At 41.2% G+C, this 53537-nt stretch overlaps 1 protein-coding gene across 2 annotated transcripts; it reads left to right on the top strand.

The window, feature by feature from the left end:
• Positions 1 to 796: 796 nt before the first annotated feature.
• Positions 797 to 50751, top strand: LOC133445904 (ATP-binding cassette sub-family C member 4-like). Of its 2 annotated transcripts, XM_061723430.1 has the most exons (32): positions 797 to 867; positions 956 to 1069; positions 1450 to 1560; positions 5353 to 5473; positions 5580 to 5804; positions 5914 to 6003; positions 8128 to 8291; positions 8398 to 8523; positions 8684 to 8933; positions 9930 to 10037; positions 10424 to 10513; positions 10766 to 10957; positions 11098 to 11192; positions 11274 to 11360; positions 11469 to 11565; positions 15083 to 15289; positions 15481 to 15612; positions 15782 to 15819; positions 16114 to 16208; positions 16630 to 16776; positions 25768 to 25847; positions 32409 to 32559; positions 33936 to 34055; positions 34456 to 34566; positions 34680 to 34780; positions 38254 to 38445; positions 41124 to 41279; positions 44569 to 44658; positions 45118 to 45290; positions 46964 to 47069; positions 48288 to 48422; positions 49840 to 50751. In XM_061723430.1, exons 2-32 carry the CDS (start codon positions 996 to 998, stop codon positions 49915 to 49917), a joined length of 3942 nt encoding a protein of 1313 aa, XP_061579414.1. In that variant the 5' UTR covers positions 797 to 867; positions 956 to 995; the 3' UTR covers positions 49918 to 50751. The 2 variants fall into 2 exon arrangements, with proteins under 2 accessions (XP_061579414.1, XP_061579415.1); XM_061723431.1 differs by lacking the exons at positions 797 to 867; positions 956 to 1069; positions 1450 to 1560 and having other exon boundaries at positions 5409 to 5473; positions 5639 to 5804.
• The last annotated feature ends 2786 nt before the right edge of the window (positions 50752 to 53537 follow it).

Raw genomic sequence — 53537 nt, 5'->3', positions numbered from 1 at the left:
AAGTGTTGTTTTTTTTACATGTACAAAAATAAAATAAATCAAATCGAATCATATCAAATAAAAATGTTTATAATTATGTAATATATGTTATATATTTATTATGTATGTAGCATATATATTTTTATAGGGATATTTATGTAGTTTATATAGTGTATATTTATATAGATTTATATAATATTTGTATTTTCTATATATTGATATAATATTTATGTAATATTTATATTTTCTATATACTTATATGGATAATTATGTAGTAAAAGGCAAGTGTATACTTCTTCCTACTCCTTTTTCGAACCTACTGTATGTGCATATGAAGATGTTACTGTTTATTTTTATTTTTTATATACATGTTCGAAATAAATTCATTCATTCATTCATTCATTCATTTTCATTAATTAATTCATTTTCATTAATTAATTAATTAATTCATTCATTCATTCAACTGAAATATTGCAAGCATTTTATTGTTTTAATATTGCTGATTATGGCTTACAGTTTAAGATTAAGATTCCCAGAATATTCAAATTTTTTTAGATAGGATATTTGAGTTTTCTTAAACTGTAAACCATGATCAGCAATATTAAAATAATAAAAGGCTTGCAATATTTCAGTTGATTTGTAATGAATCCAGAATGTATGACATTTTAGTTTTTGTAATTGCATTACAGAAAATCACAATATTCGAATTTTCTGAGACAGTCCTGTATATATGTATTACATTATATTAGCTGTGTAAAGCAAGTTTGGATAGTGATTGACACACGCATCAGCCAATCGGTGCGTGGTGGGCGGGGCCAGGCTGCACAGGCACAACAAGCCGGCTGCTGTCAGCCTCCTGCGGGCGGTAATCCGGTACCGAGCATAGAGGTAATATTAACACACAGTAGACTTTACACCAGCTGTTCTCCAAGTGTTTCCACTTCTGATCGATATCCCTCTGCCACTCAACCTGCAGAGAAAATCCTGCAGGTCTCGTTTCACTGTCCAGGGGGGTCATGGAACCTCTGCAGAAGGAGGCGAAGGATAATCCGTCGGCTTCAGCTAATCTGCTCTCCAAGATTTTCTTCTGGTAAGAAAAACGGCCTCAGACTGACATTGCCTGAATGGGGAGCTCTCTAGTGTGACCGTTTTGTGGCAACTCCAGACAGCCTTTCCTCTGGATGTGGTAGATAGCAGGTGTGAGCATCTCCACTGTCACATGAGGGCTCTCTCACTTCTCTCTGCATTCAATCTATAAAAAGGTCAAAGTGGGGTGACATGAAGGTAATGCCTATGTTTAGTGATACATCTTGATTGATTGATTGATATCTTTATTTCGAACACAAGCACAAAATGTTAAAAAATACAATCAAACATTTTGGGGAATTAAAGTGTATTTATGTGGTAGAAGTAAATACAATTGATGCAGAAGTGTAGGTAATTAATTCCATACTATTATTTCTTTTTTAGCTGGCTGAACCCCTTGTTCAGATTGGGGTACAAGAAGAAACTAGAAGAAGATGACATGTTCAAGGTCCTGCCAGGAGATGCATCAGATAGACTCGGAGAGGAATTACAGATGTAAGACACTGTGTTGGTGACTTTTGTCTAGAATAATCATGTTTTTCTTTCACCCACAGAGTAGATTTCTCTTTATTTATCTATTGAAGGTATCTTTACAGTTCCCCCAAAAGTTAGTGAATTCAAAGTATTATATTCAATTCAATTCAATTTTATTTATATAGTGTCTATTACAACAGAAGTTGTCTCTAGGCGCTTTCCAGAGACCCAGAACATGACCCCTGAGCAACTATTACATAAACAATGGCAGGTAAAAACTCCCCTAGTGGGAGAAAAACATTAAGCCAAACAGTGGCAAGGAAAAACAAATCTAAATCTAATCTAATCTGGATTTCAGTGAAGCTTATTAGAAGTAGCAGAAGAGCAGATATACATATAAAACAAATGAGCAGGGTGAAGCAGAGGTCAGGTCTTCTTAGGTGCAGAGTCATGACAATATATCCACCATCACTGTGCCAGCTGGACCAGTTGGACTATCCACTGCCCCGTCTGGAACGGTACCACATGCATGAGCACGTAATCAGTGCAGCTTTTTTGCACGTGCTTACGAGGCTCTTAACATCTTGGCTGGCTCATTTCTCTGCTGCCCAGCGGCCGAGGCACAAACCTCAGTGATTGGACAGTCTCAACACACTTTAGATATTTGAAAAACAACAACAATAAACAAAGTTAAAACTTTCCAACGCTCCAAATGACACTTGTTACTGTTAATTGGAGGTGCAGACTGACAACAGGTGTCATAAAGGCAGTTCTGGGCCTCCACGTGTTTTTTAGTCTTTGTCAGTTTGGGGTCTCGTGTGTCGTAGCCGGACAGAAACAAATGTCCCTGCCGTTTCCCGGAACCGTTTCCCGGGACCGTTTCATGGAACAGTGTGTCCCCCGTGAGGGAGTTGATGTCAGCGGCAGCATAATGCTTGGAGGTGAGCCCACCTATATATAGACCGCACTTCTCAAATTCTCAAGTGAGGGCAGGCATCACCCTCTGACTCTTTAGCTATCCACTTGTTGGGAGGCTTTGACTTCAGACATGGGCTTAGAGGCAAGTTAGTTTTATTAAAACCCTCAAAAAGGAGAAATACAATTATGTTCCTGGTAAAGTGTTTTTTCTTGGTTGATTACTTGATATACTCTGTTAACAGCATCACGGCTTCACTTCCGTTGTTCTGCAAAGCCTGGTGTGGCATCACTTTTGGCGTCTGGCGCTGCAGCGGAAGAATTGCCACGAAAACCTTTAACACAATAAAACAGTGTATCCCTATATATATATATATATATATATATATATATATATAAAAAACACTCACGCTTTGAGTGTGTGTTAGAGTCCAGCTGGAAATTGTCACGTCTTGGGGTAAGGTGTGGACCCAAACGCAGGAGAGCAGGAGTTGGCAAAAAATAGGACTGATTTCACAAAAAAACAAACTAAAAGCGCTGCAGAGCAGGATCAAAACAAACTAAACGGGGATTAAAAACTTGAGGAGGAAGAATGTGGCAGGAAACATGAGGAACAAAACAGTACGGTTCAACAGGGAACAAGGGTATGACAAGACCAGATATACACAGGGGATAACGAGACACAACGAGACACAGGTGCAGACAATCAGGGCAGATGGGACACAGGTGGGGCAGAACAGAAACTGAAAGCTGGGGGGAATGTCAAACCCTGACAGAAATTTTATTTAAATAGCATTAAACTCTGCACTGGGTGATAAAATGAGGAAAAAATTTAAATAGAAATATTAGAAAAAAGCATTAAACTCTGATAAACAGTCTGCAAACAGGGTGAAGATGAGAAACTTAGACTTAGACAGACTTTATTTGTCATTTTGGATTTGCATCAGAAATTAAATTTCAAAGCAATAAAAATATAGCACAGCAGTGAATATGGCATATTCACAGTTTAGATAAATAAGATGAAGAAATAATATATGAACATAGTGTAGATACAAAAATGGGATGTGATAGCATATAGTCCGTATGTAATGTATGTTTCACAGCGGTATGGCAGATAGATCCTGAGTAAGTGAGGTAGTTGGTTAGAGAGTGTTCAGTAGTTATGTCATGTGGGAAGAAGAAACAGTGATTTATATAACAGAAAAACCTCCAAATCCAAACATACTAATGAATAAACAATGGATTACCTCCAGAAGTTCACACTGTGTACTTCACAGTCTCCTAATCTGTAAGAATGGCCGTAGCAGCCGGAGGAACACAGAGGCTTGAGGCTGGGATCAGGTAAAACCATGTGTTTATCCACCATAAACCATTGACACAATATTCCACACCAACATTATTCATGAGGTCCTCACCCCTCACCACTCCCCCTCCTGCTGTCAACTACATCTTTTATGCACTTTCCTCCCAATTAGCTTCCAGCCATACCATTAACAAGAGACACAGAAATTTAAACTATTCATACACACATTAATCAACAATTCTTATATGAATTAATTCCTCTTAAAATCATTTTGCACACTCGACATAAATTATTAAAAAGTACATTTCATAGTTGCTAAACTCTCCCCCTATTCAATTACCACATGGTATGCCCCGGAACCTTTAAATTGAGTTTATAAACTCCAGGGACTCCTTTAACTTAAACTCCATGAAGCCATACAACCCAATCAATGACACAAATGAGCAACTGTAACTTCACTTCTTAAAATAGTCATGTACCATGTATGCTTCTCCTACAGGATGCAGCCTCAGTACCTGATGGGCAAACTCTGCAATACATGTCAATAATAAAATATACAAATTCCTCTGTGCTTGTGCAATTATGTCCCACACCACATGATTCCCCCCTTAGAAACAGCACACACTTTATATGTATGTAATAAAGCCATCCATGACACAATCTACACATGAGAACATGAAAATATTTAAAGATATGTCGCTTGACCTCAAGAGATGACTCAGCATCTTTTAGACCTTGAATATTTTTGTGGGAAAGAAAAAGTTATGAAATAGAAATACTCAAAGCTGGCTGAAATATTTATGCACCTAAGTGCTCCTTATTAAATATTGAGCCTTTACAGCTCCCAAACCATTGCTGCTGCTGGCCTCTTTTTTTTCTTTCTTCTTGGTTTCTTTGGCATAAACGACAGATTTAAAAGGCAATATTACAATGAAAGGGCTCCTCTTTAACTCAAACCATCTGTCACTTGCTTAGCTATTCAGTATAACAGATTTTAACCGGTTGTCCACCGTGGACAAGCGTGGACAGTCCACGCCACTGCATGCTCTGACATATATTAGATAATTTGATTGAAATTCTTTATTCAGTCACTTCACTCAACAAACATTGAACACAAACATTATCAAAAAATAGTGACTGAAAAGGCACAGGCAGAAGCATAGTGCTTATATTAATGCCTGTCCTACATACAAACAAACAAACGATAGCAAAACTAATCCAGAAAAAGCAGAAAAAGGAGGACCAATAAGGTTTACATACAGTATATAATAGTAAAGACTTTTTTTTTATATATATATATCCTTCATACATATCCTTTTATATTCTATATATATATTCTATATACACATAAAAATATACAAAATATATATATAAAATATATATATATATATATATATATATATATATATATATATATATATATATATATATATATATATATATATATATATATATACATACATACATACCGGTACATATATACACATATACACATATACATACATATACATACAATATAATAATATAATGTACGAATAACCCCGGTTGCCATAGATGTGGCGGCTTTTCTTTTTACGTCTTTATGCTTTTATAAGGTACTGGGATCAAGAAGTTCAACAAGCAGCAAAAGACCTGCGGCCGCCGAGTCTCACCAAAGCTCTCGTTCAGTGCTACTGGAAGTCCTACTCCCTCATTGGACTGTACATCTTTATAGAGGTACACAGAAGCCACACAGTGACGCCACACATCTACTGTTTAAGACTGAAGTTTTGATTTAATGCTGCACATCTGCATATCAGCTTTACATTCTCCTTTTGGTTAGGAAGTTGTCAAAGTCATTCAGCCAGTGTTTCTCGGGAAACTGATTGAGTTCTTTGAAAGTTATGACCCCACTCAAGAAGCTGGGGTCCACGAGGCTTACGGCTGCGCCGCAGGCATCTCCCTGTCCGCCGTCGGCTTGGCTTCCCTTCATCATCTGTACTTTTATAACGTGCAGCGAGCGGGCATGAAGATCCGTGTAGCCATGTGCCACATGATCTACCGGAAGGTCAGTCGCCGTGCGTGTTAACGTTGTGAGCAACAAGCTATCGTCTGTGTTGAACAAACTCGCTGGGTTCTTTCAAGCTGACATGATTTGATGTCTTTGTTCTGCAAAGGCGATTTGTCTCAACAGCTCAGCTCTGGCCAAAACAACCACAGGGCAGATTGTGAACCTTTTATCCAACGATGTCAACAAGTTTGATGAGGTGACTCTACCTTCCTGTTTACACCCAGTTCCTACTTTAAATCCCGTTTTTTTAAGAAAGTTTACATCCCGATGCCTCATGGGGACTGTTTAACTTTCCTGTGGTTTGTACTTCTGTAGAGATGGGATGTGAAATGACTTTTTGTCATCAATTTAAGTAGGAATTTGAAAAAAAAGAGACTCCTTGAAGCAGAGTTGCTGCATAAAATTGCATTTTTTGTCAGTGTAACGAGTAAAATCCCCCTTAGAACATGTTTTAAATGCAACTCCTGTTAGAAAAAAGTGGGGACACTGTAAAATGTTGATTATAAAGTTGTATATATACATATTGAAAGTGACAACTTTTACTATTTCATGAAAAATTTGAGCTCATTTTGAGTTTGATGGCAGCGGCACATTCAATTCAATTTTCAATTCAATTTTAGTTATGTAGTGTCTATTACAACCCAAGTTGTCTGTAGTCGCTTTCCAAAGACCCAGAACATGACCCCAGAGCAATTATTACATAAACATAAAAAATGGCAGGTAAAAATTCCCCTAGTGGAAGAAAAACCTTAAGACAAACAGCGACAAGGCTAAAAATGTTTAGCGGTAAGTGAAACATCTTTAAGAACAACATGGAATCCAGTTGCTTTGTTTCAAGCGTTTGACAGTCACACACCACGATAAAAGTCCTGTTTTCATAGTAGAAGTGTCTGGATGATAATGATAGCTTGAATCCTGTTTCAGATGAAAATTGGACAGGATTCCTCTCCCAAAACTCCTGCAGCCCATCTCATTCGCCCAGTTACAACTTTTTCAAGAAATGCTGCAGCCATCAAATTCAAACCTTTAATGCCACAAAGGAACATTTGCAGCTCAAAGGGCCCCCCTGTAGGCCTGGAGGTTAAGCTGTTTCCACAATTCTGTCCACAATTTGCTCTTGTACACATCGTGTTTGGCTACTCTTTAATTTTTATCTCCGATCATTACTTTTGGGAGTCTCTTAGTACCATGATGTCATTTGAAAACAGTTCCCAGCTGTAGCAAAATATGCTTCCTAAAAGTAATCTGATATTCTTTCTAATTAAAGGGGACCTATTATGAAAAACAGGTTTTCTCTTGCTTTAACATATATAAAGTGGTCTCCCCTCAGCCTGCCAACTCAGAGAGAGGAAAGCAACCAAATTCTGCAGTGTCTGTACAGCCGCCCGGATGAGCCGTCCAGTGTGATGTGGCTTCTACGAGCCGTTCAGATTCTGCGGCCGTCGTTACGTAACGACAGTGCGATTTACATAGGTTGGCCTCCGATGCGTGAAACCACGTCCACAACTAACTCCGCCGGCCGGAGCTTCTGCCATTTTTTCGTAGCGGTGTATCGCGTCATTCAGGCAGCCAATCAGCACAGAGCCTCATTATCATAGCCCCGCCCACTCAGAATCCCACATAGATAATGAGGTTAGAGAATGGGAAGATAAAGACATGGCTCAGAGGCTGAATTTCTAATTTATTTAGCAAAAACAATCAAAAGCTTGTTTTTAAGACATTCAAGGCCTGTTCAAAATAGGTATTAGATGCCATAATTGTCATGGTTCGGTTTAGTTAGGACCCAAGTGCAGGAGAGCAGGAGCTGCAACAAAAAAGGATTTATTCCACAAAAGCCAAACTAAAATGCTGCAGAGCAGGATCAAAAAACACAACGTAACAGGGATCAAAAACTTGGAGCACATGGAGGGAAGAAACAGTACGGACTGACCGGGGACAAAGGAATGACAAGACAAGATATACTGAGGGGATAACGAGACATGACGAGACACAGGTGCAGACACAATCAGGGCAGATGGGACACAGGCGGGGCAAGACAGAAACTGAAGGCTGGGGGGAATGTCAACCTTGACAATAATAGGTCCCCTTTAAGTTTAAACAAATTTTTACAACATGAAATAATTCCTTTGTGTTCAGCTTAAACATTTGATTCTTTTTATATTCTATTGTGAATAAAATATGACTTTTTGAAATGTGCAAAGCATTGCATTGTTATGTTTTGTTTAATGTACATTTAACACGGTGTCCTAAGTATTGAATGCATGACTCATATGCTGATTAAAAAAGTATCATATAGATCTGAACCAAAATATCTTTTTAGGTAACGTTATACTTGCACTTTTTGTGGATTGGCCCTCTTCAAGCAGTCTGCGTGACATTTTTGTTGCTGCATGTGATCGGCCCGTCGTGCCTGGTGGGGATGGCCATCATTTTCCTTCTGATGCCGATTCAGAGCTCGTTTGGACGATTGTTCTCAAGTCTCAGGTCTTATACTGTTATACGCTTATATTTACTGGGAGATTATTATTATTCATTTTTAAATCTTGTGTTGCAGTTGATCCATGACAGTAATGTCTGTTTCTTGTTCTAGAGCTGAAACAGCAGCGTTAACTGATGAACGCATTCGCACAATGAATGAAGTCATTTCTGGGATCCGGGTTATAAAGATGTACGGCTGGGAGAAGCCCTTTGGTGCCCTGGTGGACGAGGTCAGAAGGTACAGTTGATGGTTTTTCACGATAAACTCAGGAGAATGATTGCAACTAGAGTTTTCAAATGTAAATATTTGAGAAATGAGGAAAACATAGGAAAACCTGACCGATTATAAAGTAAGACACTTCATAAATGTTTTAAACGGCATGTTTTATGTTGCACAGAATGGAAATCTCCAAGATCATGAAAAGCTCGTACCTGCGCGGCCTGAACATGGCCTCGTTTTTCATGGCCAGCAAGATCATCATCTTCTTCACCGTCTGCGTTTACGTGCTGACGGGAAACAAGTTGTCTGCGAGCAAAGTGTTCATGGCGGTTTCTCTCTACGGGGCAGTCAGACTCTCCATCACCCTCTTCTTTCCCTTCGCCATAGAGCACGTCTCCGAGTCTCTCATCAGCATCCAAAGGATTAAAGTAAATGCATCATGGACAGATACTCTAGTCATGTTAAAAATACAAATACTTCCCTTAAAAAAGGTTTGCCTTTTTAGCATTTTTAAAGTAAGTTGTACCTAAATATATGAAACATTGAATGTGGGGTTTCACATTAGATGCTAATCATTAAATCCCTCTTAGGAAATTTGGAGCTGTTATTATCTAAAACTCTAAAAATCAAGACTGTAGCCTTTTTCTTTGAGGTATTATTCAATCAAATTTCAATGTATTCATCAAATTCAACTAAAGTGATCCAAGAAAACTTTTCTAAGAAACCCAAACAGCATAACACACATTTAAACTGCATACAATATCATTACATCTAAAAAGAGATAACATTAACTTGTCCTGGATTCCCGTTGCTCTGCAAGATGCATATAAGAGCAAAACTGAGAGAAATACAGGCAGCAACCAGATGTTTTGACACCATGTGCTGAGGACTGATGAAGATCTTTTTAGAAGAAGGACATTACCTGCGCTTTGAAGCACATTCATGGAGTTGCTGCGCTGGCCTAGAGGCTGCACAGTTTCCTGTTATTGACTGCGCTTCTCAACAGGGTAATAATTGTATTAAAAAGCTACCAAGGAATGGCTTAAAGAGAAGTACTGAAGGTTAGTGACTTTACTGAGCGAAAGAAAATATTTAAATTCAGTTTAAATGCTCTGGAGGGTTAGAAAATAAAACCAAAACTGAAATATGTTTCAACTAAAGGACAGGAAGTTATTTCTGCTAGAAAGTTTCCCCCTCAAGCCTGGTGGGTGCCCTCACTTTTTCTTTAGAATAATATTACATCAAATAGTAATGTTGTTCAGAAAATGGCACAGTTTCAAAGAGGAACAAATATTTCTTTGGTCATATGTGCTCAAAAGTTCACTGGAAAAAAAATGTTGCTTGACTAAATACGTCCAGACAACATTTGTTGACGTGTTGACGATATAAAAACCGTAACTTTAAATGTGCTCTTTCTGGCTAAGAAATTTCTCCTGCTGGATGAAGTGACTCCTCAGCATCTGGGACTTCCTGTTGCAGAGAAAAAGGACTGCATGGTGAAAGTCCAGGATGTAATATGCTACTGGGATAAGGTGAGAAGTGTTCTTTCATCTCACAGTAAAAACCTGCGTCATGTTATAAACAGACTGGTGGATGTAGTGAGCTGCAGTAAATGCAACGCTGCATGTGTTGCTGCATGCTTCCTGCAGGATTCCAGGGGCCTCATGTTCGAAACGTGGGTCGCACAAAAAACGTGTGTACCCCACTTTCTACGCTCACGGTCGGATGTTCAAAAATTGATTTGAACGTAGAAAGTTGCGGTCTTTCACGCACACATCATGTCTGGCGTACGCACAGTTTTGAACATCTGAATTTTTTTTTTTGCTTATGCAAAAATTCCACGTATGGATTCACGTTGAAATCCACGCACGTTTCGAGCATGAGGCCCCTGGTGATTGCATTTCATTTTTCATTGCAGATGGTTGATGCTCCAACTTTACACAACGTGAGTTTCACAGTGAAACCTGAGCAGCTCCTGGCTGTTATTGGACCTGTTGGAGCTGGAAAGGTCAGGTCTGTTCGTTATTCTCAGATTTAATCATGCACTAATACAATTTTGAACTTTAACACAAATTAATTAGCTTGATGTAATTATATACAGATGATTCTTAATTCAAACCAGAAAATGGCACAAATTATAGTCATTTACCCGATACTATGATCCTATGTAATTGATTCTGGGCTACATTTGAGTTTTTTTCTGTTGTTAGTTCTCTTAGCTTATGAAAAGTATTTTAATCTTAATTTTGTTATGCGTCAGTCCTCGCTGCTGAGTGCCATACTGGGAGAGCTGAGCCTGGAAAGCGGTGTGGTGAAGGTCAAAGGGGAGCTGACGTACACGTCTCAGCAACCGTGGATTTTACCTGGTACAATTCGGAGCAACATCCTTTTCGGCAAAGAGCTCAACCCCAAGAAGTACGAGAGAGTTCTGAGAGCCTGCGCTCTCAAGAGAGTGAGGACCTTTTTTTTTTTTTTTTTTAACCATGTTTATTATTAATCTGCACCATTTCACCTGCTCTGGCTCATGGTGAGTCCAGGTTTGAATCTAAGTATCCTGTCAAGGCAAGTTATGTTGATTTGGACTGTGTGCAGGACTTGGACCTGTTGCCTGGTGGCGACTTGGCGCCGGTCGGGGACAGAGGCGCCAACCTCAGCGGAGGACAGAAAGCGAGGGTCAGCTTGGCGAGGTGTGCTGAATCCCACTATTCCTGCAGTGCACTTTTTCGGTGCCAGTGACAGAGATCGTCTCCACATGTGTGTGTTTTTAGAGCAGTGTATCAGGATGCAGACATCTACTTGCTGGACGACCCCCTCAGCGCCGTGGATGCTGAAGTGGGCCAGCATCTCTTTGAAGAGTACGTCCTCATATCAGCATTTCAGCGCTGATGCTGAATACGTGAAATCATTTCACCGTGTGGTCTGTGCAGAGCACTTTACCTCTAGATGAATGTTTTCTCCACCAGGTGCATTTGTGGACTTTTGAAGAAGAAGCCTCGTATTCTGGTCACTCATCAACTACAGTATCTGAAGGCTGCAGATCAAATTGTCATCTTAAAGGAGGTTTGTTCTTTTTTTCTTTGTTTCTTTTTTGTCTATAAATTGTAGAAACAAAAGTTTGACGGTTTAAAAATGTGAATTTTCAGAGAGGAAAATAAGAATAATAATTTTAATGTTGTGACGCTCAATGTAGTGAAGTGAAACATGACTACTGTATTTTCTGGACTATAAGCCGCTACTTTTTTCCTAGGTTTTGAACCATGCGGCTTATACAAAGGTGCGGCTATTCTGTGGATTTTTCTTCCACCGTTCGGGGGAGTGCCAGCCGGAATTAGAATAAAAACTAAGACAAAATAAATGCAAAGAAGAATACGCCACTTCTTTAGCAGATAGAAGTAGAAGCAGATTTCAAACAGATAAATAGATAAATAAATACTGGTTATTTTCTCTTGGTTCTGTCCCGTTTTAATCAGCAAAGTTGCTGCCGTGTTAAAAGACACTGTTAGGAAAGGATCTATTTAGGTACAAACATGTACATCATTTACAGTTCAAAATGGTTCTGTACATGTAGTAAATATCTAATCTAACAACATAAATATATGCAGCTTGCATATCTTTTTTTTTTTTAAATAGAGCGGATGCGGCTTATATACAGGTGCGGCTTGTATATCTTTTTTTTATTGTTTTTTTAAAAATAGAGCGGATGCGGCTTATATACAGGTGCGGCTTATAGTCCAGAAAATACGGTAATTGGTGTTTAACTAATGAACACAGCTGTGGTGTTTTGTTTGTTTTTTTTTGCCATATTTACCAGCTCTTGCATTGGTATACAGTATGTATATATATATATATATATATATATATATATATATATATATATATATATATATATATATATATATATTAGGGCTGCACGATTCTGGACAAAATGAAGAATCACGATTTTTTTGCTTAGAATTGAGATCACGATTCTCTCACGATTTTTTTCCAATATAAAATTTATTGCACTTATTACTTTAACTTTGCAACAGCTGAACAAAAATATAATAACAATAAACATCTCTTGTCTTCTTTACACAAACCTTTGAATAATTTAAACAATAATAACAATTTTGAACAATATTTGTTCCTCCCTGAGTTGAACACCCTTTCAGAAAGGGGACTTGTAACAGATCCTGTAGTTCTGAGGCAACAAATTATTCCTCTGGCTGCTTTATTCTGTAACAGCTGACATTGAACATAAAAACAATAAACATCTCTCTTGTCTTTAAATAATTTTAACAATTTTAACAATATTTATGTGCAATATGTGTCAGGTGATGAGAAAGGTAGATGTTTCTCCAAATGTAATCCACAATCATTAACAAAATATAACAAACATGACAACATGATAGTTGACCATGACAGGACTACAACAACCTAGAACATAGGCCTAGTCCTTTTTTTATGCAGCCATCTTTAAAAAAAAAATAAATAAAAATTCTCATGACCACAAAGTCCATAATGTACGTAGGTTGTAAAAAATTTTAATTAGTCATGTCAGTTAGCAAATTTCATAACTTCAATCAATCTTTCAAATGAGAAAAGCACAACTGACCTCTGAATTTAGGTACTTTTAAAACCCTTTTTCCAGAAAAGTTGAAACTTTGTGTAACTGTCAATAAAAGCAGAATATGACAGTTTGTAAATCCTATATACGTATATTTCAAGTGTCATGTTGCAAGACTATTTACACACACAACCTGGGATTATCGTGACAGATCAAATCAATAAAGGAACAATGGATGTTGCATATTTGGGACGGCACTTTCAGAATAAACACTGGAATTTACGTTCATGATAGGAGTCAGTTAACAAAAGAGCATATGTAGACTAAAGACCAAAACTCAAGAAAACAGGTGAACACAGCAAGATTTAGATGTGGATTTAGAATTAAACATTTAGGAAGTCGTCAGAAAAGCAGGGACAGGGTTAAACTTTCTCTGAACTTTGTCATCGCTGCTTTTATATTGGAAAGCACTTTTTTGAACCTAAACAAGGTTAAAAATGGGCTACATGTGTAAGTACAGACCATTTACTTTACCAAGTTGTGAGCCTTGCAGCCCAGCAGATACAGTTTTCAACCCCCCTCCTCCTCTCACATATTATCATATAAGAGAGGAGGAAAAACTCCACCTGAGGTTTTCAGTGGGTGACAGGAAGTTTATCCCTCAGACCTTTTAATGATGAAGTGCTGCTGTTGTAATCAGTACTCGAGTTGTAAAAAAAATCAGGGGGGATGGTGGATTTTATCATATGGGGACAGATAATTTGTGCTGATTACAAATAATATAATATATTACAAATAATAGCAGTGACCAAAACACCTGCAGAAATACTGCAGGAATGACATAGCAGCAGTTAAATGCAGCCTTCTGTAAGCTTTAAATATCAACTGGGCTTACATCAAATACATCAAAACACAACAATAAAAAACAGTTTTCTGAACTTAACAATATGACTCTGTCCTTCACAGGATAAGTAAAATGGATCACTGCAAAAACTCAAAATCTTAACAAGAATATTTGTCTCATTTCTAGTTAAAATGTCTCATTTTAGTAAAAAAATCTCATTACACTTAAAACAAGACTCATCACTGGAAAAACAACAATTTTCGCCTGTTTCAAGTAGATTTTCACTTAAAATAAGTAGAAAAATCTGCCAGTGGAACAAGACATCTTTTTGCTTGTAATGAGAAGATAAATCTTGTCCCACTGGCAGATTTTTCTACTTATTTCAAGTGGAAATTTACTTGAAACAGGTGAAATTGTCAAATAAATTATTTTTATGGTTTTATTTTTCTGGTGATGACTCTAAATGTTAAAATAGCAGTAAAACCACATTCATTGATGAAATGACATAAGGGATGGAAAGGGGGGATGGCAGTTTTACAGGGGGGATGATTTTGACTGTTTTTATTTCAGGGGGGGATGCCATCCCCCCTCATCCCCCCTCAACTCGAGTACTGGTTGTAATACATGTTGAACATCTGTCATTACAACATTATTAGATGCAATGCCTTCTTTGAAATAAAATGCACGTGTTGCCCTTTAAACTTGTGGAAGTTAGCCATGTCACGTGGTCTTAGGTATTATCGCAGATGATGGCCTTTGAATTGTGCACTTATATGAAGCTAGATGGTATTCCCCTCCTGTTTCACCTTGAGGAAGCTTTGTCCAGGATTTTCATAAAGATTTGAAAATCTTGATTCAGCAATCGCCAGTACCATTCTTCAATTTAATCTCATCTATCTTAAAAAAGCTTCAGTCCATGAAAAGAGTTTGGTTATTTTCTTTAAGCAGCTGTGGTTGCAAGAATCAGTCGATTAGACGGCATGTTTGTGGAGCTAATTAAGCCAAAGGTTTTACTTTCTACGATGGTGCAAAGACCAGAACATTGTATAACTGTTTGTGAGTTTGGCTGCATGGATGGAAGTTGATTTCTTTAAATATTCAGCACCTACACATGCAGGAACTTCTTGAAGTGTTTTTTTATTGTTCTTGTTTCTTTTGTTTAACTTCTTTTTTATTGTCTTTGTCAGGGTCATATGGTGGCACGAGGTAAATATAACGAGTTGCAAAAATCAGGACTAGACTTCACCACGCTGCTTAAGGAGGACGATGAGAATGAGCGGCAGGAAAAGACCTCCACTGGCACCGCACCCAACACACTCTCTGACAACTCCTCCATGTCCTCGCTGACCTCCTCTCAGTATTCTCTGATTGAGGGAAAGGAGTCTCTGGCGGTGGTGGGTATATTTAAATGTAATATGAAAATATATTCAAACTTGACAAAAAATAGAGATAAAAAGAAAACCAGAGCGTGCTGTTCCTTCTTTTGGCCACTAGAGAGCAGTAGATAATCGCGTTTTCCTGTTTTCAGTACGTCCTGCTCCAAAGTGGCGCTGAATGACTTGCACTGACAGATTTCTACATTTAGGGAGTGCAACCAACAAGGGAGGAGAAACGTTTTGAAGGAAATGTCGGCCTGCGTCTGTATATGAAATATTTACAGGCAGGCGCTAACCTCCTGGTCCTCTTGGTCCTTGCTTTTCTAAATATCATAGCACATGTGAGTTCATTTGGTGCTTTTTTTTGTCTACAAAAACTGGATAAATCCAACACATAAGTTATAATAGGTGGATTTTGTATGTTATTGAATTATCTAATAATTAATTGTAAAATTTGTGGAGTTTTTTTTATGTTGAACTTGAAATTGACATTTTTTGTCACATGTTTAGGTCACATTTGTTCTGCAGGATTGGTGGCTTGCACGCTGGTGAGATTTATTTTAATTTATTTTTGCCTAAATGCTTGTTAAATAAATGAATAAATAAATGTGAATGATAGGTGTCGTAATCTAAATGGATATATAATCTGGCATTGAAAATGGATGATGATTTGTTAGACGATGAAATGATCTGCCACCTATCGAGAGAGACCTAGTGCTCGAGAACGTAGGGGGATTTGTATCGTGTGTGCATGTTTGCAGCTTTCTTATGTTTTGTTTTTATTTGTCCTTGTGGCTTTTTTCTTTCTTTTTTCCTTTTTGTCTTTTGTGGCTGACTCTCAGGGCCTCTGAACAGAAGCACATCAGTGTGACAGAGCACCTCAATGGCAGCTTTCCTCAGCAGCTGGACCTTGACCTGTACCTAGGTGTTTACGCAGGTGAAGCTCACTGTGCACATATTACTTTGTGTGTGTGTGTACCGTTGAAGCTGTGAATACGGAAAGCCATTCAATGAACAGATCCAGAGTTCTTTGGCTGCAGCCCAAAGCCTTCAAGGCCCAACGTACGCGTACATGGGCCTCAGCTGTACGGCGAGATAGCGGCGCCTTTCTTGCTCTGTGCTGTTGGATTGCTCTGATTGTCTACTCGTGACTCCCAGCCTCTTCACTCTTTCAGGCTTTGCATTCACAGTGATAAAACAGCATTCACGGGAAAAAAAAACCCCAAAACAAATACTCGAACTGTAAAAGAAAAAAAAGAATATAATTGCATGCTGCTTAATAAAAGCATAGCTGATTTTGGAACAGGCATGTGGGAAGAGTTGCTGCATTCTGATGTATTTCTTTCTGTTTTTGCCAGGTTTGACAGCAACCTCAGTTGTGTTTGGCTTTGTTCGCACTTTGGTCTTCTTTAATGTCCTAGTGAGTTCGGCCCAAACCCTCCACGCCAGCATGTTTAATGCCATTCTCCGGACCCCAGTGCGCTTTTTCGATATCAACCCAATTGGTAAGTGGCTTGCATGTATTTTAAATCAAAATAGCACAGACCGTCTTCACAGGAAGGTCAGTGTGCTCCATTATGATTGTGAGGTGTTAAAACCATTATGCTTTTGTGGCGTTAACATCAGGATGGACCTGCTGGAAGGGACGTGTTTCGTTGTCCTGCATCGCCACTAGAGAGCAGACTGTTACTTCCTTTGTAATAATTATTGATCCACTTAAAATCCTTACACCCTGTAGCTTTTTATGATTAGCAAGTTTCATGATATTACAATTTATATTTCCAATTTCTTCATCTGTAAAAAGTAATCAGAATTTTTTTTTTAACCAAACCTTTCATATCGAACTAAATGCTCATTAAACATGTACAGGATACAGTTTTTATCAGGAGTCTGACTCCGGTGATCATTTAAATTCTGTCATGATGTGTAGAAAAGTTACAGATTGTTTGTTACGGAGTTAAGACTTCAAATGAAGCTGAAGTAAAGCCTGCAAGCCAGTTCCAGTTCAGTCCAAAACCTCGTGTCAAGACTTAATATTTGCTCGTAATGTGTTGAAAATGAGCAGAAAGCATAGCGAAACGTCTTAGTTGTGAGACTGTACCACAGAGCAAACGATCCGATTGAATTAAAGCCGCTTGTAGCCGGTCCTGGACGACGTCGTGTTTGGACTATAGAGCTGTGTAAATACGGGCATATTTGTTTTGTGCACCATGTCACAAATGTTCTATTATCCCGCTAGCTTGGTAGGTTATGTCTGCTTCAATGGAGGGGTGCAGATGGACATGAGATGGATTTAAAAAGTAAGCAAACACTCCAAAATCTGTTTGGCTTTACTCATCGTGAAGCAGACGTTTATATTTTCGTTTCTTTTCCCATCAGTCAAATTTTGCCTCTTGAAAAAAGAAAACAGTAAAGCTGAGAGCGTTTAGTTTAACGTCTCCCACTTCTTGATATTTTATCTCAATAATTCGGTTGTAATAATCAAACCCCCCTATTAATTAGGTGAAGTAACGTCACTGCAATCTGTCACTCACATCCAAAGTCAACTATCAAGTGGCCCACTTTGATAACTTCAATTTTTCCCGAGCATTGTTCACCTGTCGAGAGATAATTACTCGGCCTAATCTCTTCATAGTGACATGCGTGTACAGCACAATCAGCTCGGGTGGGAATTCTCAACAAGAAGGGGGAACTTGTATCTGTATAATGAGTCACAATAAGCCGGTAACACAAGTCTAAATATGATTTGAGGGTGTCGAGAAGCCTGCGGTTTCTGCCGGCGTTAGAGGTGGGTGTAGCGACAAAGCTCCCCTTTGCAACGCCGTGTTTGAAGCAAACACTGCGTCTTAATCTTTGACTTTTTTTATTTTTGCTTTCGCTGCTGCTGCGTTGTGCGTTGGGCAGCCCGGCTGCTTATCTGGGTGTGCCTCGCTCGGTGCATCGTGCACGTGGAGTTAGTAGGGGCGCACATTTTAAATAATATAATACTCTGTGTAATAATGCAGCATTGGATTCCTCTTCTACTCCCACCAGTAATTATTGCGTGATCAAAGTTGGCAGACACTGACTGGTTTAGTGGGCAACTGTCCCTGAGTCTGTAGTTCTCATCCTTTGTTCAATCCTGAGTAGAAAAACAACAACAAAACAACATATCACAGTTTTAAATCCAAGTTTCACTTATTTGTTCCTCCTCCTTTGCCTCTCAGTATTTTCTTTTGTGAACTCATATATTCCCTTCAGTACAATCTTTTAGAGAACAACGGCACAAAAGCAGCTGTTGTCATTTCGGGTGCTTCCTTTTACCACCCCCCCCCCCCTTTCTTTTTCTTTCTCTCCTTGTTTAGCAGCTCTCTGAATATTCTTTTCACTCATACAATAACTGTCACTTCCATCACGGCGTCCACATTCACTGCTGTCTCGCAGTAAGTGCGAGTAATTTGTAGCTGTGTCCATGCTCTGTTAAGGATTTGACAACTGTTTACACGTGTAAGTGATAGGTGCGCCATCGCCGCTGAACAGGCGCTGTGTTTGATAGCTGCCCTCACAGTTAAAGGTTACCATTTCAAGCGCCGCTGCACAAAGGTCTTATTTGTTATTCCGTGAATGTGGCTTGTAACAATAGACTACAGCTGTAGTGAATTATGATTGATGGAGAAGCGTTGTTGCTCTTCTGTATCTGCGTCTGAATGCCTCCCCCGCCATTTGAATCTGTGCCTCGCGTTATCTTTTACACAGTTTCCAAGTTGGTCTTTCTTATGATTAAGACCTTTATATATTGTATCGGGGATTCTTTTTTTCTTTCTTTCTTAAAGAAGTTTCAAAGATAGCGATGCAAGCTTCGTTTTTTGTTCTCTTTTACGTGTATACATTTAAATATTCACGTCGCTCAACTTTTAGCGACATGTACAGTCTTATTACAGCTGTTCGCCCCAAATGTGATCCATTTAGAGCAGCACAGACAGCGGTGAATGTGCCGAGCTAATGTTGATCCCTGTAATTTAGTGTCATTGAGTGGGCTAATCCCCTCAGAGACTGCAGGCCAGGGCTTCAGCTCAGAAGCACAGTCAAGGAGTGGAGTTTCAGTCAACACACACTTTACACACACACACACACACATCCACACCTCCTGTTTGCCGTTTCACAACAGCATAGTGGGCCATCTCAGAGCTGAATGTCACTCAGTCGCTGTTGAGGCAGGGTACATTAGATCTTCTGTAGTCAGTGCTGTGGGATTCTAATTGTGTCTACAGAGGCAATGTTTTTAATGTCTGTATTTCAGGTCGGCAATGCAAGAGAGTTAAGAGTGGAGTGAGGGAAGAACTGCAGAGAAGACGATGATATCGAAGTGTGTAAATTGAATGTGGAGATGGAGCCGCGCGCGTGTGTGCAGCTCAGCTGATAGGGCTCCCCTTCGCTCGGCACTTCCACTATTTAATTGCATGAAAGGGAAAGAGAGGAGATTGCAGGAGCCTGGCGATGTGAGCGAAGAGAATGGATTTAGAATGTATTAGTATTGGCAGCAAGGCGCCGGCGGTGGGAGGCTGCCCCAGGCCTCTGGGCCCTTCATGGAAGTGCAGGTGAGCTGTGCCACCTCCAGCCTTGGCAGCCCCCTCCCTTGTATTACTTTATTATCACACTTGCCTCACTGAAAGGCCCCTCCGACTGCACTGGGGCCCACACATGGAGCGGCTCTGAGTCGTGCCCTTATCTTGATGTTTACAGGGAACAGCGATTTGCCACACGCCCCGCTCGAGCCGGACCCCACTGTTCCACTTCTTTAAGTGTGATTGGAGGCTCCGCGCGCCAAATATCTCCACCTATGAGGCCACCTTAGTTGGGAGGGCTTGATATTTCCTGAGCCTAGAAAGTGGTGCAAATCACCCCTGGAGTCTTAAAGCATGAGAAATTGTTTGATACTAATGCTGCTGATATCCTGAAACGTCTATACTCCTCTGCACACAATAGGTGATATTGTTGACAACCACCCGGAGTGATTGAAGCCATTGTCCCTCGCCGATCTTACCTCATAGGCATTTCCATGCAGTGAATTTCTTTGTGTAACAGCATCACTGTAATGTATCCCCTCTATAGTGTGTGGTCAGAGGGGAGAGAGGGTCTTGACTTCATCCCCAATGAGACTCTGTTAACCGAGCCGCTTGTCAAACAGCTGATGGCTGACTGATATTCTCCCTCTCTAACACCCTGCAACCATAATGTGATGTAAGCCACAGAAACATATCCTTTTCTTATTGGCATTGTTTGTTAGATATGCATGGATTTGGGTCATCTATGGCTTAGACAGTAAAATTACATAAAAATACTATTGAGTGTGTCACAAACACAGTTTGACACGTACTCCCCCCTTCCCCAGACTAAAGCGGCAATATTCTACAGTGGTAAAGTGGCAGCTCTACCCCCTTTGCTTGAACCCTCCCCTCGGGATGTCTGTATGCTAAAGGGGCACTCACACTGTGAATAAGATTAGTCTTCCTCCAAGTGTACAACATGCTTACGCCACTTGACTTTGAATCGGCACTGATTTGGAGCATTGCTGGGTTGTTGCGGGGAATAATGCTCTGGCTGGGTTTATGCGATGGCTGTTATGGGGAGCCCGGCCTCGTCTGCATGCATGTTTTTAGGCGGGAGCGGCATTTTGGATAAAGCTGTAAGCTGCTTATGGCCGTGGAGAGAGGTGATTACAGGGCCCACCTCCGTACAACTGGCTGGAAGCTGGGAGGCAACTTTGAGGTCAGCGGTGGCACGGCTCTGCCACGCCTTTGGACCGCCGCGCCGCCGCTGCCACATCCGGCCTCTGTGCCACCCAGATCGCCCAGATCGCAGACAATGCTGTATGTCAACATGGTCACGCGTGTGAGGTCATGTCCACCAAATTCACTGCATTTTTAAGCACATCAGGATTATTTTAAAGGAAAAAAATATTCTGTCCTATCAGTCAATGCAAAGTGTTACTGAGACTCAAAACTGAACGTTTATCGAAGGAAATTGACATCATTGTTTCTCATGGTAAAATGCAGAGGTGTCAAGTAACGAAGTACAAATACTTCGTTACCTTACTTAAGTAGAAATTTTGGTTATCTATACTTCACTGGATTAATTATTTTTCAGACGACTTTTTAAAAAAAACTATCCAGTTAAATTGTTCCATCCGGATAGAGTGAATTTGGTTGTGGTTGTTTCAGATGTTCTTGTCCAGTTTTGTTCTTACATCCGTTCCCTCAGATTTCTGCAACTAAACTTGGATGTACATTCCAATAAAGGTCAGGATAAATGATAACATGCCTCTGAAGTTTGACTTTTTGCACCATTACAATACTTATAAGCAACTAGTCATCATATCTCCTGCTCTCTGAAACACATGTTAATGCTCAATAGTACACATATATGGTTCTTTAATATATTTGCATTATACTAAGATGCATTAATTTTCAATGGCTTTTGTCCTTAATGGCTTTTTTCCCCTTACATTACTTTTACTTTTATACTTTAAGTAGTTTTGAAACCAGTACTTTTATACTTTCACTTGAGTAAAAAACTTGAGTTGATACTTCAACTTCTACAGGAGTATTTTTAAACTCTAGTATATATACTTCTACCTGACGAATGAATGTGAATACTTTTGACACCTCTGTTAAAATGTATGATTGCACAAAAATAGAAACAATTATTTAACTTATTATCTTAAGAATAAACGTAGTTGTTTGTTCTTAATATTTACCATGACTGTATTATATACTGTAAGTAATAAAATACCAAAAATATTATTCAAGGACACTCTGCTAGTTTTTGTTAACTGCTGTGAACCTTTCTTGATCAATGATCCTGATCATCTCATGCAGCAAGTATCAGCATCCCAAAAGCTGTTCTGAGAGGTTCATTGTCTCCTCTCTGTAAATCTGTGAGAGGGTCCACGAGTCCCCAGCCGGGTTTAAGTCCAGTGAGACTGATGCTTAATCACTCATTTATGAGGCCTGTGTTGGTGAAGCGCGCCGCTGTCTCCTTCCTGTAACTCAGAAAAGGTTTGAAGGGTTGGACTTTACCGCGATCAATGAAAGCGGGATTATACGTTCAACTGAGGATTTTTCAGGCCACAAGTGATCCAGCATCCATCTGGACTTCAGCGAGTCAGTCCAGTTGGTCCATCAAGGATCACTAATTTCATCTGTCACTCAGTCGCTGTTGACGCCGTTGAAAAATTTGGGAATTTCTGGTGAAATCTGATCAGTTTTGCTCAGAGTTGGTGTTTTCATCCTCTTTATCTTGGCTATCTCTCTGAACTCTAGACACCTTCTGGATACTTCTGGTGGGTTGACGTTACGGCAGCACCAAGTTAATGGGTTATTAGTTGCTTATCTTGTTAAGTTGTTCATTTTTACTTCTGTGGTGGAATGGTGGCCGATCCATAGTACACCATGCCTCTTGGTACAAAAGCCCCGGGATCGTTAGCAGGATCAAGGCTTCTGTGCAGAAATGAACCCGGTTAAATGAATAAGTTTTACTTTGTCTGCTTTTTGCAACTCTGATGACATAAATGCAGCTGAATGTTAGATCTCTGCAGGTCATGACTCAGTACTGCAGCTATTGCACAAATACTACACTAAGGGCCTGATTTACTAAAGGTTTGCGTGCGTAAAAACGTGTGCAAACTTGACAGCACCCGCAAACCAATGTGCAAGCTGATCTACTAACAGCGTGCAAAGAGGACTGCGCCTCTCAAATGAGCAAAATAGCACACGCTGTTCATTTAGTACTTTTGCCCTGATGAATAATCAATATGGGGCGTACCCGCCAGAACGCGCTAAATACTGGGAGGGGAAAATGCAAATAGGTTCATTTACCACACGCAATGAGATTTACCAAGCATGAAAGTTTTTGCGGGGATTGTGATTGCGTCTGTATTTAATACGTTCGAAAGGAAGGTGCTAATCTGCCCAGCATTACGCACCGATGGCTGCTGTTATTGTGGCAAGGAGGCGACATCGCCAAAATCAAAGAATACGCAGAGAGAGAGTCTTTATTCTGCTGCATGCTATTTTAAAAATGGTTGCACAAGTTTTATTAAAGGCCACTTTTTCTTTAGTTCTTCGCCTTATATCTTGCCACCTTCTTTTAACCTTATCTGCCATTCTTTTTGTCTTACCAACTGCATTTATTCTATCGCAGATTTTCTCCCATATTGCGTTTCTTTTGGTAATGTTTAAATTTCTTTGCTGTAGTTCATGAATGTGTTTATTTGCCTCTTCTACTAATATCTCTAACTCCAACTCGTCAAATTTCATTTTGCGCTTGTGACTATCCTGCTTTCCATCCAGACTCTCCATGGCACAAACCGTAAGACACGCAACACCTCATTTAAATACTGAGGTTTGCACCTGTTATCAATTGCGCAAGCATTCTTAATTTATCACCCGCAAAACACACAACAACAGCACGTGCAAACTTTTTCAGTGCACATGCAACTTAGTACTCTTTATTTAGGATCTTAGTAAATCAGACCCTAAGACCTTTACCACATACATCGAGTTTAACTTTTTAACTTTCATTTCTCTTTTTGTCAAAGTCTATAAACATAATGAAGCTGCATATTTCCCTGTTATACTTTAAGTTTTTTGTGTTATTTGCACATTTTTCTTGTACTTTGTCTTTTGATATTTTAGGTACTGAAGATGAACATTAGCTTGTACGTTTTGGATAACTCTGATCAATGTGCTAATTTCATCCCATATGCATTGTCCCTCCTTAAAAGATTCAAGCATAATCGTTCATATCGAAAAATATTCAAACTTAATAGGAGTTTGAGTTTATATGGTTTGTGCATGTATTTAACAATAATGATATGGTCAGGATTTTAACTTACGATGTATGTACACATCTCTTAAGACAGTGGTTCCCAACCTTTTTTCCTTGGAGCCCCCCCCTACTTGTGTCTAAGACCAGCCGACCCCCCGACCCGTACGTACTAGCACCAAAAGAGTAAAGTTATTCGTTACAAATCTTTAATTGAAGAAATGAACATTAATTATGTTTTTGTGATACATTTCTCTTTGGTTTACCCTGTATACAGATGACTTTGTCTTTCTCACCTTCATTTTGTGTCACCAATGTATAAAATACACACAGAAAATAATTGCAAGGACATAAAATAATTTCTGAAAAATGTCTCTTTTAATATGAGAGCAAAGATTTTTAACATTTTTTTCCTTTAACAACCTGTCAGAGTAGTAGTATGATTAAATGTTGAATAATGATATAATAATAAGTTATTAAGTTTTGATCCTGCTAAATAACTTAGAAATATATTTTGGTCATTTTAAAATACTACGTGGGTTTATACAGACTTGTATTCCATTAGGTGTGTTATTATGATTTTTTTAATTATTTAACATGCACGAATATAATTTTTACAACTGCATATCCTCAAAGCAGACAAAGTTTTGCGCCCCCCCAGAGATCTCTGGCGCCCCCCCAGGGGGGGCCCGGACCCCAGGTTGGGAGACACTGTCTTAAGACAGAGATTGCAAAACTGTATTGAGCTAATAAGCCATTGGTTTCTTAAGGACATGTAAAAACAATATAATACTATTTTGGAAACTGATGGGTAATATGCTGCAGACGTCCTACATCACACTCACACATGGTTTGTGACTTTTAACGTGAGCCAAGTCCTAGCTGTGGCAACGCTGGCACCGTCCGAGTACATGTTGCGTGCCGCTTCGCAGTACGACTTCCTTCAGGGTCAGAGATGGTGAAAGCCTTTCTGTCTTGCTCGTGTCGAGGAAGTGCACTGTGGGGACCCGGGTATCACTGAGCCTACAGTGAACAGTGTGTGAAAGTAGTGTAATCGGGATCAGGATAAGGGTGCAAAGTTACTAGAGAAGTAACAATAAAGGGGCCGCCGTAGCACCTGCGGAGCAGCATCCAGAATAATGAACACCTGAGCAGATCGGGGGTAACTCAAATAACGTCACTGACACTGCCAGTCGGAGCATAAAGGCAGGTACGCAGCTTTGGTTGCCCTTTTGTTTCCGAACAAAAGGTCCCCTTGCGTATTCAGCCAGAGTAGGGCACTTTTTATGAAATGCTAAACAAATAATGATTCATTGTTTAATTGAGAGGCCTGTGTTTTCCATCTGATACCGCGCTGGGTGTTTCGCCTCTGTTCTCTTAAACACGAGGGGGCTTTTGCTACTGTTGCTCAATGGAAATTAAAACATACATATATTGTTTTTATTTGAATGTATAATTGATTAAACACATCTGTATTTGACGTACAGTTGTGGTTCAAGCTGTCGCGTAGAATCGGCTGAAGTTGGATATCTGCATTACGTGACATAAGCCATTGTGAAGGGTTTCATCTGAATTGAATGTATTGATTTTGAATGAAAGAACATCTAACAGCCAATTTATTGTGTGATAAACCAATTGAAGATATTTACGTTAGTCTTTTCTAATCTTCTCCTCTTCGCTGTCCTTCTCAGGGAGGATCCTTAACAGATTTTCAAAGGACATTGGCTACCTGGACTCTCTGCTTCCATGGACGTTCGTGGACTTCATCCAGGTGAGGCTCACCTCGACAGGTCTGGTCGCCGGCGCTGCAGCATGGGGAGGCCATTTCATGCCTGGCTAAACCTGCTTTGTGGTCCGGGTCCCCTAATCTGGAAACAATTACTGTAGGATTACCCGGCAGCGCGGCCCAGTGCCTGCACAGATTTAATAAAAGTGTTCACACAGGCTGAGGGCGTGGCTCCCTCAGTGTGACACAACAGAAGTCTGCAGAGAATGTGTTTGGAGACTAAAAGTAATTGGGAGAGAGAAAGGCACCAAATAAGAAATAAAGCCACATGATGATGGAGGAAAACAGTGGGGAGGGGGGGGCAGTAGGGCATGGCAAAGACGATATGTTGAGTGGCAAAGAGAAAAGGGAGCCTCAGCAGAGTGCGTGGGCTGCGTTTGTAGGGAGGGAGTGGGGGGGGCGAGGAGGAGGCGGGAACAGGTCAGTTGGAACAGAACCAGAGCAGGACTTTCCCCTCTCGGAACAATTTACTTACTCCCTCACGGTCTCATTGGCCCCGGAGCTGAGGGCCACCCTAGTGCACAGGCCAGGTTAGGTTACCAAATGCCACCCTGCCCCCTTGACAGCCATCTCCCACGAAAGCCTGCGGAGATGAGCCAGCTCATGCACCTAGCTGCCACAAAGAGGGGAATGTTTGCTGCACAATTCGAGGTAGAAGAGCAGGCGTGGCTCCTTGGTTCGGGCCAAAGAATAGAACAAAGGCGAGCTGAAAATGAATCCCCCCCTCCACAATGCTTGAGTGATGTTTGTGGCAGATACCCATCTCACAGTAGACAAAAGCCATCTTAAATGTTGAAAGCACAAAAGATCATATGTACAAAAGCTTTTTGTCTGCAATAGTTCCTCTTGTTTTGATAATAAGATAAATAATAGTTGAAAATACAAAAAAACAACTTTCTAGAGAGTCCCCAAGTCGAACTAAAAATAGTCAAATTTGATGTCATGGTTTCGACTTCGACAAGTTATTCAACTATATTTATTAAATGTATTAAAGTTCAACATATTCAAATATATATATATATATATATATATATATATATATATATATATATATATATATATATATATATATATATATATATATATATATAGTGATATGCGGTCTGGGACAAACCCAAACTGGACGTGCAATGTGGTTATTTTTTCAGTGGCTGCAGCTGAACGTAGGAGGTGGTTGTGGTGGTGGACAAAGGTGGCATCCTTTGCACAAAGCACTTTTGTTTGCGGCGCTTTCTGCTCTTGTTTGCAGGTGTCTTTCATGGAGCAGCCTTTAATGCTTCCAGGAAGGAAGATTTGAACTCTTTTTATCGTAGCATTAGCTGCTCAGAAAAGCTGCTGATCTTGGCCATTGTTGCTCAGTCGTGGAAGGACATTTCCCCATAGTCATTGTTTAAATGGTTGTCAGGGGGGAATAAAGTGAAACTTCATAAACAAAGCCCTAACTGGTTTATCTCTCATTATGGCGAGAGGCCGCCTCTGTGCGGGGATTTGTGCCTGAGCCTCCCCCTTTATGGTGGAGTAAGCACTTCACAGCCCTTCAGCACTGCCCCCATACACCCGCCAAACAAGGGGATTCCCTCAAGCCTGTGGAACCTGGTTACACCCCAGAGCCCTAGTTTTTCCACAGGTCTCATTTACTAGTAATTTAGTATATTGATGAAAAAAGCTCTTTTCTGTCCCTCTTTTTTATGGTCACGGCACAATAACAGAAATGTCAATTAAAAACACCTCAGGCTTTAGGGACCGGCATCTTTTGTGCGGACTTGACCTTTAAATCCTGGGTTGCCTCTATTTTCATAGAGAGGGCAGGGGAGGAAGGCAAGACAATGAGGGGTGAGTACAGGGGTCTTTCACATGAAGGCTCTTGACCAAGTCACACCACTAACTGTGAGGTCCTGCTCTGCATTTATTGCCTTTCTTGTCCACAAAAAGATAATTTCATCTCGATGAGTTTGCTAAATCAGTAGCCGGTTGACTTGCTATTGAAGTATGGCTTCCCCTTAATCGCGCCGACGTTGATGGAAAACAAATACGAATTGGCTCGCAGTAAAACCCTGCAGAGGGAAAGTTGGACAGATGGGCTGAGGATGCACACAAACACGGGGCAAAAAATGGCTATTGTCTAAAAACACTGGCGGGTGGATCGCTTTGTGAGCCTGTATATTGTGGCACTTTGTGTGTCAGACTTCTTCGGTGGCTTTGTGGGATATGAGAACTGCTGACGTAACCGTGAGTACTGTAGGATGGGATTTCAGCGGCTTTCTCTGCTTCTTAACCACTCAGGTGACAGAAGGAGGGAGGAATTCACTGGCTGCAGGCATTACAAAGGTTAACCTGAGAAACACAGAAGACGGTCCCGTGTGGAAACTTCCAGGCTGCGCCGTACATTCCTTTTTTGGAGTATTGTTTCCCGACAATCCCTTTGTCTTCCTGCACAATGTGAAAAATACGAGGGGTAAAAAAGCCTGGAGAAAAACTTTTCCGCCTGTTTTTATTCGCACGTTTTGATGAGTCGTGGTAACCGTAGACTTCAAAACACGGGAGAGCATCATCGTGGCTGCGACTGAAGCGGAGCGGCCGCTCGGCAGTACCGCCCGTGGTCATTTGATGGCGAGCAATGGCCAGCGAAAGCCTTCCAGTGTGTGTATGTGTGGTCTCCCATGATGCTGCGGTCCAGCACCTCAGCTGCTCTGACTCAGACATGCAGGCCGAGCCCCGGGCCCCCTTTGAGCCTGGGAAATTACATAACAAAGTCCTGATCTAATCTCGAATCTTGCCTCATGTCAACACGACGGAGATAATGAATTCTTTGCTTTCTGTGACTTTTGTATGTGAGAATTGTTGTTTATTGTGGATCTCAAAATGTTTTGTGTTGTTTTCAGGAGAATGAGGCTGAATGAATGAATTTGCCGGACACAAGTGATTTATAGCAGGGAGAGAGAGAGAGAGAGTGAGAGTGAGAGAGAGAGAGAAAAAGAGAGAGACGGCATTTCAAAGCCTTTCTCTTATTTCCAAAATGGGGTTGGAAATCAGCAGCTTGACTGAGCCCAAATAAGTGACTTCTTTTACCTTTTCACGGCACACAAAGGCCTAATCCTTGGACTACTTGAGCCACCAATGTAGACAGCGACTGAGACCACCACAGTATGTGTCAGACCCTCCTCACCGCACACAAAACACATTGACTGCAGCTTTATGAAGTGAAAATGGCCCAGAAAGGGAAAATGTGAAGGAGGTGTCCACAGTCATTTCTCCCAAATAAAAGCCCCAGCATCTGGGCATTTAATGCTAAAATAAAGCCCAAACAGGACTAGAATGGACTGGGTCACTTCTATTGTTCCAGGGCCCAAGTGGAACAGCCTTGTTTTGTTTCAGTACCACTGACCCCTGCGACTCATTGTGCAAACCCTGTCATAGAAAGTGTGTAGTAAAAAAAGAAAAGGGGGAAGAAAAAAAAATCCAGGCATGACAAGAAGAATTCTTTAGAGATTTTTATTCTTTGCCATCCTCTCCCCTCATTTCCTGTTTTGTTTGCACTTTTTTCTCCCTCTCCCATTGGCAAATATTGCACACTGTCAGTAAATAAAGAGAGGATGAAAAAGGGGTTGTAAAAAGCATAATGATTCCCTGTGTCCGGAGGGATGTTTAATTAAAGGGAAGTGTTTATTTTCAGCTGTGGAGAAACAGTCGCTATCATTGCTGAACACAAATATAGCAATTAACTTCAATTTTCTACATTTATTTGGACATCAAAGAGCTGATAGAATCATTGAAAAAATAAAGCAATTAGGGTCAGCAGAGATCTGAATGGTCTTTGGACACGGCAGCGTGCCCAGTTCGCCTGAATGACTGAATCACATGCGTGCGGTAGCTTTCTTTTCTTGCTAAAGAGCTATTAACGCTAATTCTTTATTTAAACTGTTTGTATACAAAACCTTTCATCCCTTTATCCACTTTTATGTGCAGCGGGATGTGGCTTTGGGAGTTTTCTATTCCTGTGTGGTTTCATAGGAGATATGGATGTGGTCTGAGGGGGTGAGGTTTATGCTTGAAGGATGATTTATCAGAGGCATCTCTGTGTAGTGTGGGTGGGGGGCCACGGTGTTCCCGATTCTGACACGATAAAGCGCCAAACCACGCAAATGGATCACATCAAACAGGGTCCTGGCGACAGCGCGCCCCGGGGAGCAGGAAGGAGGCAGGACTTCTATCTAATGGTTCCTTTTCCTCTGCTGTCCCCTCAGCTGACCCCGCCGTCAGATAAGCCTGTCCGGGCCCAGACCCTCATGGCCGCCGCTGAAATGGAGCCCAATTACAATTCAAATTAACCAGCCAGCAAAACGTGAAAGAGCATCGCGACTTTTGTCACCGGTCATCAGCTGGGAAGCGGAAGAAAACCAGTTCACCTGATAAGACATTTGTTCAGTTAATATTTGATCCCCTCAAGGGAAGATTGGATAACATGCAGTAATGGCCCGTGTGTGTGCCATCATCTCACTTTGCAGTCTGGTAGCCTTCCATCAAGGCTAAGATTGAAACTTATGTACTGTGAAATTCTCAGGATCAGTTGTGCTCAGTAGCTTTGACTCACTGTTTTGATTGTGTGGGCTCCACCACAGCAATGGTTAGACGAGTAATTCCCTCTTATCTGAAGCGAAAATGGAATTGAGTAGCTTTTCATCATAAAACTACACTGAAAGTGATCATGCTTAAATGTGTGCTTAAGTGGCAGATAACATCCGTAATTAAGGTGCAAAATTTAATTTTCATCTCTCCGGGGTAGTCTGAGACCACTGAAGGTAGCAGTATGATCCTAATCTGCACTTTTTAGAATTCATCTCTGAGGATGTATCCAATTTCAGGGTGTGGGGTTTCAATTTTGTCATGTATCAATTGGATATGTAACAGAGTATACCTCCAAGTTAAGATGAGATGGTCTCACGCATACTCGGGGCTGAAGAGGCATTGTCTCTCCCTTGTTTACCGTCTCACAAGCACTTGCCAAACAAACTTCGACACAACTATAATTCTTGCATTCAGTAACTAAACTAAGAAAAGATCATTCAAGCAAACTATTGCTTGTTGCTCGCCCCTCTTAGAGGCAAACAAAATTACATCACATGAACTCCAAAACAAAGCATACTGTTTCTTGTAAGGATTCAGAAAACAAAAAGGTTGAATGTGCTTTAAAATTCAGGAGTACATTTTATTATATGTACATTTTATTGTTAATTATTTATCTTAAAATAAATTGCAAAACCAGTTATGATAATCAATGATATGGATTACACAATAATACAATTTTCTTTGAACGTTTAAAGAAACTATTGAAATAAAAGAAAAGTGGAGGAAAACTGGAAATATTTGGAAAAATAATAATTATTTAATGGAGCTGTATTTTGAATTTAATAATATGCACTTCATACAGATCCATTCGATAAATCTTGCTTGAAGATGTTTTGGTAAATCGCTAGAAATTGTTTGCCCCCAAACAGTTCTTGAATTACATGACAAGAGTGTGATCTGTTTCATTTTGTACCACCGAAAATATTTTTTCTTGCTTTGAAATACTATTTTTTTTTCCCAGGTGTGCATTAACTGTTGTTGTATTGTCAGGTTTGCAAGCCAAAGGCAAATACTTCCAGCACGATTATGTGAAAAATAACCCGCTGAATTTCAAGGTACAGAAACTACACACATAGACATTCACTGTTCTACTGTACATCATTATCCGTAAGACGGTGAAACCATGCTATGCTATGATGATATGCTTTATGTTTACACTGAGGAGACACGTGTTTATCGCTTTAGAAAGTCGAGTGTTTGCCTTTTGAAGTGCAGTGGTATAATGGTAATCCTCATGCAGGTACTCGGTTACATGGTTGCTTGACTGTACCTTTACAGATTAGTTCGTTTGCAAACATTGTACTGTGATATCACTTATTATTGACTCTTTGTCATAAGCTTAGTTTGTTTTCAACTATGCAGGTGTGGCTACTTCAATAGCCATCAGACTCACTGCATGCGATTCCTGTGCAGGCAACTCGGGTGTGCTGGTTTAGATGTGTCACAGAGCCATTAAACAGGGTGATGAGTCACAGTGTTGTTGAGGGCTGTGCGGTGAGAGCGTGATGTATCAGACACCCACAGTGTGGTTCCCAGAGCTCTCTGCCAGTCACTGTGGCCATGCTTGTTGGCTGCTTGCTTTGCCAGGGAGGCTCGCAGGCCAGAAGTGTTGAAGGGAAAGCCCCGGAGAGCCAGGGATATGAGCCGCTGTGGCCAAGTGGTAAATTCTCACCTGCTACTAAGTGAGAATTAGTGCAGTGATCGTTTTTCTTTCACACTGTGAGTCACATAAGCTCAGTCCCATAACCTGCTGTTACCTTACTGATGGCCTCACACAAATAAAGTGGAAAGATTTCTTCATGTACACTATTAAGAAACCAGCCTCACTGCACCAGTGGTAGCCCAACATAACAGCGGGAGACCTTTTAACCCCGTTGCTGTCTTGAGAATATGAGACTCACACCTCTCCTTCTCTTCCAGGTATTTCTCCAAGTCATCGGAATCATTGCAGTAGCTGCCATGATCATCCCCTGGATTCTCCTCCCTGTCGCTCCTCTTCTTGCCATCTTCCTGTATTTGCGGCACTACTTCCTGCGGACTTCCAGGGACATAAAGCGTCTAGAATCTACCAGTAATTTTTCTCCTTTTTTTTTCCCCCCACGGGAGTATGGGAATCCTCATGTCAATTTATCGTGAGAGACAAAAGCGGACCACGGGAATGCTAATAGGCGGCTGAAGAAAGCCGCCGTCATTAGCATAAGGGCTAAAGGCCGCGGTAACCTATGGCTCGGTCACAGGCAGTTTCCTCGGCGGATGAGAGTTCATGACATCACATTCAATGGGAAAAATGCCAAGTGGGGATGTCTGGGCCATGGATTCTCTTTTATTGTGAGTCGAGAGCCTAAATGCCCATTGACCAACAGGTTCCATCATTTCATGGAACAAAGGTTCTGCTCATCAGCTGAAAGGAAACATTCAGTTTTTGTCAGTGTCTTTTTTAACACTAATAAATGGAAACAAAAGGCAGATAAAATGCAGCCTTTCCCTGAATAAAATAAAATTGGAATCAGTGACCCTCTCTATGTTCAACGGGTGAAGTAGCTGTCCACTCACGTGAAAAAGAAACTATCCCTCCTTTCTGTTAGGTATTGAGATAACAAAATTAACCTCGGATGAGCAACAACACAACATTATACACAGTGCAACGATGTATTTAGCAATAAAAATACACCAAAATGCTGAAGCAGTAATTGAAAAGCAAATTACAGCCTCCATTCAACATTAATAGAATATGTAACAGCCAAAAAATACACTTAATTACCTGATTATTAGCAATTATGAGCACATTTGTGTATAAAGGTGGACATTTGCCCACATTCAGATGTATGTTAATGTAATCCCAAAGATGAAAGACGTCAGCAATGAGCTTAGAGAAGCAATTGTTGCCCCTCGTCAGTATGGGAACGATTACAAAGCCATTTCCAAACGACTTGGAGCCCATCACTTTACAGTGAGAAAGCCTATTATAGGTGCAAAACAGTCAAGACCTCTGCCAGTATCCCAACAGATTCAACCCAAGTCCAAACAGTGCAGTGCTCAGTGAAAGCGCACTGTTTGAACTAAAGTACATCTCCAACATGCAGGCTTCAGTTTTAGGTTAAAGTTCACGATAATACAGAAAATAAAACACCTTAATTAGTGTAATATTTTTGGGAAGGTTTCCAGGATAAAATCTGCTGTAGTGGCCCAGTCAATGTCTACTGTATGTGGGTGCAGCTTAAAAGAGATCCACTGACAATATAAACGGTAATAATAAAATGAGAACACGTGAAAATACTGTATGTGCAGCACTTACAAGTAGGAGATTGATGATGGAGTCTTCAGAAGAATTAGGAATGTTTTAAGTGTGAAAGTGCTGCTTTTCAACATTACTTTCCTCGTCTGGCTGCTTTTACATACAATACTCTTTCCACTCATGTAATAGTTGATTATTTCTTCTTCTTAAAGCTCGGAGTCCTGTCTTCTCCCACCTTTCTTCCTCCCTCCAAGGCCTGAGCACCATCCGTGCCTTCAGAGCCCAACAGAGGTTTCAGCGAATGTTTGATGAGTATCAAAATCTTCATTCAGGTGAGAATATAAAACAACACGTAAGTGGAAACATCAAAAGTGAAGTGCATTGACTTCTCCTACATTCTATCTGTCATAATTCATATTTACTCTATAATATTTGGATATCTGTGGATGATTGTGTTCATTGTGAACAACAGCGTCCAGAAATATTCCCAGTTAGCATGTTATTGATGGGTTTAAAGCTGGATCCCAGTACGGGGAAATTTATACCATTCAGACTAAAATTATTGATATTTTTGTGATATATGCAACATGTAGCACATAGAAGATAAATCCATCCCGTTTATATACCAGCTTCAGTTCTTTTGGGAGTCACAGGGGTCTGCTGGAGCCTATTCCAGCTGTCAAGAGGTTGAGCATTTTTTAATCTAATTTGTGTTCTTGTTTGTGCCCTCAGAGGCCTGGTTCTTATTCCTTACTACCTCTCGCTGGTTTGCTGTGCGTCTGGATGGAATCTGCTGCCTTTTTGTCACCTTTACGGTTTTTGGTTGCCTTTACCTCAGGGACGGTACTGTATGGGTCGTGGATCTATCTCTCAAGTAGCACGTTGTTGGCTTCGTGAGTGGGAAGAGTGATGAACTCACAGGTGTGTGTTTTAACTGTGTTTGTCTGATGTCACAGGACTGGAACCAGGCGGCGTGGCTCTGGCTATGTCTTATGCTGTTACACTCACAGGCATGTTCCAGTGGGGCGTGAGGCAGAGTGCAGAAATTGAGAACATGGTGAGAAAAAAGAACATTTACATACAACTCCGTAACACAATTCCTAATTAGGTGGATTTTTTACTGAACACATTTATGTTTCCTTTTCAGTATTTCAGTATGGGTTCTGGGTTTTGGTCATGGACTCATCTGTTTTAAAAGACCAGTGGTATCAGCCATTGGTTTGCGACCTTCCCTTTTTAAAGTTTATTTGTCACATTTTGGGTTTTTGTAGCCTTGAGGGGGATGGAATAAATCTGAATGGGAAAAGGGATGCCGCCTGAGTTGTTGCCATGCGCTCAAATGCTACTCAAAGTAGTTCTGTCCGTGATAATGTATAATAACACATTAAAGGCATTAGGCCATAATTAATAAGTCCAGTTATATTTAAATTATATTGCAATTAAATCTCATTAATTGTAATCAATTTATAATCAAATTAATTCCAATTAAATTAATTTAGTGTCAGTTAATTTCAAAAGAAAAAAAAAACGGCCTGGCTAAGAAACCAAACAGATTGAATCAAATCCTCACTTTTTATTCACTCTGCTGTCCTGAGTGGAAAGACTCCTTTTAAACAGGAAAATAAACTTCCAGTAGAACTGCCTTGACCAGTTGTGAGGGGGCAAGAGGTCATGAAAGTGACTCCAACAAACACAAAGACACTAATCTAGTGATACCTGCTATGAGACAAAAAAGAGAAACACACAATAGATAGCAGCACTAATGGTGCCCACATACATCAAGAGTAAAGAAAGCAGAATGATGACATTTCACAGTCATCGTGAAAGGATTTGCAGAAAAAAAGACATATAGCAACATGATTCACTTCATAATTTAGGGTCACTCGAGACAACCCTAACAATAAGATTTCTCAAAAAAATGAAAATTAAACCCAACCTCATAGTGACAAAGGGCGTTTGCATCCCACACACTAACTAAAGTGCTTTTTCCACAAGAATGCCACCGATAACTGGAGATTCTGCTACCCATTCTTCTTTTGGAAGTTTAAGAACCACACGTCAGCCTATGAATGGTACCCTGAGAAAGCATATAGAGTGAAAAGCATCAGCCCCAGCACGGAACCCTGTGGGACACCATGGCTAACTGCAATATGTAGAAGACTCCTTGTTTCACTCTAATGTGGTTCCTTTAATCCCAAAACCATTTTCAAGGTTCTATAATAGAACACTGTGATTAATGGTATCAAATGCAGGACTGAACTAGTGACACAAGACTGCTATCTGAGTAGATCATTGGTCTCTTGCACCTGTGCTGTTTCTATACTATGACAGGACCTAAATCCTGATTGCAAACTCTTTAAACATCTTTGTACAAGGCTTAATTAGTTGATTCTTTGTCTGTTTAATTGTGTCAAATGGAACAGATCACACCTCCACTGTTCGGCTCCAGTAGTGTTTATGCTGGCTGGCTAAACCAACTTCATTTAAAGTTCAACGAGAATTGCGAAGACAATGGAGTAATAGTAGAAGGGGTTGTGGTAGTTTCTGCAGGCAGTCTTGAGATTCTGAAGTCTCTTTCATCATGTTTGTATCACAAAAGGCATCGCAAGGTACCGAATTCAGCATAGGAGACACAGTCACACCCTCTTATAGGGCCCGATTTACTAAGATCCTAAATAAAGAGTACTAAATTGCGTGTGCACTGAAAAAGTTTGCGCGTACTGTTGTTGTGTGTTTTGCGGGTGATAAATTAAGAATGCTTGCGCAATTGATAACAGGTGCAAACCTCAGTATTTTGCGCCATGGAGAGTCTGGATGGAAAGCAGGATATAGTCGCAAGCGCAAAATGAAATTTGACAAATTGGAGTTATAGAGATATTAGTGGAAGAGGCAAATTGTTGTATTCAGCACCCCTGCCGTTAAAAGCACCCCCTTGTATATTCAATGATAAGTAGACCAAGAAAAAAAACAACACACTGACACTTCAATATATTTATATATAAACTCACACAAACACATACTTAGGAGTTTATATTATATATATTTACAAATATTATGGAAGACAACACAGTAAGCAGGCTATTAATTAATGACATCAATAACCATTTACCCGATTTTTTTTTTTACCCGAATCCATGAGCGCATTTAAACATGAATCATTAACACAAAACTGGACGCTAAACAGAACATGGACAACAGAACATGAACAGAACACGGAATGAGAATATCATTTTTGTCAGACGAGGGAGTGCTTTTCACGGCAGGGGTGCTGAATACGGCACAACACCGGGGTATGACAACTGCAGAACAGGCGCACAATAAGAAACACTTTTTTCTCCATGAAAACACGTGATTTATTTATTATCACAAATAAAAAAATGAATGTTCCTCCTGTGGCAACCTTTTGCTGAATAATACTCGATTTAACATTCAAATAAAATATTTCTCCTTTTGCATGTGGAGATTAGCACCTTCCTTTCGAACGTATTAAATACAGACGCAATCACAATCCACACAAAAACTTTCAGGCTTGGTAAATCTCATTGCGCGTGGTAAATGGACCAATTTGCATCTTTCCCTCCCAGTATTTAGCGATTTCTGGTGGGTACGCCCCATATTGATTATTCATCAGGGCAAAAGTACTAAATGGATTGCGTGTGCTATTTTGCGCATTTGAGAGACGCAGTCCTCTTTGCACGCTGTTAGTAGATCAGCTGGCACTTTGGTTTGCGGGTGCTGTCAAGTTTGCACACGTTTTTACACACGCAAACCTTTAGTAAATCGGGCCCATGGTGTATAAACTACTGAACAACCAATGTTGGTTTGCACTATTGATAAGGTCTTGAGTTATTGATGTGCCACTGGAAAAGGTAAGACACCACAAGTGTTTTTACCCAAGTAAAAGTCAATGTTTGAAGACAGTGCTGACTTTTGCTGAACATAAAAACAAACCAAAGCTAATCGACTACTTGTCAATAACTGGAGACTCAGCTGGTTAACGCATTTTTAACTTTTTAAAGCCTGAACATTTTCAAGATCCACAAACAATTGAATTCTTCAAATATTGATAAACCTGAGGGGTAGGTCAACAGTTTGTAATAAATGCTGATGTTTTAACCCTAATTATTTTTATTCCATATTTCGACAATTCAACGTTTCTCCAGAAAATCATCATGGTCATGATGTCATCAGATCTTGACCTTTATTTTCAGTTCTGGATCTGTATTTTGGGGGTTTTAAGTTGGAATTAAGAAGAAAAACTCTAATTAAAGACTATGGAATTCTATTATGGGAGTTGCATTGAAAATTGAGTCATGCTAAATAATAAAATTATTGTTTGTTTTTTATCAACCACTCTATTTAAATCTGCCTGTAGCCCCCGACTCTATGAAAGTGAAATTGTAAATGGCTTAAGAACATGTGCTGGTAATATATTTAGTAACCCAGTGCATGCAAATGCTCGGAAGATCTATTTTCTTTTATTTCCAAGTGGTTAAGAGCAACATGTATGCTGTTTTTTTTTTTTTCTAGATGACATCTGTGGAGAGAGTGGTTGAGTATGCCGAGCTGGAGAGGGAGGCCCCCTGGGAGATGGACAAGCAGCCTCCGGGTGACTGGCCCCAGACGGGCTCCATCATCTTTGACAGAGTCAACTTCGCTTACAGCGCCAGCGACCCTTTGGTCCTAAAGAACCTGAGTGTCATCTTCTCCTCCAGAGAAAAGGTCCTTGTCTTTATTCCCACCTGTGCACGTTTGGTCGAGTGCACAGCCTGTGACTTGATATGCACACGGTGTAGAGGGTGTGGTGTGATTCTTTTGGCGTGGCTTTATTTCCAAATCAATTATTAAAGGGACAACATATTGTGCTGCTGAATCTCCGGGACTATACCATTTGTGATTCATGGAATACATATCATGTAATTAAGACTGTTCAAGTGGATCCATTTGTTTCCAATTTGCATTTTGAGTTACCTGACGGTGACAACTGTTTATTCAGTATAAAAGAGAGGCGAAACGGAGAGAGAGAGTGGAGCAAAGGAAGAGAAAGTGAGGCAGAGGGAGATGGTTGAGGATGATTGAAATTGTGTTTAATGCAGGGGGTGTATTTTGCATTGTTATGGTTGGCCAGGGCGGCTGATTTCACAATGGATGGGTTGATAAGTGTAGAGGCCCAGACTCTGACAGCCCATGGGAGGGATTTCTGTCACATATCATGGGGGGTAAAAGGCTCTCTGGATCCTGACGTTTCCTCTGATTCTCTTTCACCTGCGCATGGAGTCTATACTGGCTTTGGTTCTTCACTGAATATAATTACGCAGAAAATATTTTACTAACCGCAACACTGCAACTTTCCATTTGGGATTGAGATAAAGCTTTAAAAATACATGCTGCTTTGCTCCGAGTCTGATACGACCAGGAATACGCAGCCCTCACTCATTCATTTTCCTTTAGCTTTCCATAGCTTAAAGGGGACGTATTATGAAAAACACATTTTTTCTTGCTTTAACATATATAAAGTGGTCTCCCCTCAGCCTGCCAACTCAGAGAAGGAGGAAAGAAACCAAATTCTGCAGTGTCTGTACAGCCCGTGCGGATGAGCCATCAGTGTGATGTGACTTCTACGAGCCGTTCAGATTCTGCTCCCGTCGTTACGTAACGACGAGCGAGATTTACATAGGTTGGCCTCCGATGCGTGAAACCACGCCCACAACTAACTCCGCCGGCCGGAGCTTCCGCCATTTTTTCGTAGCGGTTTATCGCGTCATTCAGGCAGCCAATCAGCACAGTGCCTCATTATCATAGCCTCCCCGCTGTCAGGCTGGTGTGGTGAGGACCCAGATGCAGGAGAGCAAGGCAAGAGTTCAACAAAAAACAGGGTTTATTCCACAAAAGGCAAGAACCAAAAACCAAAAGCGCTGCTTGGCAGGATCAAAAAACAGAAACAGGGATAAAAAACTGGAGCAAAAACAGGCAGGACACATGGAGGAAAACACAGTACGGAACCGCAAGGAGCAAGGGAATGACAAGACCAGATATACACAGGGGATAACGAGACACAGGTGCAGACAATCAGGGCAGATGGGACACAGGCGGGGCAAAACAGAAACAAACTGGGGGAAATGTCAACCACTGACACCCGCCCACTCAGAATCCCACATAGAGAATGCTGTTAGAGAATGGGAAGATAAAGACATGGTTTAGAGGCTGAATTTCTAATTTATTTAGCAAAAACAATCAAAAGCTTGTTTTTAAGACATTCAATGCCTGTTTAAAATACAGTAGGTATTAGATGCCATAATAGGTCCCCTTTAAGTGGAGTTCACAATAGGAATTACTGAATGATTGGTCGGTAGATTAAATTATTCTAGATGCGGTTACATCGCCAGGAAAATGGGGTTGATCGGGTTAGCTAGTTATGGAAATGGTAACAAAGACGGGAGAGATCCTCCTCTTGAGTGCTTCCCGAATCGCTGTCTAAACAAAAGAGCTCCCCTGCAGAAGCATGTAACAAGTACCATCAGCTCAGTTCAGGGGAACGTGGGTTATTTGCCCAGTGGTATCGTTGTAAGTGTCCGTCTATTCATCGGATTCAAGCCACGGTTATGTACAAGGTCGATCAGCATCTTTTGTATGTTTTCTTTTTAAAGTTGGAGAAAAAACATCGCCAAGAGCTTTTTTTTACATTTTATTTTTGTTTAATTTTATTTTATTGCTTGACTGTATAATAAATGATGTAGGGTCCTGGCAATCCGGTATTCTCCTGCCAGTGGAAAAGCTTTGTAGAACCTGTTTGGAACGGGGTCTAGCACCAGCTTTCTAGCACCAATTTTGAGCTGGTTGGGACTTAGATACTGTAAAACATCCCAATCCTGCAAAGTAAACTTTTTCTAGAGAGCTCAGATTCTCAGACTTCGGGTTAGGACTAATATTTCAACAAGATTATAGATTTAAGAATGCTGCCAAGAAAACACTCATAGATCCCATGTAAGTTCAGTGTTTTCAGTTAAGGACTTTAACACATCTGCAGAGACGTGACAGTGGCAGTGCACGTACAGTACACCCCCCTGCCAGCCTGGTTTAACTTAAATCTTTCTTCCAATGGGGAAAAACGTCCTCATAAAAGGTATCCCACGCTTAAAGGAACAATCCTCTGAAGTCATGAGGCTGTCCTTTCTACCAAAATACTTTCACAAAGCAGAAAGCGCACACATACATGGCATTTTATTTGGTTTTTTTAATAGTCAGCTTAATAATAAACCAGTCTAAAGACATTTTCCCACTGCCGTAGAACAGTCTTTTATTTACACATCATGTTAGTAATAAATACAAGTATGATTGATGTATTATTTTGTGAATTTGTTGAAACTTTACACACCTAACATTACCTGTTTGTGCTGCAGGTTGGCATTGTGGGACGCACCGGTGCTGGCAAAAGCTCCCTGATATCTGCCCTGTTCCGGCTAGCAGAACCTGAGGGGAGAATAATAATCGATGGGTTTCAGACTTCTGAGATCGGTCTGCACAGCCTCCGCCAGAGAATATCGATCATCCCGCAGGTACCCCGCCCTTTCTCGGATGTAATTGTATATAATCAAGTACGTCGAGCTCACCGTCTTTTTTCCAAGACTGCCTCACTTTTGATTTGACAGCTTCTGTAAAGGGTCGATGAATCCTCGCGATTGAGAAGGGGCACAAATGTCAACAGAAACGATGGCATTGACTTCATGCTTTGGCCCTGTATTTTTTTTTTTTCTTTTTCTGTTTTTTTTTTTTAATATGCCTGGCTTCTAAAAAAGCTAAAGCGAGTGAGGAGAATTACAGTCGTCACTCTGGGGATTTCTGAAAGTGAGACAAACAGATGCCTTGAGACAGTTTAACTTTATTTCCGCTTGTTGAAACTGATACGGCATTAGGAAAATGCCAGCCTGCGGGTGAGTGTCAGCAGAGTGGAGGGAGGGGAAAAGACTCCCACGGCCTGTACTGTCAAGAGAGCAGTTCCCCATCCCTGACAGAGGATTAGCCCTCTACCCCCCAAACATGGGAAAGCTGCTTAGAAGAAGTCTCCCCCATCCTCACAGTCAGAGTCCACATGTACACCATCACTTAGCCCAAGTCTCAAACATTTTAAGGCTGCAGCCAAGATGCCCAAAAACAGTTTAATTAATGCTTCTCTGTAGATTTGATAGCTTTCTGGCACTGCTGCTTCTCCAGATAAGTTTTACTTCCTCGTCTAAATGAGTTAGAGATGGATGTTATGTATGTTTGATGTGATTTTGATGTGATTTTGTTTACTCTTTCTCCTCCTAGAGGGGTAGACTTGATGAAAGTGGCAGGATACAAGTCAGAACTTTAGCTACACATCCATCCATATCGCATATCAGGTGGCATTTTCATTATGTTGGCAGCGCTCAGAGAAGTGGAGTTTGTTCAGCTCGTGTTCTGTATTTGCAGTTTTTCAAACTTTCAAATGCCGAGAAGTCTCTTGGCTTTTGCAGAAGTTCATCCAAAAGCCTTTTTATTTCCAAGTTTTATGTCAGAGATAAAAATGACATCCCAGCAGCCTTTCACATGGGAAAAATACTTGCTTGCTGGTTGTCGTAATTATAAAAAGCCGCTTTGAGAGCGAAATGTGTAAGGTGATATATTGTGGTATATTTTTTCCCATCTACTGATTTGATTATGATTTATTTGTGTTAGCATACGGCATTAAAAAGGATGAAATTCAGTCTCTATTGAACTCTCAGGAATGACTTACTGTAAAATGAATTCTGCGGCAAACAGAGGGCTTAGAGTTGGTGAAGCACATAATCGGTCAGTGGAAAGCTGTGCTACAAAGCGGTTTTTCCAACCTAACTCCGAATCCTCAATTAAAGTGTGTGACAGAACTGGTTTGAATTGGGACTTCAGGTGGTTTAATGACAGGGTGGTATTTTGGTGACAGAAGTAAAAGGCTCACTGGAAATGAAGAGGTGGAACATTTTGCTCGGGCGCAGGTAGCGGGGATAACGCTCTAAAAGCTTTATTATTCTGGATTCTGGAAATTAAGCCGTTAGTCCTGAGTCTTCTGACCTGCAGGATGTCATTTTGTCTAAATGTAATTTCTACAATTGAGCCGTGCAAACTGTGTAAATGTTTTGTTTTCCGCGGCGTTGGCTCTGAAGCTGACCTGCGGGAGAGCAGAATGAGCCTTTTAGACATTTTGTCTACCTTTCTTTTCCTACATGTCTCATCTCACAGCTGACAGGTGAACGTAACACCTTGAATTGAGGTCTGACTAAAATCTTGAACGAGGTAGAATCAGCTGGTTACGATGGAAGCATCAGTTATGGGATGTGGGCAGAGGTGTCAAAAGTATTCACATTCATTACTCAGGTAGAAGTAAAGATACTAGAGTTTAAAAATACTCCTATAGAAGTTGAAGTATCAACTCAAGTTTTTTACTCAAGTAAAAGTATAAAAGTACTGGTTTCAAAACTACTTAAAGTGTAAAAGTAAAAGTAATGTAAGGGGGAAAAAAGCCATTAAGGACAAAAGCCATTGAAATGAATGCATCTTAGTATAATGCAAATATATTAAAGAACCATATATGTGTACTATTGAGCATTAACATGTGTTTAAGAGAGCAGGAGATATGATGACTAGTTGCCTATAAGTATTGTAATGGTGCAAAAAGTCAAACTTCAGAGGCATGTTATCATTTATCCTAACCTTTATTGGAATGTACATCCAAGTTTAGTTGCAGGAATCTGAGGGAACGGATGTAAGAACAAAACTGGACAAGAACATCTGAAACAACCACAACCAAATTCACTCTATCCGGATGGAGCAATTTAACTGGATAGTTTTTTTTTAAAGGCCAAAATGAAATAGAGTAACAAGGCTGTTTTTAAAATGTAAGGAGTAAAAAGTACAGATAATTGCGTGAAAATGTAAGGAGTTAAAGTAAAAAGTCATCTGAAAAATAATTACTCCAGTGAAGTATAGATAACCAAAATTTCTACTTAAGTAAGGTAACGAAGTATTTGTACTTGGTTACTTGACACCTCTGGATGTGGGTAGTTGCTGCTCTGTTTCACCTCTACTGCTCCGACACTCCCCACCACATCTCAATAAAATGTATTTTCACATCGTAACCGTTTAAGTGTCATAAATTCAGCGTAACAGAGGAAAGGAGGTGGCAAAACCAGTGCTCAGTAAATCATATCAACATTGGAGCAGGGTTTTATAAATTCCCGTTGGGCCTGAACCCCTCGAGATGCTGCATTTCAGTTGTTTATCAGGTTGAACCGCAAAAAACACGGAGACACGCTGGAACAATGGCTGTGGACTTACAGGCCCTTTGCTTTGCACTGGAATAAAACACTATTTACTCCCTTAAAGATTACTGTGTGGCTGAACCTTCATACAAGTGCCTGGCTTACCATAAGTGCAGGTTGTGCACCTTGTGGCTCCTGCAGCTCGAGGGCTGGCCTCTCATGTGTGGAGTCAGCTGATGCCATGACCCCTATTGACAGATTTGTCTCATATTTTTAAAATTGCGCTTAGCAGTGCTTGTTGCGCTTTAGATGTCTATTATATATGGAGACAGCCTTGCACCGCCGCTGCCCACCAGCACCAGTTTGCACCAGCTCCGGTTTTCCAAGTAAAAAGATCAACGTATTGATGCATAGTTGGGGAGAGCATTGAATAGAGCTCCTGAGAGGAGCGAGCCCTTTGTGGACATCTTCCCCTCACGCATTGCCTCGCCATCTTCTATAAATCCTGTCTTAACCCTTTTATACGTCTTTCCCCCGTCATTATCTTAACTGGCCACGGCCTTCTCTTTCTATATCCATCTATCCACAGGATCCAGTTCTCTTCACGGGCACCATGAGGAAGAATCTGGACCCTTTCAGGCAGCACACAGATGAGGACCTGTGGAATGCACTCCAAGAGGTACTCCAGCGTGGCTCTGAATGATTCCCCCTCACCAGCCCAGGGGGGGATCCCTCTGTCCCCCCGTACAATGCTGCCATTCAGCCTCTCTGCTCGCCACAAGTCATGGGGGGAAATCCCATTAGGGCCATGGGGCCCAGCTCAATGTGCGGCTTGTAACGGGGAGCCATTGAAAGTGCTGGGGGAGATGTGTTTGGGCAGTCAGGGCAACCAGGATGAAGGCTCCCCCCACAGTGAAGGGCTTCAGCTCCTGGTCCTGCTCCTGAATGGGTTTGGTGGCCTGGATTAAAGCTAGAGGCTGGTCACAAGAGAGCCCTGGCCAAGGTCATCAGTGGACCTGGCTCTGCATTGAGCCAGCCAGTTAATGGGTGTGTTTGGATGGCTCTTTAAAGACATCTCCACAGGGCGCCTTTATGCAGGAGTAATGAAGGGTTGGGGCTGTGCTCTCCCTCTCTGCAGGTGCAGATGAAGGCCGTGGTGGAGGAGCTGCCCAATAAGCTGGAGACGGTGCTGACGGAGTCGGGCTCGAACTTCAGCATGGGCCAGAGGCAGCTGGTGTGTCTCGCCAGAGCCATCCTCCGGAAAAACCGCATCCTCGTTATCGATGAAGCTACAGCCAACGTGGACCTGAGGTCAGGGGCAGCGTGATAGTTAAACTGAACCTACACCTGTAACGGTCTGCTGTGTGTGCAGCTGATTTACTGTAAACCAGTAGTAATCGACACGGGTCATTTTGGCCGATAAAGCGGCAACAAGGTTTCTGTCCCTGCATTTTTGTTACTTTAGTTAGAGCCATAAGTATTTGGACGAATATTCATTTGCATAATCATAACATTTGCATAATATTTTATTGATAGTTTTAATTCAACGGATCTCACAAACAGTTTAGTCAAGAAATCTCAAAGGATTTTTGCAACGTTTTTCCACTTTCAGGTGTTCAGAAATAATATCATGACCTGATGTCCTTTTTTTCTTCATCGTTTTGTGACAGACTAACAACATTTTGTGACAAAATTCCTGTTCATAGGACATTTCTATCCCGTTTCCACCAAGTACTATTGCACAGTTTAATATAGTACAGTATGCAATTTTTTACATACATTTCAGGGCTCATAGTGCCACACCGAACGGAACCGGGCCAAACTGAACTGTTCTTGGACTGAGTTTATATTCTGAAGGCTTCTCTTGTATGGTCCTCCACGTGACCTTCCACATCTTTCTGTGTTTTTGTTTACATCAATGCATTTTTTCCTTCTTTTTAACCAGGTAACAGGTTCTGTATTCGGCCACAACAAAAAAAAGTTTCAGCTATGTCTCTATGGGGCCTGCCCCCCTGCACTGGCACCTCTCTTTTACACCCATCAATGTAACACTTGGAATCAATCCCAGAATTCCCTGCTTATTATCTCGGCTCCAAATAGTGAGGCAACATGGCAACAATACTATTCAACAGTCTATTATCTGATTACCTTTGAACTTGTGACAATAAAAACAAATTTTAACGTCCTCAAAATTGAAGTTGAGTCTGGACCTCGATCAGAACATAAAAACTGAAGTTTGATTATGAACAAATATGAGATTACACACAAACAGTTGAAACACTTGAAGGCTCTGGTGTGTTGGTTATATTTAATTGAAATTAAAATCTTGGACAACACTATAAAAATAAATGTTGAAGTTTACAAACTATAATTTTTATTATTATTTGTTTTATTTTTCATTTTAATTTTATTTTTTTGCTATTCCTAAAGGAAAATTAATGATGATAACCATGGGGGGAGGGATGGGGGAAAGGGAGGAAAAAAAAACAAGGTATGTTCATCTGTTTTGCTCTGTATTGAGGAAACAATCTGCCAATAAAAACATATATCAAAAAAAAAAAAAAAGAGTAAAAAAGTTTACAAACTAAATGCTTTGCAGAAAAGGGCTTACTTGGAGAGGGACTTTCCAAAATCATGTAGGCCTATTTGGCTTATTAGAACAGATTTTTGAGGTTGGATTATCCTCAAAAATCTTTTCAGGAAGAGATTTGTGCAGCGAGCAACTAATAAATGACATTAATGGCATGACCCTGTTACATTTAAGTAAAATGGTTATAACAAATAAAATGAAGCAATGTACACCAAGCTTGTCTGTGCAAAGCTAAGGACATCTGATAGGCTTTACTTTCTGTTGCCGACTTCTGCACATATTTTGCTGCTGATGAGCCGTTGTTCTGGCTCCTGTAAAACCCCTGCCCAAGGCTCTACAGGAAGAGAGCTTTTTCTTTTTGTTTCTCAGGTGTCCTGTTCCCTGCTCTCTTTAGAACTGACAGCCTCATCCAGCAGACTATCCGGGACAAGTTTCAGAAGTGCACCGTCCTCACCATTGCTCACAGGCTCGACACTATCATCGACTGTGACAGAATACTGGTAAGTGGGGATGCGGTAAATTTCCACAGTCAAGTGGCTCAGTCAATGTTTTTGGAACGAGACCTTGTCCTTGGAAAAGAGAAAAAAAATCAGCCCATCACTTCAGAGCTTTTATTCCATTCTTGTGACAGAACCTTCAAACGTTGCATCAACTTCTGTTATTGTTGTTTTTGTCAAACAGATTTGAGCTCCAGAGCTCACAGACGCCTCTTCCTCCTACCATGGCTGCAGCATGGCACAGTTTTTCAGATTTAATTCACTTATTTTGCAGCAGCTGGGCTCATTTCTCCCTCCCAGCATTCCCTTCCATTGAACCTGCTCTCGTGCCACTTGATCTTTGGCCCTGTCCTGCTACTGCCTGCAGAGGTGCCAATTAGTGCCATTTGTGGCAGCATTTGTTAATCCTCTGTGGAGGACAGGGCGCGACCTGGTGGCTGCTCGGCCACCGAGAGGGGTTTGCTGAGAAGAGCCAAGTATCGCACAGTGGGGACCGTTTCACACCTGCGCTCGTGTGAAATGCCCCCACTCACTCGGAGAGAACTCAATTGGGACGCGTGCGAATTTGCCCGAATGTAGAAAAACGTCTTCCAGCTCTGCCCTTAAACTTTTGAGTACGGCCACATTAGCAGTACATTACCTCTCCCTTTTCTGCTTAACGGTTCCTGACGCCGGGCTTTACTGAGGACAAACTGCTCATTTACCCCCGTGTGGGTGTAGGGTTTGTTAAAAATTTGTCTCTGATATAATTGTAGTCTTCTCCAAACTGCTGGAACTGGCACTATTCTTTGTGTCGTGTGCATGGCATGTGATGACTTAGAAATGATGGTGATTTTCCAAAGTGTCTTAAAGGTGTGATTGTTGGATTTGACTGAGGACCACCCTTAGGCCCGGACAATGCCTGGGTAAACACATGGATAAATGGCTGATCTCCTGTCTGTCAGAGTCAGCGTACTCCACTTTCACGCTGCTAACGGGGGACTCTCATTTTCAGTGGCCCTTTTGGAGAAGAAACAGGCTCAGGTGTTTGCTGCTGCATGAGTCACATGAAATGGATGGGTCTTACGCGCGCCGAAACTACTGTTTCCCCTTATTCAACCTGCACCGTCTGCATGCATCACTCAGCAGGGAAACAGCTGAAATGTCAGTTTTCCCTGAAGTAAAGTATACAGGTCGTGGCACACACAAAACCCCGCTATTGTGCTGCTTGTATGATTGCAGGTTCTGGACGCAGGCAGGATCCAGGAGTATGACGAGCCATATGTGCTGCTGCAGAACCAGGATGGGCTCTTCTACCAGATGGTCCAACAGACAGGCAGAGCTGAGGCGGCGTCCCTGCTCCATGCAGCCAAACAGGTAGCCGCATCCCACCTTTTTGTCCCCCGGAACGGGGTCTGTCACTAAATAAGAGAGCAGCCTGGCGCACTAATCCCACACTCTCCCGGTAACTCCAGACTTTTCCTCGCTCACCTCCAAAATGACACAGCTGAGCAACAGGAGCCGCGCAGAACCCTGACAGCGCAAAGACGCTTGATTACCATTTTAATTTAAAGTGCCTACACGGAGCACTGCGACAACACAGCGTTCATTTCAGGACAGAAATTGTCTCTTTGTACATTTACATCCACTGATATTATCGAAAACCCCTTCGGTTTAATCTTTTTTCTTCATATAATGTAATTTTGAGATCATTTTAGAGATGATTCTCAAAAAGCAGCTTTCTTTTGCGACGTATCTCTTTTTTTTCAAGTATTGGGTTTAACTTCATCGCGATTTGGGATAAAACTTTCTATGGGGATTACTGTACGAGAGAATGTCCATATTTCTTCCCTGTGAAATTCATTTGTGATGTATTTCCCCTTCAGACACTGAGCAGATAAGAGCGGGCTATTCATTGTTCAATTCCATTTTATGTGCATCTGTCTGGGACCAAAGATACCACGTTGCAACTTCAAACAGGTCTTTGTGAAAAAAGAAAAAGTAGGCATCATTTCATTTTCTCACTGTCCTTCGCACAAATTTATCAGCGGAACTGTATCTTTCCAGCCAGAGGAGTGAAATGAGTAAAATACTGATTTCAAAGACTCAGCACACTGTAGTATTATTCGGTATCGTCTTACCCTGCACACTAGCGGATTGGTAGTGACATTGTTCGAGCCCTTATGTTTTCCTTTCTTTATTGTAGGGTCCTCTCCCCAGATCAGATTACGCCACCATCCAAAAGTGTCCGGCTCCACTTATTAAATACTGAGATGGTCCGCATGCTGTGTGTCGAGTTTCTATAGTTGTCAGTCAAGGTTTAGATTCATTCAATAATCTGATATCAACCTCCAGCCCAATTGTATGCGCTGAAAGCAAATCCCAGAGTAGACAGTGCATCTCCAGCCGCGGCCACGCCTTTTCACAAACTTTCTGTCAGAGGCCTTTTTTTTTTTTTTCTATTAAGAAGTGACTCATTTTTGAGAGCAAATAGTGCCATCCAGTTGTTTTTTTTACTTCCTTCTTTTCAGCCAGAAGCCACTGCCGGAGAAAATGAACTCCACAAATAATTCCCGTGATTATCTCCCAAAAATGTTCTCCCCTTTTGAATTTCACAGTTGTTTATTAGGCTAAATAAGCCACTTTTGCATGCTTCAGTGGATGATAAATCCCTTCACCGCGCTTTGACTGGATCCGTCATGAATCACACCTCCGCAGATCGCAGCGTAGATTGGACAGTGCTCTTTGCTTTTCTGTGATGTGACACCGCTCCCCCCCCTCGATCCGCTTTCAGGTGCACATGAACAAAAAGCGGCTGAGTGACGCGTGCTGTGCCAAGGACATCTGTGTCATCTTCGAGACGGCGCTTTGATGGGTGGGGACGGCTGCCCGGGTCCTCTCAGCCGTCAGCCGTCGGAGACCAAGTCTTTTAAACAGACGCACATAGATTCCACTGAATTTACACTGAAATGTCTTGTATGTGTAGTATGTGCTGGCGTTTGATTGGCAGATTATGGTCTGGAGCAGCAAGGAGGCAAGTATCTGCAGCAGACCCTGCCTTTCATTGACCACATAATACTGCATGGCTGTTTATTGATTACACACTCCTGTGTCCATGCATGCGTGTTCCAGCCTCCTAAGTATCTCCAATTCCTCACCGGTGCTCAGAAGAGTGCAGATATTGGATGCGTCGTGCAATAAATTATTCGCGAATCAAAGCTCATTCTTTTAAGGCAAAACATTGTTGTGTCGGACTGAGGTCTTTCTTATTATTTGGAAAGACAAGGACACCATGAGAGGAGACGGCAGTGTTTGCATTAATTATTGTGCCTTAATCAGACTATTGATTCTGACTAATTACACTGTTGTAATTGAAAGGTTTCCTGCACTTTGACTCTGGTGGTTTCACGTCTACCTCAGCTCTTGTCAGCAAATAACAGTACCGTCTGGCGACGACACTGACTCGTACCAAGGTAGTTGGGACAGATCTTCAATGTGTGGGAAGAGCTTTCTCCACTGCTGCGTTAACTTTCTGTCTATAAACGTTTGGAAAGTGCAAGATTCTTGCATTTTTGATACAATTATGGAAGAAGTTTTTATGTTAGTATTTATGGCAGTATTTCCTGTAGTTGTCATGAATTTCGACTTGCAAGTTTGATTAGATTGCAATTAAAGTTCATATAATAAAGAAATACTGCTCAAATGATTTTTTTCTGCCAATGTCTTCATTTGATTCCGTGAATCCCACAGGCTCACTAACGCTTCCTCCCGCCGTTGCTCATCCCATTTCCACGTGTCTGAATGGTGTGTTTGCCTCAGGCCAGTGGTTACATCTGGTCTTGAACATGATGATACAAATTGGTAAGTGGTTAAAGTAAACAACCTGGTGATTATTGTGTTGACTCGAGCGATTTTCAGATCTGTCTGGGTGGGAAAGGCGGTGTGGCTCCACGCTGTATCATTTTAACGCTTTCGTTACCGGCTCAATTAAAACAGAGCTGTTTTTTTAATTTGGCTCCGTGCAGACGAGACCAGAGCCGGTGATTGCATCGTTCATGAATACTGAGCTCGGTCTAAAAAAGGTCCGTATTTAACCGGCCCCAAATTTGGGTCGTGAACTACGGGACATTAGTTCCTTTAAAAGCTGAGTGATTTACACAATTCATTAAAGCCAATGAATCTTGAGCCAGAGTCTTATTAAATGGTTACTTACTCTCAAATAGCCCCCTGGGAGCTGGATTGTTGGCTTGCAAATAGATTAAAGTTTACACTGAAAAGAAAAATTGAATTCAGAGGTAATCAATAGCATAATGGGGCAGTGAGAGGAGCCTGCTGCCTGAAATGAAATTACCATATTTTTAATCTTAATTTTCCACTCTGTTTATCTGACAGTGTGGATGTGCAATCCAAACAGATAATGAGAGAGTGGGATATTGACAGTGGGGTCCTCTGGAGTGCTTGTTTCAGTGATTAAACGCTGTGATCTGTGATTACTTTGTGTCGGGTGTCAGGCTGGCGGCCAGGGCCCAGGGAGACGTGGGCACACAGCAGCTGGAGCACCGTGGGCCTCTGAGGTGCTAATGCACCTGACACAGCATTGACAGCATTCAAAACCCTATCGGGGACTTCGCCGCACAGCAGCTGCCACAATAAAAATGCTCGTGGCGCTATCTACATCAGAGTCAGCACATATCCTCTCTCTGCTCTCCCCCCTCGATAACAGCCAGCACAAGAATGGCGGCAACAAAGTTTCCACAATAAGTATTATTAGCCATATACCTTCTCACGTCGCCCCAATAATAGCACCATTTTAAGACGCATCTGAATAGGTGTGCGAATAGCAAAGCTGTCAGAATAGTGCTGATATAGTGGCTTTAATAAACAAATGTGTGAGAAACCTGGCTCTCCGCACAATAAAGTTTAATCCCTAAGAAATAAAACACAAAATAAGAGTCAGCACAATGCGGAGGCGGTGAATGAGATGATGGATTCAAACTGTACCATCCGCACTTTACAGAGAAGTGATCCGTTAGTGCTGATTCGAGGGTGCGATACCTGCTGTTATTCAGTTAAATATGTTTTATTGTCAATTGAGAGAAGAATAATGTAACAAGTGTCCATAACGGCTGAAAGTGCTGCGAATTGTTCCGGTTTGTTTTGTTAACGGGCCCATATAAGTAGGCGGTTTCATGGCCGTTTTGGGTTCGGTAGACAATGTCTATCACAAACTTTCTGTCGTAGCAGCATTTTCTTTTGTCATGGATACTGCTGTTTGACAAATGGAAACAAATTGGATGGCGAAGGCATCTGAATGCCAGGGAGCCGGGGAGTGTCAAACCCGGTGCTGAAAGACGACGGCGTGTGAGCCTCAGGTTTTTTTGTGGGCGACTCAGACCTGACTGATCCCCGACATAAAGTGCTTGTTGAAGAGAAGGAGAAAATGAGAGCAGGATTTTTTTTTTTTCTCGACAGGCTGCAGTGAAATTAGGAGAATTGACTATGGCGGCTTTGTTCCTGGGCTGGTGACATGGGGTGGGGTGGGGAGCGGAGGGTGGAAGACGGGAGCAATTCCCCGGAGACGCTTTCTAAAGTGACTGCAAACTGAATATCTGACAAGTTCCCAAGGCCTGAAGTGACTGTGCGTGCAGCTCGGGAAAAAACAAACAACAAATGGCACATTTGTAGCGTGTTAAAAAAAAAAAAGAGGCTTTTTTTCCCCTCCCGTTTAAAAATAGGCACTCAATTGCGAAATGCTATATATTTTTCCTTTCCTACAACCTAGTTAGACCGAGTTTTCCTGACAGACTTTGTGAGAGCAGAGAAAAACGAGAACTATCACATGTCGGCTTCCAGCTTGTTAGATGACTCAAAGCGAGCAGTGTCCCTGCGACGCCGTAAACAAACAGTAAAGCGCGTGAAAGTTCCTCCCGGCGTGCCACGTGAACTTCAACAAGGCGCCCTGTATCACGGTGCCTCAGCAGTTTAGTGACCACTCCGGCTCGGCTTTATGGACTGCCTGAGTAATACTGCTGCAAACAGTAATTACAGGTCACACGAGCAGTGCATGATTATATTCTGTAAATCATCCAGGCTGTGGCGTTGCTGCAAACTTTAGAGCGTAGGTGCCATTTTATGATTGCGCTAATCTCTCCTAAAGATTTAATGTGTAACTTTTGCACAGAAAATAACTGTTTAACCTATTTACATGAAAAATGCTGATCTGAAATGGGATGCTTTCAAAGAACCCAGCGTTTTTTTTCGCCATTTTACCTGTGCTCGCCGCTTTGAACTAAACCGGCTGATGTGGCGCTTTGAAAGGCCACCGAATGGGGAAACCTCTTTGCATGCTTCAGCCTTAAATCCTGGACATGCTCTGCCACCTCCCAAAAGTACCGTTTGATTCTTCAACTGCGAGAGAAAGAAGGAAAGTGGAGGGTAGACAATGGCTGAGGGCTTATCTCATCAGTAAATAAGGCTTATTGCCTAAAGCTG

The sequence above is a fragment of the Cololabis saira genome, chromosome 6, assembly GCF_033807715.1.
Source record: "Cololabis saira isolate AMF1-May2022 chromosome 6, fColSai1.1, whole genome shotgun sequence".
Classification (NCBI taxonomy): Eukaryota; Metazoa; Chordata; class Actinopteri; order Beloniformes; family Belonidae; genus Cololabis; species Cololabis saira.
The sequence above is the reverse complement of the archived record's forward strand: the minus strand, read 5'-3'. Positions and strand labels throughout refer to the sequence as shown.

What these genes read in the sequence shown, in the direction of transcription:
- LOC133445904 (XM_061723430.1), top strand. Translation starts at nt 996, where the DNA reads ATGGAACCTCTGCAGAAGGAGGCGAAGGATAATCCGTCGGCTTCAGCT. An exon ending in TAATATGCTACTGGGATAAG is followed by an intron (nt 10,038 to 10,423) that starts GTGAGAAGTGTT and finishes TTTTCATTGCAG; the next exon opens with ATGGTTGATGCTCCAACTTT. An exon ending in GTGCAGAAATTGAGAACATG is followed by an intron (nt 34,781 to 38,253) that starts GTGAGAAAAAAG and finishes TTTTTTTTCTAG; the next exon opens with ATGACATCTGTGGAGAGAGT.